Consider the following 72,089-nt stretch of genomic DNA (forward strand, 5'->3'; position numbering starts at 1 on the left):
ATTACTACACACAGTACAATGGGTTGTTTTATATCGATAACACAGAGGAGTGTAGTTTAAAGTGACTCGCTCATGGTTTGTAAAATGAACTTTTAATTACGATATAAAATATGGCAAATCATAATTCGTCTTTGAAGACTACAATTTGCATAAGCGTTTATAACGCGATTGAAACCCACAAATAAATTACGGCTGTGGTTTATAGGTCCTTGTCAAAACTTAACTAAAATCATCGCGAAAATAATTCGACGTCTACGTTACGTTGACGGAAATCAATGACCCCTTGGTCACGCTACACCTTCCGGCCATTGTCATCTGCGCTACGCTTGCAGTGATCGGGATCATCGGAAACTTGATCGTGTTAAGCGTCTACATACCCCACCCAAGCTCATTTTCACGTGTGTTTATTCTGTGGCTTGCTGTTGTAGACTTTATAGCGTGCAGCGTCGGAACGCCTCTTCTGGTGTTTAGCATGATCCATCCGTACCAGTTTCCGTCCGACAACGTATACAAAACGTTACATTTTTTCCACGTTTTTCTAGTTGCGATGTCAGTGTTACTATTGCCATGGAAAGGCACCGGGCTATCAATTTTGAGGTGGTTGAAATACCAAGGCGAATGCGTGTCATGTGTATTGTGTCTTGTATTATGGGAGTTGTAGTGGCCGTCCCGGCTATAATTATTTACGGAATATGGACTGTGGAAACCGGAGTTCACACTACCAAAGGGACTGAATGCTTCGTTGAAGACCACTTTATACAAACTGATTCAATAGTCTTGCTGATCCCATTTGCTACATGATTGTGTTGTACATTCGGATTGGACGTCAGTTACAGTGGCATCTGAAATTCACGGGACGTTACTCCATAAGGTCCAAGTTAATCCAGTCAACCAAATCAAGCCAGTCGGTGTCAACATACCGACAGTTCGCCGAAATCAACGGCCGGAATTATGCTTAAGCTGACCTCTACGTCAGATAGGACAGGAAGTACATTCAGTCTCCATACGCCCGTGGGGAAGGAGGCGTCCACCGCCATGAGCCGCATAAATAGAGCCCCCCCCCATGACCAGCATATTTTGTTGATTAACGGCCGATTTCGTGCTCTCCGTCATTCCTCACCTTGCTATTATCATCTACTCCACATTTCGGACTGATTTTGCACAGGATATGACGTCATCACAGGTTGTGACGTACTACATATTTTTAAAATCGTTTGCTGTTCCGCTCGTGTATTTCACGTGTGTTACGTGACTTTCGACGATATTTTAGGAATTTACTCAGCGATATTTCTGTAGCTGCAGGAGATAATGACCGTAGTTAATATAATGAGACACATGGAAATGGAGACAGGGATAATTGTAAAAATGTCAATGTCACACACCTTTAAGTCAATATAAGAAGTAAGGAGGTCGCGTCCTCGCTGTATCTTTATTTGAGATTTGGAGATTTTGATGAAGTAAATAAGCGTGGCATTTATTCACACCAATTAATAAATGAAATGTAAGAAACACATCATTTGTGGTTTGAAATTACTTTCTTTGCCACCAAATTCCGATTTAATTTAACTGCCAAAAACGTGTTTATAAGTGAAAGGTGAATGAATACATGGAAATATCTTTGCCCGGAATATGCAAATTTCTACTGCATAGGTTTTAAAATACATTGGCACAAGATCTTACGACACTGAGAAGTTGTTTGATGTGGTTAACGGAAGTGGGGAGTTCAATAGTCAATGTCATCCATTAACGTTACAACCTTACTCTAATGTGGATTCGTATTTATAAAAGCAGTGTCCGGGATTTACTAATGTTCAAGACTCAAGAATCGAATTGAATTCAGTGGGCTCAAATGCATCTAACAAAGTAAATGTACACTTTATGTCTGTCTGAGGAAGTACATGAATGTTTGACAATCTCGTATAAAAAGTGCAATATTATTGTATGTGTTTTGCGTAGGCTAATATCAAACTACTATGGAATTGATGATTAATTAGGACTATTGTTTTGATACTGAACTCATTTTAAAAGCTGTCAAAAAACAATCGTATGTACCAGACGTCTCGGGATGTGTATTCTGGGTTCATATGCACTAACGCCTTGAGTCTGAGTGTGCATTATGAGCCCATATGCACTAACGTCTTGAGTCTGAGTGTGCATTCTAGACCCATATGCACTAACGTCTTGAGTCTGAGTGGGCATTCTGGGTCCATATGCACTAACGTCTTGTGTTTGAGTGTTCATTCTGGGTCCATATGCACTAACGTCTTAAGTCTGAGTGCGCACTCTGGGTCCATATGCACTAACGTCTTGAGTCTGAGTGTGCACTCTGGGTCCATATGCACTAACGTCTTGAGTCTGAGTGTGCACTCTGGGTCCATATGCACTAACGTCTTGAGTCTGAGTGGGCATTCTGGGTCCATATGCACTAACGTCTTGTGTTTGAGTGTTCATTCTGGGTCCATATGCACTAACGTCTTAAGTCTGAGTGCGCACTCTGGGTCCATATGCACTAACGTCTTGAGTCTGAGTGTGCACTCTGGGTCCATATGCACTAACGTCTTGAGTTTGAGTGTTCATTCTGGGTCCATATGCACTAACGTTTTTAAGTCTGGGTGCGCACTCAAGGTCCATATGCACTAACGTCTAAAGTCTGAGTTCGCACTCAGGGTCCATATACACTAACGTCTTCAGTCTGAGTGGGTACTCTGGGTCCATATACACAAACGTCTTGAGTCTGAGTGTGCATTCTGGGTCCATATACACTAACGTCTTAAGTCTGAGTGGGTACTCTGGGTCCATATACACAAACGTCTTGAGTCTGAGTGTTCACTCTGGGTCCATATGCACTAACGTCTTCACTTTGAGTGTGTACTCTGGTTCCTTATGCACAAACGTCTTGAGTCTGAGTGTGCATTCTTGTTCCATATGCACTAACGTCTTGAAACTGAGTATGCATTGTGGGTCAATATGCACTGACGTCTTGAGTCTGAGTGTGCATTCTGGGCCCATATACACTAACGTCTTGAGTCTGAGTGTGCATTCTGGACCCATATGCACAAACGTCTTGAGTCCGAGTGTGCATTCTGGACCCATATTCACTAACGTCTTGAGTCTGAGTGTGCATTCTGGACCCATATTCACTAACGTCTTGAGTCCGAGTGTGCCTTCTGGGCACATATTCACTAACGTCTTGAGTCCGAGTGTGCCTTCTGGGCACATATTCACTAACGTCTTGAGTCCGAGTGTGCATTCTGGGCCCATATTCACTAACGTCTTGAGTCTGAGTGTGCATTCTGGGCACATATTCACTAACGTCTTGAGTCTGAGTGTGCATTCTGGGCCCATATTCACTAACGTCTTGAGTCCGAGTGTGCATTCTGGACCCATATGCACTAACGTCTTGAGTCTGAGTGTGCATTCTGGGCACATATTCACTAACGTCTTGAGTCTGAGTGTGCCTTCTGGGCCCATATTCACTAACGTCTTGAGTCTGAGTGTGCATTCTGGGCACATATTCACTAACGTCTTGAGTCTGAGTGTGCATTCTGGACCCATATTCACTAACGTCTTGAGTCCGAGTGTGCATTCTGGACCCATATACACTAACGTCTTGAGTCTGAGTGTGCATTCTGGACCCATATACACTAACGTCTTGAGTCTGAGTGTTTCTTCTGGACCCATATACACTAACGTCTTGAGTCTGAGTTTGCATTCTGGACCCATATGCACTAATGGATTGAGTCCGAGTGTGCATTCTGGGCCAATATGCATTAACGTTCTGAGTCTGAGTGTGCCTTCTGGACCCATATTCACTAACGTCTCGAGTCCGAGTGTGTATTCTGGGCCCATATGCACTTACGTCTTGAGTCTGAGTTTGCATTCTGGGCCTATATGCACTAACATCTTGAGTCTGGGTGGGCACTCTTGGTCCATATGCAGTAACGTCTCGAGTCTGAGTGTGCATTCTGGGCCCATATGCACTATTTTCTTGAGTCTGAGTGTGCATTCTGGGCCCATATACACTAACGTCTTGAATCTGAATGTGTATTCTGGGTCCATATGCACTGACATCTTCAGTCTGAGTGTGTACTATGGTTTCTTATGCACAAACGTCTTGAGTCTGAGTGTGCATTCTGGGCTCATTTGGACTAACGTTTTGAGTCTGGATGCGCATTGTGAGCCCAAATGCACTAACGTCTTGAGTCTTAGTGTGCATTTTGGGTCAATATGCTCTATTGTTTTGAGTGTGAGTGTGCATTCTGGGCCCATATGCACTATTGTCTCGAGTTTGAGTGAGTATTCTGGACCCATTTGGACTAACGTCTTGAGTCCGAGTGTGTATTCTGGACCAATATGCACTAACGTCTTGAGTCTTAGTGTGTATTCTGGACCAATATGCACTAACGTCTTGAGTCTTAGTGTGCATTTTGGGTCAATATGCTCTATTGTTTTGAGTGTGAGTGTGCATTCTTGGCCAATATGCACTATTGTCTCGAGTTTGAGTGAGTATTCTGGACCCATTTGGACTAACGTCTTGAGTCCGAGTGTGTATTCTGGACCAATATGCACTAACGTCTTGAGTCTTAGTGTGTATTCTGGACCAATATGCACTAACGTCTTGAGTCCGATTGTGTATTCTGGACCAATATGCACTAACGTCTTGAGTCCTTGTGTGTATTCTGGACCAATATGCACTAACGTCTTGAGTCTTAGTGTGCATTCTGGGCTCATATGCACTATTGTCTCGAGTCTGAGTGTGTATTCTGGACCCATTTGGACTAACGTTTTGAGTCCGAGGGTGCATTAACGTCATTTGTCTGAGTGTGCATTCCGGGCTAAAAAGTGCTTACGTCTTGAAGCTTAGAGTATATTCCGTGCTCATATGCACTAACTTCTTGAGTCTGGGTGAGCATTCTCGGCCCATATGCAGTAACGTCTTGAATGTGAGTGTGCATTCTAGGCCTATATGCACTAACGTCTTAAATGTGAGTGTGCATTCTGTGCCTATATGCACTAACGTATTGAATGTGAGTGTGCATTCTGGGCCTATATGCACTAACGTCTTGAATGTGAGTGTGCATTCTGGGCTTATATGCACTAACGTCTTGAATGCAAGTGTGCATTCTGGGCCTATATGCACTAACGGTTTGAATGTGAGTGTGCATTCTGGGCCCATATGCACTTACGTCTTGAGTCTTAGAGGCTATTCTTATAGATTAAGTACATTTGTAATCGCATATAATTTCTGTAATTTCATAGTGTTTTTCTGTAACTGCGACATAGCGCTTAAAGTATCACTTGTTTATATAGGACTTCAATTTAGTGCATGACAATTTGGGTAGTAAAAACAGATACCAAAAAGCAGAATATTTTAAATAAGTACGATCGGTTTTGACATCAACATATTCATCAAGCTATGCTTTTTAAAATCATGAATTTTTGCAAGCCTTATTTGAAACCATTTTTCTAGTTTTCAGTGTGTTTGCTTGTAGGATTTAACATGTTTTAGGAACTTTACTTGTCTGCATATTAGTTGTTGTTGTTTTTATATTTTCACACGTAGGTTGTACATTTATGCTGATCGGTCGTGATGGTAACATACATTTACTGTTTTAAATTGATTATACATAGTATTGTCTTTGCATTGATATTTTATTTGCTCAGTTTTGGAAACTTTTGTTTAATATGTGTTTAAATAAATTTACAAGCTTTTATTGAAGAGTTTATTCATGATGTTTGAATACACGCATGTGATCATTTACCTATAATTTCAGTGCATAGCAATCGTGACTCATTATATTTCCTATATGTTAACATAACGAGTCCTTGCTATGATAAGCATTAAAAGTTATCTAGTGAAACGATAACAAAGCGTAATGAACGAAATGCCTCACAAACTACATTGTATGTCCCAACTCTATCAAGACATATTGGGAATGTATGTTGAAAATGACGGCCGGTTGATCGGTCGGTTGATTGCATGGAATATCGGTTGGTAGACCAAGTCTCGTCCGCACAAAACCCGAGAACAGTTTTACCAAGGACCATAAAACTTTAATTTTTTGTCGCCTTCGATCAGTTGATGACCCCTATAGGTCAGTAGGTCTAGGCCAGGGTCAAAGGTGTTATGAATATTTAGTGCGCACAATAACTTGCGAACAGTTATGTGTCGGACAATGAAACTACACCGGAAGTTTGCCTATGACAGTTTGCTAACAGCTACTTTGATGAATTTAATCAGTAGGATAAAGATCAAGGTCACAGAAAACATTATTTGGTTAACTTTGGCTATTCCTTTACTATAGAACAGTTGAAATACGTCCATTGGGGCAACTTTTATCAATTTTGAAAGATCTACTCATTGTTACAGGCCTTATTTATTTTAAGTGACAAGTGACAGTGAATCAAAGCATGGTTATCCCATCTCAGACCATTGGCTACCTTCCATATGTATAGATTTTAAAGCTGAATGGTTGTGATTTCAAAACAAAACTGAACATGCTATATCTACTTGATCTACTTCTTATTGCTTATATTTTCACCGCATGGTTTGTCCTCGTACACCAGATATTGTAATTTTACCGAAGAAACGGTGGTTACATTCAACCAATTAAATTTTCTTTGGAATACTTTTTTTCTTAAGTTGTTTACCGCTTAGTACACAAATGGAGCTTTCTCCCCATGTATGGTGTTTGGGGTCGTGAAGCAATAGAAATTAGTACGGGGCGCGGGGGGGGGGGGGCGGTCGGAGCTAGTAGGTCAAAGGTCAAGACCACATTGATAACGATTTCTGCATAACTCTATAACGTTTTCATATGCAATTACGAAACTTGACTGTAATATGACCTTTGTGTATGGAGTGCGTCAGTAGGTCAAAGACCAAGGTCATTTCACTCCTTGTAAAGAGAACCTTTTATGCACTGTAACTCTAGAATGATTAAGCGTACGGCCACGAAACAACTTTGGTAGATGACACCCCCATTTAGGGGAGGGTGTCGGTAAGCTGAAAATGCAAATGAAATAAGTGTATTGGTTGGAATTAGGTCGACAATTATCACGTGTTGTCACGTGTTTGCATGGATCAACGAAGGTAGCGTTGGGGTTTGGTGAAATGTATATGATTGTAGAACTGTATCCCACATTTGAGGCACTTAACGCTGCCATAACTCCTGAGGAAATTCGTCTTGCTGTTAAAGGTATTAAGCGTAATAAATCCTCATGTCCGATTGATAATTTACTAAATGAGTTTTTTATCGATACTATATATATTTTAGTCGGTCATTTAACGGACTTGTTTAACATCATTCTCGACGGAGGTAATTTCCCCTTGTCTTGGCCATACGGTTTCGTCGTACCGATACATAAGAATGGTGACGTTAATGACCCAAACAATAATAGAGGCATTACCTTAGTAAGTAATCTAGGAAAAATATTTACACGTGTGCTCACTAAAGGAGTTGAAAATTGGTTCGATGAAAATAACTTGCTGTCGGATGCCCAGTTTGGTTTTCGAAAGAGATCTAGCACAGAAGATGCAATATTTGTTTTACATAATGTTATCGAAAATGACATTTTTGAAGTTACGATTACCATGCGCATTTGTTGACCTAAAAAAGGCATTTGACTCTGTTTATAGGAATGCTCTGTGGTACAAACTCTTTAAAATGTGGTTGGATGGGAAACGACTTAAAATATTTAGAGCAATGTATTCTGTGGTAAAATCGTGTGTCAAACATTGCAATTCCGTCTCCGATTTCTTTGATATTTCTATTGGTTTACGCCAAGGACAAAATAATTCGCCGGTTTTGTTTGCATTATCCTAGAAGATCTAGAACTGTTTCTACAACAGAACGTTGACTGTGGTATTAGCCTATACGATTTATGTATTATGATATTACTTTTTGCAGACGATATGGTAATAATTGGAAACTCAGTAGAAGACTTACAAAGAAGTTTAGACCATCTTTACGATTATTGCCAAATGTGGGGCTTAGAAGTTAATATAGCCAAAACTAAGGTTGTAGTATTCCGTAAAAAAGGACCGGTTAGGGCTAATGGGTATATAGTGGCGTACCACTTGAAGTAGTTGACAACTTTAACAATCTAGGCACAGTTTTTAACTACACGGGCACTTTCGTTTTAAATAATCAATATGTAGTCGGTAAGGCTCTAAAGGCTATGAACGTATTAAACAAAAATATTAACAAATATGACGTACCTCCGAAAATTGCACTTCAATTGTTTGACTCATTTGTAGGTTCGATCCTTAACTATGCGAGTTCTGTCTGGGGGTTTTCAAAATCGAAAAATATAGAAAGGATCCACCTAAAATTTTGCAAATCGCTTCTAGGAGTTAAGCAAAGTACATGTACAGCGGCTGTTTACGGAGAATTAGGGCGTTATCCAATATATATTAACAGATACGTGCTAATTATTAAATATTGGTTCAAAGAACAACAGTCTAATAATATTTTATTAAATTTGTTATACCGTAAATCAGTTGATTTAAGCGAGGAAGGCCTTACTACTTGGGCATCTAACGTTAAATGTTTACTTGAGGAGAATGGGTTTTTAGATGTCTGGGTTAATCCGGGGAATTATAATGTCAGACAACGTTTAATCGATAGTTTTCTACAAAAGTGACGTGCTGATATTGCAAACAGTGCGAAACTTAATATTCTATACTTGCATCTGCACAGTACTTTTGGTATGGCTGAATATCTTAATTTACTATTTAACAAAACTAATAGAAAATACCTCACTCAATTACGTGTATCAGCTCACAGGTTACGTATTGAAACCGGCAGGTACGGACGAAACAGACTGCCAAGAAATGAAAGATTATGTTTATTATGTCATACACAGGAAATTGAGGATGAATTTCATTTTGTTATAAAATGTAATTGTTTCGATGACCTACGTAAAGTTTTTATTAAAAAGTATTTTTATGTAAAACCCAGCATGTTTAAATTTACTCAACTAGTTAGTAGTAATAACAAAACAACTACTGTAAATTTATGTAAATTTTTGGTACAGGCAAATAATAGAAGAAACCTATTTATCAATGATATTGTTTAAGTCGTAACCGTACAATCACTGTCGTGACCACTAATCATCTGCATTTCCATAATGTATCTAAATAACTAGATAAAGAGCTTCTTATATCTATTATTATCAATATTATTATACGTGAACATTCTCCATATTGCTTGAGCTATCTTGAATTGTTATTGATATTGGCTACCTTGTATCGATGATCACACGCATGAATATTTTGTTTAATTGTATATATTTGTTTGACGAGATGCTTTGTTGCATAAGTCGAAATAAACTTCTGTTCTGTTTTGTTCTGTATCGCTACAATCGAACCGACAACCAGTTTCACGGCCAATCTTTTAGCTAGCCATTTCCTTTTTGTCCTATACGATATGCATGTATTAATGAATTTCATTTTCTGTATTGTTTTCATTTCGGGAACTGTTTTTGAGTGGATGTAGTATTTACCATTACCTTACTGATTTCGAGGGTATAATTATCAATAATATTCATGATGATCGTATTCACCATTTATTCCCGCTGTTTTGTAATGATCATAATGAAAGGTACCATACACTAAAACTATAACGGCAATGTGATGGTAATGTTCCATAACGTCAGTATATATATATGTTCCTTAAAGCTGCACTCTCACAGATTGACAGTTTTGACAACTCTTTATGTTTTTGTTATGGAATGAGCTATTTTTATCGATACTATCTGGAAACCAGTGATATGAAACTGCTGACCATAAAATGAAATAGCAGTTTTTCATATTCACGGTCGAAAATTGATTTCTATGGCTAAATGCGTTACTAACGCTTTAAGAAAAATGAGCTTATCGGCATAAAACATCAATTTTTGAATATGAATATGAAAAAATACGATCTGATTTTATGTCAGCAGTCATAAAATAACGTCAAAAAGGCCAATCTGTGAGATTGCAGCTTCACGATAATGAATTGTATTTTCTTTATCTAAAATATTTTGATTTCTCCTAACACATATGAAGTTTAGATTGAAAAACAGACCATTCAGAAAACAGACAATATTGTTCTTGGTAAGAAATATGTCCTTTATCAGTATTTGAACAAATGTTTTGTCGTGATGAATGTTTTTTGTTCGCGTGTAATAACAAATATGACATGGACTTCAGACTGTAATCTATATCCAGTTTCGTTCAATATAATTGAGGCGCAAAACCCATAGTATATATGTAAAGTGTTTACGCTCATGTTTTTGCCAATAGAATCGCCGGAAGTATTCTGGTGAACTCGTCTAGAAAGCTTCCAAAAATATTTATCGACAAAGTTCATTCATAAACTGGTTGCATCATTACGTCAAAATGTGGTTACCCAAACTATTTATCACTCGTTTCGGCCCTGAACTATGGATATGTAAAACTTTCAATACAGTAGTTTACGTACTGTTTATATAATGTCTACCTGAGAGATGGGTACATTACGCATCAGAAACAAGACCTTCCATTTTGTATTTGACCATCTCAATCCGTTCTAAATACTGTTAGGACTCTCAGTCTTTCTTTGATTGCCTTTATACTTGAATTTTTATATCCAAACAATAGCCAGTAGCATCATGCATTAAGAGGCATGCGGATAAATAACAAATTTTGCACTTACAATGAGGCTGTATACTGAACGTTGTCCCTGACAACCTAGTACAAAACGGTTACTTTTGCTACAACTCACGTGTCTAAAATTATACAACACGAAGACGCGATCTGTTTTCCATTAGCTCGGGTAGAGGTTGCTCTATCTTTTACTTATTAAGTGACGTAGCAAAACTAAGTATCATCTATCAATATTAGAAATGGTAGTAGTAGTAGTAGTAGTAGTAGTAGTAGTAGCAGTAGCAGTAGTAGTAGTAGTAGTAGTAGTAGTAGTAGTAGTAGTAGCAGTAGCAGTAGCAGTAGCAGTAGTAGTAGTAGCAGTAGTAGTAGTAAGAAGAAGAAGAAGAAGAAGAAGAAGAAGAAGAAGAAGAAGAAGAAGAAGAAGAAGAAGAAGAAGAAGAAGAAGAAGAAGAAGAAGAAGAAGAATGATAATAGTAGTACAATAGTACTAGAATAATAGTATTATAGTAATAATATAGTAATTTTAATTATTATATTAATAATTATCATAGTAGAATAGTAAAAGCTGAATAGTAATAGTTTAATTTTAATCACGAGGGTAGTGGGTGAAGTTACTGTTTTGTTTCGTGTTATCAGGAACAGCGTTCAATAAGTAGCGTGCAATTATGGATAAATAAGATTGTTTTTCATCTGCGCGATAATTTTAACACAGATTGGCTCGTATAATATGCTTCCGTTGCACAAACAAAATTCGAGGCAGCATTATGCAATAACATACATTTCCGATAAAAGGGTTAATGCATAGGCGTAGACAAAGAAAAAACGCCAAATCATTGAACTACGAAGCCTTATTTAACCAACTAATATAATAAATACAAAATCGTTTCCGCCAGCGTATAAAACATGGTAGTTTAAAGAAAAGGATTATAAGTATCTTCCATGGCCGAGAGTGTAAGATAGGTTCATTCCGACCCGAGCGTAGGGTGTTTTGCGGAAACGAGGTTTACCGAGTTTCCGCAAAACGCCCTGCGCGAGGGTCGGGATGAACCTATCTTACACGAGCGGCTATGGTAATTGCTTTTTCTCCCACCTCAGTTAAACAAAACTAAGTAAAAATGTATATTTTGCTGGAACTCTTTTGTGCTTAGTGAAAATAATTGCGTATGGATATGCTATAATTCGTGGTTGTCATGGATATGCGCGCAGTGATTTTGATTATGTGAATAGTCAAACCGGTCTTCAAATAGATCTGTGGAGAGTGAAGCATTATTTCTTGAAAGGTGCGTGAAAACTGTTTTATGGTGACATTTGAAGCGAGATATAATTATTTAGCGTTCTAAATATTGCCACAAGACAAGGTTTCCATGATGCTACAGACGACAGTCTTCAACAGGGGAGGTAATTACAATGTGGCGACCATTAAAAAGAGGTTCCATACAGGCATTTTATCTTCGCCCGTGGGCAAGATAAGAATTTCTAGCATGGTTAAATTAATGGATCTACTTATCTGAGGTGGGAGAAAATTATATCCATGCACGGAGTTCGCTTTGAAATCAGACAAAATTTGCAGACTTTGCAGATCATTAATAATACATTATAACTACGGTCGCTCGAGCAGGCGGTCCCTCGAGGTCGGAGCTTGGTTCCGAACATTTTCCCTTCTATTTGTATATAAAATATACTGACGCTGCATCGAAACCTAAGTAAGTCGAGTTGGGCACTATAGCCGGTCCAAGGTCATAATTTCACAATTTATCCCGAATCCGTGTTCCAAAATAAACAAACAATTGCTGGGTGTTTTCGCAAGTTGTAGAAATTGCAATGACAGTTAAAAGGAAATTCGATAAGGTGTGAAAAACCGTGTATCCCTGTTTACGCATGACCAATGATAGTTGACAAGGGCATTTGAGAAGATAATTATTAGTTTGAACAGTTTCGCGAGAAGCGCCAATCATAAATCCTTGATTTTGCGAAACTGACTAATGCCATAATATGTACTGTCATATTAAAATATTGCTTGTTTAGAAAATGTTCTGTTTGTAAAAATAAACATAACGATTTATTAATTTATAATTGTTTTTTTAGTAAACAGTCGGTTTGACGACCTCAAACTTAAAATACACTGAAATATATTTCATAACAACTAGAAAATTGAAATTCCGGCCCTAATTTCTCGAAACTTTTTAAGCTTAACAGACACCATTGCAATGATCACTAGAGACACCATTGCAATGATATGAAAGAGAGACCATTGCAATGATCACTAGAGACACCATTGCAATGATATGAAAGAGAAACCATTGCAATGATCACTAGATACACCATTGCAATGATATGAAAGAGAAACCCTTGCAATGATCGGAATGAGACATGATTGCAATGATCAGAAAGAGACACGATTGCAATGAACGGAAAGAGACACATTGCAATGATCTGAAAGGGACAAGATTGCAATGATCAGAAAGAGACACGATTGCAATGAACGGAAAGAGACACATTGCAATGATCTGAAAGGGACACGATTGCAATGATCGGAAAGATACACGATTGCAATGATCGGAAAGATACACGATTGCAATGATCGGAAAGAGGGACGATTACAATGATCACTAGAGACACCATTGCAATGATCGGAAATAGAGACGATTGCAATAATTGAAAAGATACATGATTGCAATGATCGGATTGGCACGATTGCAATAATCGGAAAGATACACGATTGCAATAATCGGAAAGATACACGATTGCAATGATCAAAAAGAGACACCATTGCAATGATCCAAAAGATACAGGATTGCAATGATCGGATTGACACGATTGCAATAATAGGAAAGATACACGATCGCAATAATCGGAAATATACACGATTGCAATGATCGAAAAGAGATACCATTGCAATGATCGAAAAGAGACACCATTGCAATGATCGGAAAGAGACACGATTGCAATGATCGAAAAGATACACGAATGCAATGATCGGAAAGAGACACGATTGCAATGATCGAAAAGAAACACGATTGCAATTATCGAAAAGAAACACGATTGCAATTATCGAAAAGAAACACCATTGCAATGATCGGAAAGATACACGATTGCAATGATCGGAAAGAGACACAATTGCAATGATCGGAAAGAGACACCATTGCAATGATCGAAAAAAGACACCATTGCAATGATAAGAAAGAGACAACATTGCAATGACGGGAAAGATACACGATTACAATGATCATAAAGAGACATAATTGCAAGGATCGGAAAGAGAAACCATTGCAATGACCGAAGAGAGGCACCATTGCTATGATCGGAGAGAGACACCATTGCAATGATCGGAGAGAGACACCATTGCAATGATCGGAGAGAGACACCATTGCAATGATCGAAAAGAGACACCATTGCAATGATTAAAAAGAGAAACCATTGCAATGAGATGAAAGAGACACCAATGCATTGATCGAAGAGAGACACGATTGCAATGATCGTAGAGAAACACCATTGCAATATTCGGAGAGAGACACCACTGCAATGATCGAAGAGAGACACCATTGCAACGATCGGAGAGAGACACCATTGCATTGACCGAAAAGAGACACCATTGCAATGATCAAAAAGAGACATCATTAATCTGAGAGAGACACCCGTGCAATTATCGTAGAGAGACATCATTGCAATTATCGGAAAAAGAACACTATTGCAATGATCTGAAAGAGACACCATTGCAATGATCGAAAAGAGACATCATTGGAAATGAAAAATACAACATTGCAATGATCGAAAGGCTATAAGTTACTTACATGGACGAGAGTGTAAGAGAGGTTCGTCCCAACCCGGTCGAAGGGATGTTTTGCGGAAACTAGGTTTTCCGTCGTACACGAGCGGCAATGGTAGAAGAAGAAGAAGAAGAAGAAGAAGAAGAAGAAGAAGAAGAAGAAGAAGAAGAAGAAGAAGAAGAAGAAGAAGGATAAGAAGAATATGAAAAAGAGTTGCAATTTTGCATATCCCTGTGTACGATGAGAACAAGAGTGACGGTCATTACAGGCGTGGAATAGTTAACATTGAGATTAATATTCTGATAGATTATGGCGGAACAAAGAATGTACAGAACACCTACATTCTATGCTATGCTAATTAAAAAACTTCGCAAATCCGCAATGAAAAGCTGCTTAATTATAATACCTGGCACGGCTTATTTTTCTATTAAAAAAATACAATTTTTGGAAATCAAGTGCATGCCCGTGACCTCCCCGCGTGCGTGTCGGTCAGAACGTTTTGTGTAAATTCTTCGCATTTAAGCCGTGACAAGATTGCATACTATGTTTTAGCATGTCGGATAGGCAAAATGTTCTTGAAGAATCTCCAGTGAATTTCGTCGGGATGGAAAAATCCCGTCTGGCACCCCCAATATAAGGTGAGTTACGTGCAACATCGCGAAATTTATGGTTACATTTACTGGACAGTTTATTGAAAATAAAGTATGGCATTTTAATATATCGCGATTGTATATAATTCGAAAATAATTACACAAAATGAAAATAAATAATCTGTATAAACGCGATTTTTGAAGAATTTTTATAATCAAAATAAAATAAGTACTCGTTATGACTTCAGAAAACAACGTCGCACGCACTATTCGGTGAAAAGATCGAAAGCGTTTTTCAACGTCAATTTTAACATAAATATTTAAAAATGTCTTTCAACCAAAGTAGGCGCAAGCTTTCAATAGATGACGCTTGAAGATGATACTGAGATGGACACTTGGCACGTCAGCCTCAGGCTGTACGTATTAATGTGAGGCCATACCTAATAGATTCTATGTTTAACGTGAACTTTCAATTTTTAAAAAAAAACAACACCTATCAGGCAGGGAAATAAAGAACGATTAAACAAACACGAACAATTGTGCAGAGATGCAGCCTCTCTTCGAAATACATTTTTTTAAAGTTTTGTTATGTGTTTTTGATTCCGAAGAGTTATATGTGGCAAAACGTATAATCAATGTTGTATGACTATTTTCCCACACATTAAAGTGTGTACACTAAACACAAATGCCTGGTAAATATATTAAACGATATGATTTAAAAAAAACAAAAATAACGTCAGTTTCACGTTAGATTGATAGAGAGTTTGCGAAACATGACGTATACCAGAATTTGTACGTATATCCACGTACGTGTACTTGCACGTATATCCACGTATGTGTACTTGCACGTATATCCACGTACGTGTACTTGTACGTATATCCACGTACGTGTACTTGTACGTATATCCACGTACGTGTACTTGCACGTATATCCACATACTTTTAATTGTACGTATATCGACGTACGTGTAATTGAACTTATATCCACGTAGGTGTTATTGAACTTATATCCACTTACATGTAATTGTACGTATATCGACGTACGTGTAATTGAACTTATATCCACGTAGGTGTTATTGAACTTATATCCACTTACATGTAATTGTACGCATGTCCACGTTCGTGCAATTGTACGTATATCCACGTACTTTCACTGTACGTATATCCACTTACATGTCATTGTACGTATATCTACGTTCGTGTTATTGTACGTATAACCACGTACTGATAATTGTACGTATATCCACGTACGTGTACTTGTACTGATATCCACTTACGTGTACTTGTACGTATATCCACGTACGTGTACTTGCACTGATATCCACGTACGTGTAATTGTACGTATATCCACGATTTTCGTATGTGTACTTGTACGTACATGCACGTATGTTCCAATGAACGTATATCCACGTACTTGTTCACGTGGTAATTGGGTTTAAAATTTGTTTTCGAATTTTGTTTTAACTTGCGGAATCACTTAGTATCGCATGAATGACTTTCTCCGCGCTTTTGAACATGCATTTTATTTTATAAAATCGAACAATCGCAGTACACATATCTAGATGACGTCACACAAATCAAGATAGCGTAACGGACATTTTATATGCGTAGCACACATCTATTGGACGTGACACATATCTGAAAGAAGTCACACTGGATGATATAACAAACATCTGGATGTATACACATTAAGATGACGTCTCACACTTCTGAATGACGTCACACACATCTGGATGACAGTTTACACCTCGGGATGACGACGCACAAACAATCGTCATCAGCACAGAAAACTGATTAAGAACCAATTTGTAAAGGAGATAGGATGTACAGAAAATCATTTAATAAATAATTTAATAAATGTCCTAATGTGTACCGGCTCTATGATAGCGTTTCGATTTTTTCCTCCTTTTTGACGGACCCGAAAGCTCAGTGGAAAAACGTTCAATTCGTGTGCGGAAAGTCTTGGATTCAAACCCCGACCGCGTCAACCTGAAAGACGTTAAAATATAGTAACAGTAGCTCCCTAGCCTAGTGCTTGGAATTCAAAGGGTAGTTCTGGGAAAATGGTATACTCAGTACTCGTTAGTCGGTGCTTTACGTCGAGCATGTTAAAGAGCCAAGAGGTCTCTTCTCAAAGTGCTTGGGTACCTCTTGTTTCTCACTTTGTTTCTTCATCATATGGATTTGTCTGGGAATTGCCCGTAATGCAGCATACAGGTGCGGGCAGACCTTGATAAACTCAAACAAACAAAGAAAGAGGTCCTGCTGATCTAACTGGCCTTTTCTCTGTTGCTATTTTGTTTTTTTCTTTGTGCATTTTCAAGCATAGAATAAGACAAATTTAGAACACACAAAAAATCAAAAATGCGTCTATGTGTATTCTATCCATTTAATAACTATACATATAGTTCACGTACGCACGTCGCACGCACGCACGCACGTACGAACGCACTCACGCACACAGGTACACCCACGCACGAACATATACGTAAGAACGCACACAAGCACGCACGCAAACACGTACGAACGCAGGCACACACGAACGTACAAATGCACGCGCGCATACACGCACGCACGCACACACACACACACACACACACACACACAGTGCTGTCATAAAGGAATGGAAACAGATAATATACAATGAATATATTTTTGTAATAAATTCGAATTTTGTTGCTATGGCAATTTATGTCTTTAAATATTATACTTTTTTGTAAAATAAAATATCATTTTGATTTTCTTTTTTTTGACTATGGGATCATCTTTTGAAAGCGCACGCGACAAAATACTTCAAGGAAAAAGGTACTAATAAGGTAAGCTTTCAGCTAAATTCTCGATCTGTATGAATAGTGTGTTCCCATGCAACATATAATGTTTTATCTAGGATAATGTGAGTTCGATTTTTTTTATAGTTGCTTAATGCTTTCATGTCACTAAGTGTTCTAAAGAATATTTTTTCCAATGGGACTGTAGTATTTTTCACATATATCGTTCTTTATTATGGTAAATCAGCTGTTTGATGTGGTTGATTTTAATCAGGTGAATCGGAAGTATTCAAGAAAGGCTTGGCCAGTAGACAAAAATAACTTTGAACACAAACAAGTTGATGTATGTCAATTAATATAAATTCATCAAATTTAAGTAGTCGTCCGATATGCGTCTGACCTTACCACATTTCATTTCACGAATTATATATTGACTCAGTTCATACTCAATTCATACTAGGTGAGTCTGACGGTAGCAATACAGCCATTTGTTTTGAAACTATTAATCTTACTTCTTGGAGTGACCAAATTGCATTGTAACGGTGCCATCGTTGATAAAATTGAGCCTATGTTCAGCCTATGTTTACTATTTCGAAAGTTGCAATACAAAATAGTGAAAACTAAATTTAAAAAAGTTGTTTTATTTGCTTTCATCGAATTATGGAAAAATGCATAAAAAAATATTAACATATAAAAAGTATGCTCCGTGAATGTCTTTTATACTCGGTATCCTCCATAACAATCATTGTTTTCGACATTTATTCATCCTTTTTGGTATATCAAAACATTTGTAATTATTGTGGGCAATTTGTATTTGGGAGATAATATAGAGGATATTTCGTGTTTTTTTGTAGCTTGGGAATTTGTGGCCACGTAGCTTTTGATACAAAATGAATTCGTTCGACCATTTGTGTTGATGTCGAGATGATATATAATGTTAAGTTGTTTTTTATCTTCAACAGATCGTCTGCGAGTAGAAGGCAGGTTAAAAGTGTATGTCAAATAATTTCACCAGATCGTCTGCGAGTAGAAGGCAGGTTATAAGTGTATGTTAAATATCTTCACCAGATCGTCTGCGAGTAGAAGGCTGGCTATAAGTGTATGTTAAAAATCTTCAACAGATCGTCTGCGAGTAGAAGGCAGGTTATAAGTGTATGTTAAATATCTTCACCAGATCGTCTGCGAGTAGAAGGCTGGCTATAAGTGTATGTTAAAAATCTTCAACAGATCGTCTGCGAGTAGAAGGCAGGTTATAGGTGTATGTTAAATATCTTCACCAGATCGTCTGCGAGTAGAAGGCAGGTTATAAGTGTATGTTAAATATCTTCACCAGGGCGTCTGCGAGTAGAAGGCAGGTTATAAGTGCATGTTAAATATCTTCACCAGATCGTCTGCCAGTAGAAGGCAGGTTATAAGTGTATGTTAAATATCTTCACCAGATCGTCTGCGAGTAGAAGGCTGGCTATAAGTGTATGTTAAAAATCTTCAACAGATCGTCTGCGAGTAGAAGGCAGGTTATAAGTGTATGTTAAATATCTTCACCAGATCGTCTGCGAGTAGAAGGCTGGCTATAAGTGTATGTTAAAAATCTTCAACAGATCGTCTGCGAGTAGAAGGCAGGTTATAAGTGTATGTTAAATATCTTCACCAGATCGTCTGCGAGTAGAAGGCAGGTTATAAGTGTATGTTAAATATCTTCACCAGGGCGTCTGCGAGTAGAAGGCAGGTTATAAGTGCATGTTAAATATCTTCACCAGATCGTCTGCCAGTAGAAGGCAGGTTAAAAGTGTATGTTAAATATCTTCACCAGATCGTCTGCCAGTAGAAGGCAGGTTATAAGTGTATGTTAAATCTCTTCACCAGATCGTCTGCCAGTATAAGGCAGGTTATAAGTGTATGTTAAATATCTTCACCAGATCGTCTGCCAGTAGAAGGCAGGTTAAAAGTGTATGTTAAATATCTTCACCAGATCGTCTGCGAGTAGAAGGCTGGCTATAAGTGTATGTTAAATATCTTCACCAGATCGTCTGCCAGTAGAAGGCAGGTTAAAAGTGTATGTTAAATATCTTCACCAGATCGTCTGCGAGTAGAAGGCAGGTTATAAGTGTATGTTAAATAACTTCACCAGATCGTCTGCGAGTAGAAGGCTGGTTATAAGTGTATGTTAAATAACTTCACCAGATCGTCTGCGAGTAGAAGGCAGGTTATAAGTGTATGTTAAATAACTTCACCAGATCGTCTGCGAGTAGAAGTCAGGTTATAAGTGTATGTTAAATAACTTCACCAGATCGTCTGCGAGTAGAAGGCAGGTTATAAGTGTATGTTAAATATCTTCACCAGATCGTCTGCGAGTTGAAGGCAGGTTATAAGTATATGTTACATTATTGTTAAATATCTTAACACCGATCGTTTCAAGCAGACGAAAGAATATAAATTATTGCTTTATTCCCAGAATTGATATAGTTACTCGTGAAAACAATTCTTCTTCAGGACTAGAGACAACACTCTGACGTCTTTCTAGATTAAGACGTACGTCAGGAATAATATAAAATTGTTTAAACATCCTGTTGAAAAATGGGCGATTGCCCAATTTATAATTATTACAGAGTATATAAATATGCGTTCAACCTAAAATTGTCTTACGAATATGAGGTGTTGTGAACTATGGTGCATGTTGGACGCCGAGAGACGTTTTATCAGTTACATGCGAACTTTTCAGTTCAAACTATAGCTATGCTCAAGCTTTTCTGAAACAGAAATGTGATCACCAATTGGGAGTTCTTGTGATAAGCACATTTATCATAATTATTTACTGACGAGTAGGTTGTTACGTGTTTAATACGCTTAAATATGAGAATATTATATTTTAAGTAAAGTCTTTGATGGTAGAGAATGGTGTATTGCATAGATGTCGAGGAAACATACGTTTTTAACAGGTACTTTCTAACCTATCGGTAATCCGGAGTTTTCACTTGCGTAAGAGAAAAAAGTAGTAAGTTCATAAGTTTGATTTCAGAAAAATGTTTGAGTTGATTGTTCTTTGTTAAAATTTGGAATTCTGAAATCGTGTGGGTCAACTGCAGAATTGTGAGTCCAGGGACGTCAAATGTAAGAACGTGAGAACCTTGGTAACCGTGCGTTCGCATTTACGGTCAGTTTGTACAAGCAATTATAAATATATCAATGACTTATAGCGACGAATACATTCGTTAAAATGTATTTCGTTGGGTGTTCCGAATGTTAATATAGTTTGGGTTTTGAAACCGTCATTACCGTTCATGTTGTTTTTATTTATACAGAGAGTAGGCTTAAAGCTTACAAGTATGTTGTTATCGGAATCAGCGGATGTTTATACCTTGTTATTATTCTTTCCGCCATGTATATAATATTACTAATCTATCGGATTAGCTTTTACGACACACCATAATATGTTATTAGAAGAATCAGATGTTTATTTATCGAAGAGTCAGCGTTTATGGAGTGTTTTACAATTATTATCTTTATAGAAAGATTTCCTTTATTAAATAAAATTTGGCTGGTTCCGGCCGGGTTTTTAGGGCGAAATATGTAAATGAGGTGGGACGGAATTCAAATTCCGGGCGGAATTTCAGGTTACGGGCGGATTTTCAGATTTAGTTTGATTTTTTGTTACGGGCGGAATTTCAGATTACAGGCGGAAATTCAGAATGAGACGGAATTTCGGTTCTGGTCGGAATTTTAGATTACGTGCGGAATTTCAGATTCAGACGTAATTTCAGTGGTTGATGTTATAATGTCTCAATTAGTGACACAAGTAACACTTATTTCATAAAAGCTGAGTGTAAATTTATATCATGGGGTCATGTTTTTTTTCTTTATGTGTTTGACTCCCCTTTGTAGTCTTATTTTTATTTTTGTTGCATATTTTATGTTACATGGATTATGCTGTGTTCAGATGAAAGCATGGAAGATGTAAAACAAAGTACGAAATTCCGTGTCACACGAATGTTAAAGTATATAAATGCGCCCGTAATTTGTTTACGCCTGGAACTTCCAATATGTTACGCCCAGAATCCAGTAGAAACTTGAAGGGATATCGGGCGGAATAATGATTCCGTCCATACTCCAGGCGGAATTCACCGATTCCGCCTCAATTCCGCCCGGAATCCGCCCCTTTATTTCGTACGGGTACATTTAACCTTGATGAATTTATGAATAGCCGGAGCTTGTTAAGTAAACTAAATCATTGCGAATGGTCTTCGACCGATCAGGACATTTTTTTCAATTGAGAAAGAAAAAGCTGTATCTTAATCTGAATGCAGTGGTAGCATTTAGATAAAAATTACATAATCAAATGAAATCATACATACTTAAACACGGAATCAAAGTTGTTTCATAAGTGCTTCTCAATGATTAAGGTTGTTGTTTTATGATCAGTGGAAGTTGATAAAGTGGAGAATCTATGTAAACGGAATATAATATATGACGAGCTCATGTTTTTCATTATTGTAAACATGTGTTTCATAGATTTATATATATACAGTAGACAGTATGCTGAATGTTACATTATGTGTAGTGAAATGTTTAATAGTATGTTATTATCAAATTAAACGTGGTCACCAACCACAAATGTCATGCGATTATTTCATTATGCCAACTGCATACTAACAAATAGTTACCTGCTTAATCTACAAAATAATGTTTTGTCTACTGACCTTGCCTCTGTTTGTGTACCGGTTCACCTGATTAAAACCAATATCGACTGGCATCTGATTTACCAATATAAATGTACGTCAAATTTAGATAAAATATCAAATCCAATTGAAAAAAGCATAAGTTTGAACACTTAATATAAATACATTTTATACGTAATATTAAATACTTGTATTGAATATTAATAGATTAAAATCCTACTGATATTGTGCTATTGTTTTAGGCACCATACGTGAAAATGTGAACAGGAAAACACGCTAATTAGTTACCACCGTTAAGAAGCGACCACAAAGCATCCTGATACGTCACGTCATTAAGACGTAAAATCATTACACGCCGCTGACACCATTATGCAACGCCAAAACGACTTATCAACGTGAGAATTAGAAATTTGGTATCGACACGAAATAATGCAAGCGTGTTGGAATAGCGTAAACTAACATCACCATACGTGATGTGACGGCAGAAAAAATACATGATACACGATAAAATTGATTCACTTATGTAACGTTGACTGATTGACATGATACGTACTGCATTTAAGGACTCATTGAAATTGCCACTGGAGTGTATAAAATCGAAGTGAAGTCAAAATGTATGCTGCGATTCCAAAGGACTGGCGTCAGGATTTTGAATCATGTAAAACAATCCTCGTGTAATCATATAAAGGGTCCACGTACAGTCATGTAAAAGGTGTTTATACAGTCATGTGAAAGATCCATGTACAACCATGTATGAGGTACACATACAATCATATAAAACGTCAACGTACAGTCATGTAAAGGTCTACGTACGATCATGTAAAGGTCTACGTACAATCATGTTAATGGTCCACGTACAATCATGTAAAAGGTCCACGTACGATCATGTAAAAGGTCCACGCACGATCATGTAAAGGTCTACGTACAATCATGTTAATGGTCCACGTACAATCATGTAAAAGGTCCACGTACGATCATGTAAAAGGTCAACGCACGATCATGTAAAGGTCTACGTACAATCATGTTAATGGTCCACGTACAATCATGTAAAAGTTCCACGTACGATCATGTAAAAGGTCCACGCACGATCATGTAAAACGTCTACGTACAAACATGTAATAGGTCCACGTACAATCATGTAATAGGTCCACGTACAATCATGTAATAGGTCCACGTACAATCATGTAAAAGATCCACGTACAAACATGTAATCCACGTACAATCATGTAATAGGTCCACGCACGATCATGTAATAGGTCCACGTACAATCATGTAATAGGTCCACGTACAATCATGTAATAGGTCCACGTACAATCACGTAAAAGATCCACGTACAAACATGTAATCCACGTACAAACATGTAATAGGTCCACGTACAATCATGTAATAGGTCCACGTACAATCATGTAAAAGATCCATGTACAATCATGTAAAAGATCCACGTACAATCATGTAAAAGGTCCACGTACAATCATGTAATAGGTCTACGTACAATAATGTAATAGGTCCACGTACAATCATGTAATAGGTCCAAGTACAATCATGTAATAGATCCACGTACAATCATGTAATAGGTCCACGTACACTCATGTAAAAGATCCACGTACAATCATGTAAAAGGTCCACGTACAATCATGTAATAGGTCCACGCACGATCATGTAAAAGGTCCACGTACAATCAAGTAAAAAGTCCACGTACAATCATGTAATAGGTCCACGTACAATCATGTAATAGGTCCACGTACAATCATCTAATAGGTCCACGTACAATCATGTAATAGGTCCTAGTACAATCATGTAAAAGGTCCACGTACAATCATGTAATAGGTCCACGTACAATCATGTAAAAGATCCACGTACAATCATGTAATCCACGTACAATCATGTAATCCACGTACAGTCATGTAATCCACGTACAGTCATGTAATCCACGTACAATCATGTAATCCACGTACAGTCATGTAATCCACGTACAGTCATGTAATCCACGTACAATCATGTAATCCACGTACAGTCATGTAATCCACGTACAATCATGTAATCCACGTACAAACATGTAATCCACGTACAGTCATGTAATCCACGTACAATCATGTAATCCACGTACAAACATGTAATAGGTCCACGTACAATCATGTAATCCACGTACAAACATTTGATAGGTCCACGTACAATCATGTAATCGACGTACAAACATGTGATAGGTCCACGTACAATCATGTAATCGACGTACAATCATGTGATAGGTCCACGTACAATCATGTAAAAGATCCACGTACAATCATGTAATAGGTCCACGTACAATCATGTAATAGATCCACGTACAAGCATGTAATCCGCGTACAATCATGTAAACGATCCACGTACAATCATGTAATAGATCCACGTACAAACATGTAATCCACGTACAATCATGTAAAAGGTCCACGTACAATCATGTAATAGATCCACGTACAATCATGTAATAGGTCCACGTTCAATCATGTAATAGGCCCACGTACAAGCATGTAATCGACGTACAAACATGTAATCCACGTACAAACATGTTATAGGTCCACGTACAATCATGTCATAGGTCCACGTACAAGCATGTAATCCACGTACAATCATGTAATAGGTCCACGTACAAATATGTAATCCACGTACAAACATGTAATAGGTCCACGTACAATCATGTAATAGGTCCACGTACAAACATGTTATCGACGTACAAACATGTAATCCACGCACAAACATGTAATCCACGTACAAACATGTAATCCACGTACAAACATGTAATCCACGTACAATAATGTAATAGGTCCACGTACAAGCATGTAATAAGTCCACGTACAAACATGTAAAAGGTCAACGTACAAACATGTAAAAGGTCCACATACAAACATGTTATCCATGTACAATCATGTAAAATGTCCACGTACAAGCATGTAATAGGTCCACGCACAACCATGTAATCCACGTACAAGCATGTAATAGGTCCACGCACAGTCATGCAATCCACGTACAAGCACGTAATAGGTCCACGTTCAATCATACAATCCACGTACAAGCATGTAATAGGTCCACGTACAATCATGTAATCCACGTAAAAGCATGTAATAGGTCCACGTACAAACATGTAATTCACGTACACGCATGTAATAGGTCCACGTACAGTCATGTTATCTACGTACAATCATGTTATAGGGCCACGCACAGTCATGTAATCCACGTAAAAGCATGTAATAGTTCCACGTACAAACATGTTATCCACGTACAAGCATGTAATAGGTCCACGTACAGTCATCTTATCCACGTACAATCATGTAATAGGTCCACGCACAGTCATGTTATCCACTAACAAGCACGTAATAGGTCCGCGTACAAACATGTAATCCACGTACAAGCATGTAATAGGTCCGCGTACAAACATGTAATCCACGTACAATCACGTAATAGGTCCACGCACAGTCATGTAATCCACGTACAATCACGTAATAGGTCCACGCACAGTCATGTAATCCACGTACACGAATGTAATAGGTCCACGCACAGACATATAATCCACGTACAATCATGTAAAAGATCCACGTACAATCATGTAATAGGTCCACGTACAATCATGTAATAGATCCACGTACAAGCATGTAATCCGCGTACAATCATGTAAAAGATCCACGTACAATCATGTAATAGATCCACGTACAAACATGTAATCCACGTACAATCATGTAAAAGGTCCACGTACAATCATGTAATAGATCCACGTACAATCATGTAATAGGTCCACGTTCAATCATGTAATAGGCCCACGTACAAGCATGTAATCGACGTACAAACATGTAATCCACGTACAAACATGTTATAGGTCCACGTACAATCATGTCATAGGTCCACGTACAAGCATGTAATCCACGTACAATCATGTAATAGGTCCACGTACAAATATGTAATCCACGTACAAACATGTAATAGGTCCACGTACAATCATGTAATAGGTCCACGTACAAACATGTTATCGACGTACAAACATGTAATCCACGCACAAACATGTAATCCACGTACAAACATGTAATCCACGTACAAACATGTAATCCACGTACAATAATGTAATAGGTCCACGTACAAGCATGTAATAAGTCCACGTACAAACATGTAAAAGGTCAACGTACAAACATGTAAAAGGTCCACATACAAACATGTTATCCATGTACAATCATGTAAAATGTCCACGTACAAGCATGTAATAGGTCCACGCACAACCATGTAATCCACGTACAAGCATGTAATAGGTCCACGCACAGTCATGCAATCCACGTACAAGCACGTAATAGGTCCACGTTCAATCATACAATCCACGTACAAGCATGTAATAGGTCCACGTACAATCATGTAATCCACGTAAAAGCATGTAATAGGTCCACGTACAAACATGTAATTCACGTACACGCATGTAATAGGTCCACGTACAGTCATGTTATCCACGTAAAATCATGTTATAGGGCCACGCACAGTCATGTAATCCACGTAAAAGCATGTAATAGTTCCACGTACAAACATGTTATCCACGTACAAGCATGTAATAGGTCCACGTACAGTCATCTTATCCACGTACAATCATGTAATAGGTCCACGCACAGTCATGTTATCCACTTACAAGCACTTAATAGGTCCGCGTACAAACATGTAATCCACGTACAAGCATGTAATAGGTCCGCGTACAAACATGTAATCCACGTACAATCACGTAATAGGTCCACGCACAGTCATGTAATCCACGTACAATCACGTAATAGGTCCACGCACAGTCATGTAATCCACGTACACGATTGTAATAGGTCCACGCACAGACATATAATCCACGTACAAGCATGTAATAGGTCCACGTACAATCATGTAATCCACGTAAAAGCATGTAATAGGTCCACGCACAGTCATATAATCCACGTACTAGCATGTAATAGGTCCACGTACAATCATGTAATCTACGTACAGACATGTAATAGGTCCACGTACAAACATGTAAAAGGTCCACGTACAATCATGTAAAAGATCCACGTACAATCATGTAATCCACGTACAAGCATGTAATAGGTCCACGTACAAACATGTTATCCACGTACAAGCATGTAATAGGTCCACGTACAATCATGTAATCCACGTAAAAACATGTAATAGGTCCACGCACAGTCATATAATCCACGTACTAGCATGTAATAGGTCCACGTACAATCATGTAATCCACGTACTAGCATGTAATAGGTCCACGCACAGTCATATAATCCACGTACTAGCATGTAATAGGTCCACGTACAATCATATAATCCACGTACTAGCATGTAATAGGTCCACGCACAGTCATATAATCCACGTACTAGCATGTAATAGGTCCACGCACAGTCATGTAATCCACGTACTAGCATGTAATAGGTCCACGTACAATCATGTAATCCACGTTCAAGCATGTAATAGGTCCACGTAAAATCATGTAAAAGGTCCACGTACAAACATGCAATCCACGTTCAAGCATGTAATAGGTCCACGCACAGTCATGTAGAAGGTCTACACACAGGTTGTATTTTTATGCATGATAATATGTATTAAGTTTAGTAATGTAAAGAAAACGGATACATTGTACTGGGCCGTGAAAAACTTAATGTGAATTTGATAAAAATGTGAGGAATTTTGTTTGATTGAAGTACAACGGTTTCAATTGCCAAATATGTAAAGATTTGTATGTATCAATAATCATACCACAATTTTTATCAAAGATAAAGGGGTGTTACTGCAGCTACCACAACTCTTTGGCTTAGACGGTTCTAAACACACCTACTTTTACCTTTGTTATGATGTCAAAACGTGTGTGTCCACGCTTAATAAAATCAAAGCAAAAGAGTTGTTTGTTGCTCTTAAGAATTTAATTCTATAGAACGAAAAAGGGTTTCCGTGCGGGTCTTATGGGTGCTACTGCAGCATCCATAACTCTTTAGTTTAGACGCACCTTAACAGACCTACTTTTACCTTTGTTATGGAGTCAAAGAACATGTATGAACGGAAAGGGGTGCCCATGGTGGTCTTATGGGTGCTACTGCAACATCCATATGTCTTTAGTTTAGACGCACCTAAGCAGACCTACTTTTACCTTTGTTATGGAGTCAAAGAACATGTATGAACGGAAAGGGGTGCCCATGGTGGTCTTATGGGTGCTGCTGCATCATCCTTAACTCTTTAGTTTAGACGCACCTAAACAGACCTACTCTTACCTTTGTTATTGAGTCAAAGAACATGTATGAACGGAAAGGGGTGCCCATGGTGGTCTTATGGGTGCTGCTGCATCATCCATAACTCTTTAGTTTAGACGCACCTTAACAGACCTACTCTTACCTTTGTCATGGAGTCAAAGAACATGTATGAACGGAAAGGGGTGCCCATGGTGGTCTTATGGGTGCTGCTGCATCTTCCATAACTCTTAAGTTTAGACGCACCTAAACAGACCTACTCTTACCTTTGTCATGGAGTCAAAGAACATGTATGAACGGAAAGGGGTGCCCATGGTGGTCTTATGGGTGCTACTGCAACATCCATATGTCTTTAGTTTAGACGCACCTAAACAGACCTACTTTTACCTCTGTCATGGAGTCAAAGAACATGTATGAACGAAAAGGGGTGCCCATGGTGGTCTTATGGGTGCTGCTGCATCATCCTTAACTCTTTAGTTTAGACGCACCTAAACAGACCTACTCTTACCTTTGTCATGGAGTCAAAGAACATGTATGAACGGAAAGGGGTGCCAATGGTGGTCTTATGGGTGCTGCTGCATCATCCATAACTCTTTAGTTTAGACGCACCTAAACAGACCTACTCTTACTTTGTCATGGAGTCAAAGAACATGTATGAACGGAAAGGGGTGCCCATGGTGGTCTTAGGGGTGCTACTGCATCATCCATAACTCTTTAGGTTAGACGCACCTTAACATACCTACTCTTACCTTTGTCATGGAGTCAAAGAACATGTATGAACGGAAAGGGGTGCCCATGGTGGTCTTATGGGTGCTGCTGCATCATCCATAACTCTTTAGTTTAGACGCACCTAAACACTCATACTCTTACCTTTGTCATGGAGTCAAAGAACATGTATGAACGGAAAGGGGTGCCCATGGTGGTCTTATGGGTGCTACTGCATCATCCATAACTCTTTAGTTTAGACGCACCTTAACAGACCTACTCTTACCTTTGTCATGGAGTCAAAGAACATGTATGAACGGAAAGGGGTGCTCATGCTGGTCTTATGGTTGCTACTGCAACATCCATATGTCTTTAGTTTAGACGCACCTAAACACTCATACTCTTACCTTTGTTATTGCATTTGCGCAACCAAAGAACTTTGTAGTCTACATGTAGACGCGGAATTGTGTCTATACTTTTAACACCGAGTTGTGAACAGTCCAGAAGAGATACACATCAACCAAATGTTCTGTACCTCTCGGTTGGGTTGTGGTATTCTAAATATTGGGTGTTACTTGGAGGTCACCTTTAGCTCACCAACGTATACCTTACTCGTAGTTAATAACGTCCTTCATATTTTTTTGATATTAGGATAAACTTACCTTACTTGATAATATATCTGTTTCAAATACGTCAGTAGTATTTAACATCCGGACAACAGTTTGAATCAAGCTTTAAAGATAGTATATATTAATGTTTTATTAGTTATTAATTTATTAAATACAACATGTATATAAACATACATGTAGTAATGTTTATATTCGTGGCTTAAGTTTATTTCTTAGTAAAAATGTGGGAATTCTTGAAGCAATATATTACAATCACAGACATGGTTAAAACTGTTTGATATGAAGTTTTCAGTTGTATTCCGTGGTGTTTAAGAAAACATATAAAGGTAGCTTGACTTTTCCCTCTTGATCTGTCAAAAGCTTTGAAATTGATAATAGCCTAGTGGTATACGTGTCCGCCCTTCAACCAGGCGCTTATGTGTTCGATCGCAATCAGGAAATTTCTCTCACAGTAACGATTTTTACCAAGAAAACGGACTTTTAGTGGGTCATTTTAGCTTAAAGCTGCCTTAAATATCGAGCTTAAATAATAAGTAAAATATATATAGTTATTTCTGACCAGTTGGTCCCAATTTAATGATTTTGTAAATATTTTACACGAAATAAACTTTAAAATTTACTATCAGTTGCATCTAACACAGGCGTACATTCCTATGATTACAATGAAAACACTGATATTTCCCTCGTTTCAGATGCTTCATCCTGTGGCTGGGTTGGATCGACCTGGTGGTTTGCACCGTCGTGATGCCCCTCCTAATTATCAGCATGCTCTTCCCGTACATGTTCCTCTCAGAGGCCGCGTGTAAGACCCTCCACTTCCTGCACGTGTTCTTCGTGGTCGCGTCCGCCTTCATCGTGATCACTATCGCTATTGAGCGCCACCGTCGGATATGTAACCCGTTTTCACCGGAAATGTCTACCCGTAAAATAAAAATCATGTGCGCGGTGGCGTCCGTCCTCGGGTGCTTCGTGGCGCTTCCGGAAATATTCGTATACGGCGGCACCATCGTAGAAACCGGGGTTAAAAACATAAACGGGACGGAGTACTTCATTGACCCGCGGATGAAGGATTCAAGTTTCCCCAAAGCGTATTTCGTCTTGCAGCTGCTACTCAGCGTTTCATGTATGGTCGTCATGGGGATTTTCTACTTCCGGATTGGTCGTACGATTATGTCACACCATAATTTTATCAAGGAGAACACGTACAACGCCCAGGGCCCGCTCTCCAGAAACGACCAAAAAGGTAAGAATGAGGAATTTTTAATTAATTTTAACGAAGTAAAATCAACGATACTTATATCAGTGTTTTATTAGGGACTGTATCAGTATGGTCGCAATTAGCTATTAAATTATAGTGTTGTTACTATCCACGAGTTATCGAAAAAACACCATGGCATTCTAAAGGTTCAATTTACCAAACGTTTCACCCCAAAAATAACTTTTCACAAATTTACTTAGTTTCTATACTTTAAGTATGTTTTACAGTAGTATAATATATATTCAATACAGCAATTCTGGTAATTTTGTTGCATAAATTGACAATAGTATTGGCAAATTCCAGAAATCCTTATTTTCGTTTATTTTTTCAAACATTTTGCCCCAAAAATCATCTTTCTCAAAATAAGATATTCCTTAACTTTCGGTATATTAAACTGTTTTATAATATCTATTACATACAGTAATTTGGTTATTTTATTGCAAAATTGGACACTGTTATTGGCAGATTCAAGAAATTCCCACTTTTATTTAATTTTTCCAACATTTTACTCCAAAGATCACATTTTGCACCATATGATTGTTCACACTTTTAGTATGTTAAATGTGATGCCTGATATTACACAAATCCACCAAAAGAAATTCTGTGCATTTTTTCCCCCCATTTTTTTATTTTCCCTGGACTACAAGTCGAAATTTCTTTCATCGTACCGGAGTAAAAACGTTCATAGACTTGTACATTTAATGACCCGGAGTTGTTTTGTAATAGTAACGAATTATTAACATATTATATGCTTCCAGGTGGTTTATACATATTTTAATGACGGCGTTTTCGAAATGACGTTACGTTAACATACAGAATAGCGCATTTTACTGATAAAATGCAGAAAAATGTCTTATTATACCATTTTTAGGCATAGCATATTTTTATTTGGTTCAATGTAAGATCGCAGTATATTTCACGGTGTAAACGTCAAGCGTGAAAACCATTCTGAACGCGTCACTCATGAAATATAACTGTTTACGATATTACACTGAAACGAACACTTATCCTCTGTTTGCCATTTCATATAGAAGCGACAACGTTAACTTATTAAAGATGGTATTTCTTAGGGATTGAAAATCGGACAAAAGTCATAATCGATCATCGAAAATAATCGGACGAGCCATTTCGATCAATCATCGATTATATAATCAAAACGGAACAAGTGAATATATTACAAATATATCCAAAACTATATCGGTTTGTACATACAGGTCTTTAAATGAATAAACATATTACAATCAGTTATGTTTTATATGCTGTTTTGTTATACATTCCAGGTTACAATTGATAATTTAGTAAAATGTTTTTAGGAGATAACTTAATTCTAAAATATTGAAAATAAAAACTTGATTTTCCCACACTACAAGTATATACCAGACAGTAGTTTTATATTTATTAAAAAGATCAACCATAAACTGATCAATTATTTACATAATTATCAGCATTTTCATCACTTTAAAAAAGATATTACATAATTTGGAACAAAAATGTAGTACAAAATGTATTTACATGTAGCATTTAAAAAAATGTTCCAATCTTTTACATGAAATACTTATCAATTATCATGACATTATGTCGAAATGAATTTAATATTTTTCCAGCAAGATATAACATGGGGAAATGCTGAATAAATAATCATTTTTACTTGATAATTTTTTTTATATTTGATATTACAATGAAGATGATTTTTTTCTTTAAAAAGACACGTTCGTCCATAGGGGCTGACATTTTGAAACGGATGTTGCGAGAGTTAGCTCCCCTGATTTCTAATTGCCGTATAACCCCGTAAGTCCGTACCGTTTCCCGTTTTAAAAGAAATCAGTACATACACAACACGGTTACTTACCTTTGCCGTACATTAGAGATAATCGATTATGGAATAATGAAATCGATTATCGCGACTTCGGACACAAATAATCGACTTTCGACAATACTCGATCATCGTTTTATCCCTAGTATTTCTTGAAAGTCGTTTCCGGCAATGAAACATTTACAGGAAATGGATGAAAACGATTTTATTTCGAAAGTGTTTACATACGCTTCAAGTTCAGTTTACATGTATAAAATGTACAAGCTTCATAAATGCAATTGATTTTTACATCAGATAGTTAACACTGATATTTCATATTCATATATAGTTATTTGTCCCCGTATTTTCGATCTTCAGTCCGGGTTTGAGACTCAGACCCGGAAAATCAAAATATTGTTTTTATTGTACAAATGCTATTTCAAGAGCAATTATATTAAACACTGTTGAACGTTTTCATAAAATCATCTGTTCTACAATAAAAAAACAACATGTTTTGTAAACAAATGTTATTTTATAAATATTTTAAAACAATTTAGAATTCACTTTTCTGACCAAGACTCAACACGCCGGTGAATAAGGACCTAGTGCCCTATTGTACGCCTTCAAAACTTTTCCGTGTTAATGCAATATCAATGACACAAATGGTGGAATGTTTCTGAAAAATACTTCTAGAGGAATGCATGGCCCCTGTCACACTACTATATAATTACATGAGGCAACAACTGTTACTATTATTAGCACTTGTATTTGACTAACTATTTTATAATATTTCAAGGAAAACAAAGGACTCATTTGCAGAATCCGACAGTGATATGGAGTTAGTCAATGACACCAACCGGGGCACAGAAAAACAAAATGGCACAACCATTGGGAATGCTCCAAATTCAAGCGAGAACTCCTCTGCTCGATTTTCATTGGACAATTCTGATTCTAAGAAAGACCCGTATGGGAAGCTATTCGGATGCGTCAACGCCCAAATCTCAGCGGAAGAACAGAGGAAATAATCGTTTGGCAACTCCACGTAGTGAATCAATATCTAACAGAGGTCCAAGCTTGAGAACAAAGCAAGTGACCCTCATATTATTCATTATCACTGTTGTGTTCGTGTTAAGCTTTATACCACATTTAATACCAATGGTTGCCATATCGTTCAAGTCCGATTTTCTCATGGATATGTCTCCGATTGGTGTGGCAGTTTACAACATATTTCTACGATCGTTTGTCATCAACAACATGGCCAACCCAATAATCTACGGTTTTTGTGACAAAAAGTTCCGGTCTGAATGTTCTGCCGTCTGCTTAAGTTTCTTTTGCTGGTGTTGTAGACCATAATTATGCATTAAGCAACAGTAATAATCAGTTACGATCGCCTGCACTGACACCTTCAGACGATGACTTCGCTTTTTAACAAATGTTTTAGACAGACTGTACCATGTTTAGCCATCTATTATGTTGGTTAACTTCTGCTGGTGCAGATCGTGATTACGCATGTAGCAAACATATAGACAGACTTGTTGACTGCTGTTGCATAGGATTTTTAAACAGACGACAGTCTTTAAAATGTTTTTATCCGTTTTATTAACCTAGGTTTATCATGTATAAATATCCAAATTAGGAGGTTAAATAGCATTCTTTCATTCTGAGACTAGAACATTAGTCTTAAATTTAGCATTACTTGTTTAGTATTCCTGATCATTTCATTGAAAATTATTGAAATTATTTACATGTATAGCATTTCATACTGAATTTCTTTTCGATCGTTATGTGATGTCATATGTTGTCGCTCCTGTACGTATATGAATGCCATTAACATGAATTATATTATTCAAGTATTTCACCGAACATTACAGTAATTCCATTTCGTAATTTAACTCATTTATATTAATAGGTTTAATTCTGAGTCTATATTTGCATGCTTAGTTTTATTTATGGCATTCGCATAGTATATATTAAATGCCTTTAATATATAGGTGCATGTGAGGACATTCAATTGCTTTGAACTTTAACATTTGGACGTCGATTTTATGGTGCAAGATTACAGTTAATTTGTTTGCCAAAATATTTATCATTGAATGTCTTTTATGAAGAGATGAACTATAAAGCTGCTTGAAATAAATGGTTTAATTTTATGACGTAAAACCTTGATAAAGCCTTTAAGATTGCAGTATTAGTTAGTTTAGTTTTTGTAAAACAAATAGATGCACCTGTATTTTCTCAACAGATATTTGAATTTAATGTATTTGCAGGTAAAGATATTAAGATATTTCTGATGAAAGATCAATTTAAGTTATACATATATATTGAATTGTTGATATATTGCAGATATGGCTTTTAGATGGCTCTTGATAATACCTTGTTGTATGTCTAGATGGACAGAACTTGATAATACCTTATCTCTGGATCGACGGAACTTGAAAATAATTTTATGTATTCAGTCATTGATTCTTTTCTAGTCAATTATAGGACATTGTGTTATTTTCATTTATATTGTTTTAAAATAGTATTTTTGCAGAAGAGTTTTAAAAGTGCTGTGTTATTATTGTCGTAGAAGCTAAGTTAAATTATGGTATCAAAGAGACCACGGTCTTTAAAGGTACATTTAATGAACTGCCTTTTATTGTATTAATTCTGAATTAACATTTCTTGTTTTAGATAATAGATAATATTAGTACGAGCTTGATTCACAGCCTAGCGGCAAAGCACTGCCTAAAAAGGAGGCGAGTAAAACAACCGGAATGGACCTAATGTGATAAGCGGGATGGACATGACACGATAGCCGGAATGGTCATGACGCGATACCCGGAACAGACATGACGCGATAGCCTGAATGTACATGACGCGATAGCCGGAATGGACTTTGCATGATAGCCGGAGTGGACCTTGCGTGATAGCCGGAATGGACCTTGCGTGATAGCCGGAATGGACCTGACGCGATAGCCGGAATGGACCTTGCGTAATAGCCGGAATGGACCTTGCGTGATAGCCGGAATGGACCTTGCGTAATAGCAATAATGGACCTTGCGTGATAGCCGGAATGGACCTGACGCTATAGCCGAAATGGACATTGCGTAATAGCCGGAATGGACATGACGCGATAGCCGGAATAGACATGACGCGATAGACGGAATGGGCCTTGCGTGATAGCCGGAGTGGACTTGCGTGATAACCGGAATGGACCTTACGCGATAGCCGGAATGGACCTGACGCGATAGGCGGAATGAACCTTGCGTAATAGCCGGAAAAAGCCTGATCTGATAGCCGGGAATAACCTGACGTGATAAGCAGAATGGACTGGATGCGATAGCCGGAATTGACCTGACGTAATAGACGTAAGGGCCCTGACGTGGAAGCCGTAATTGGAATGACGCGATAGTCGGAATGGGCCTGCCGCGATAGCCGGAATGGACATAACGTGATAGCCTGAATGAATCTGATGTGATAGCCGGAATAGACCTGACGTGATTCCCGAAATGGACCTGACGTAATAGCCAGAAGGGACCTGACGTGAAAGCCGTAATTGGAATGACGCGATAGTCGGAATGGACCTGACGTGATAGCCTGAATGAATCTGACGTAAAAGCCGGAATGAACCTGACGCGATAGCCGGAATGGACCTGACGTGATAGTCGGAATGGACCTGACGTGATAGCCTGAATTAATCTGACGTAATAGCCGGAATGAACCTGACGCGATAGCCGGAATTGACCAGACGTGATAGCCGGAATTAATCTGACATGATAGCCGGAATGGACCTCACACGATAGCCAGAATGGACCTGACGTGATATCCTGAATGAATCTGACGTGATAGCTGAAATGGACCTGACGTGACAGCCGGAATGGACCTGACGTGATAGCCGGCATCGACCTAAAGTTATAAGCGGAATGGACCTGACGTGATCAGCGGAATGGACTTGACGTGAAAGCCGGACAAACCTGACGTGGTAGCCGGAATGAACCTGACGTTATAGCTGGAAGAACCTGACGTGATCAGCGGAATGGACCTGACGTGATCAGCGGAATGGACCTTACGACAAAACCGGCCTGAACCTGACGTGATAGCCGGAATGGACATGGCTTAATATCCAAAATGAACTTGACGCGATAGCCGGAATGGACCTAAAATGATAACCGGAATGAATCTGACGTGATTAGTGGAATGGACATGACGTGATAAGCGGAATGGACCTGACGCGATAAGCGGAATATATTTGACATGATAGCCGGAATGGACCTGGCGTGTTAAGCGGAATGTACCTAATTGATAAGCGATAACCGTAAAGGACTTCACGCCACAAAATGAATGGACCTAACGTGACAATAGGAATAGACCTGACGTGACAACCTGATTGGATCTGACGTTGGAATCAAAATGGAAATGACGTGATAACTGGAATTGAGCTAACGTGACAACCGAAAAGGACTTAACTTGACAATGTGAATCGACCTAACGTGACAACATGAATGGACCTGACGTGACAACATGACTGGACTTGACGTGACGACGTGATTGGACCTGACGTGATGACATGATTGGACTAGGCGTTGGAGTCACAATTGAACTGACATGATAACTGGAATGGACGTGACATTACAACACCCTTGGACTTGTCATGACAACAAGAATGAAGATGACGTGACAACAGTTCATTTTTATGTTTTATGACGGTAGAATTTTTAAATCACCGAGATCAGACCCGAAATTATCTTTTTAACAAAAATAAACGGCGGTTTAGCTCTTTAATTGCAACGGCGGTATAGCTCTTTAATTGCAAGCTGAAACGGGCATCTTAGTTGCGTAAGGTGATATATGATCACAATGTATAAACTTCAAATAGTCAGCTACTTGTGTACAAAAGATTGAATTATACGAATCCATGACCGTAATCTTATATTGATTGTAATGATATCGTTTCGGATCAATAAAGTTTTAAAGCCATAATGTTATTTAACGTACTCAAGTAATGATGATCTAAGTAATAATCTTCTGCATGCAAACTTATGTTAGTTTTGGTATGCGTAGATATTTAAACCAAGGAATATTGCGTAACGTAATTACATCGACTTAAATATGTAAATAAATGTAAAGATTTCCATTTAATACTCTCAAATATTATTATTAAAGTTAATATATCAATCCTTTTTATAGAATATGTTTTATTTCATAAAAGAACATTTTTTTTCAGCTACAATTTCGTTAATGGCAAATATATTTCGTAGTTTATTTGCAATTTGGTGTTTCTGATAATTCCGATTTATTTCTGTGTAAATAACAAGGGTTGTCTGGAATGTTTTGAGAGATAGCTTGGAGCTTTGAACAAACAGTCAACAACAAAGAAAGTAAATTGTGCTGTAGATACACTATCATGAATATGTTACCACTTTACCAAAGTTGCCCTTAAAACCCATGTAACGTTTCACACTACTACACAGTTACGGACACAGATAAATGTCATTACGCTTACTTGTTCTGTTAGAGTTGCCTCCACTGAATAAACATGTGTCTGACATCATTAGTTCCTCTAGACCGCACTTACTCTAATCCAACCAATCAGCATTTACTATTTCATTGTATATTACCATCAAAAGTACCTTTATAACTTCTTAAACATTATTTCCCCGAGGCAAAGTGGATCTTACCTAATCGGGTAAGAGTCAATGCATGGTGTGTTAAACTGACAATCATGGGATAGTTACACACCCTGATGATTGCGTAAAAAACCTCAAGGCATAAGGAACGCCCAATATTTCGTTGCAAGACGTAAACTCCAATATTTCGTTGTAGAATGTTAACCCCAATATCTCGCAAGACGGAACCCTATTATTTTGATACAAGACGGAAACACCTTTATTGCGTTGCAAGACGGAACCCCCAATATTACGTGGCAAGACGAAACCCCAATATTACGTTGCAAGACGGAACCCCTAATATTACGTTGCAAGACGGAACCCCCAATATTACGTTGCAAGACGAAAAATCCCCCAATATTACGTTGCAAGACGGAACCCCTAATATTACGTTGCAAGACGAAACCCCCAATACTACTTTGCAAGACGAAACCCCCAATATTACGTTGGAAGACGAAACCTCCAATATTACGTTGCGAGACGGAACCCCCAATATTACGTTGCAAGACGGAACTCCCAATATTACGTTGCAAGACGGAACCCCCAATATTACATTGCAAGACGGAACACCCAATATTACGTTGCAAGACGGAACCCCCAATATTACGTTGCAAGACGAAGAAACCCATAATATTACGTTGCAAGACGAAACCCATAATATTATGTTGCAAGACGAAACCCCCAATATTACGTTGCAAGACGAAACCCCCAATATTACGTTGCAAGACGGAACCCCCAATATATCGTTGCAAGACGGAACCCTCAATATAACGTTGCACAACTGAACCCCCCAATATAACGTTGCAAGACGGAAACCCCCCAATATAACGTTGCAAGACGGAAACCCCCAATATTACGTTGCAAGACGGAACCCCCAATATTACGTTGCGAGACGGAAACCCCAATATAACGCTGCACAAACTGAACCCCCAATATAACGTTGCAAGACGAAACCCCATTATCTTGTTGCAAGACCGAAACCCCCAATATTACGTTGCAAGACGGATCCTCCAATATTACGTTTCAAGACGAAACCCCCAATATTGCGTTGCAAGACGGAACCCCCAATATTGCGTTGCGAGACGGAACTCCCAATATTACGTTGCAAGACGAAACCCCTAATATTGCGTTGCGAGACGGAAACCCGCTGTACTTCGTTGCAAGACGGAACCTTTAGTAATTTGTTGCATAACGGAATTCCAAACCTTTCGTTATTAACGATGTATTTATGTTGTTTGTCTCTTATTGATTGTGTTTAACCATTGGCTTGATATCCTTCCGCTTAAAACATAAGACTTAACACTTAAAATCGTTTATATCCGATCTAACTACCCCAAAATATCGGGATTGTAGGTCGGATTTATATATAAGTATTTAAGATGGTGTCTAAATATGGTTGTTACAATTAAAACCGCAGCCATTGGTCTAGATTATAGTAAATACATGGTTGGTTCCAAGAGGGGGGGGGGGTCATCCGGTGTAATATTAAATGTTGACTTTGTTGAAAATAAGCGTTAATAAATGACACTGTCATTTCAACATTAAATTTTAATAAAAACCGTTGTTGAAAAGTGATCAGTGTTGAAGTTGTATCAGAAATGGGATACCTTTTTAACGATTAATGAAATAAACGTCAGAGATCGGCTGTACAACGAAAAATACTTGATTCTTTTTAGTATAGTACCAATGTTACCTCGGGTTAAAACCATTATTATACTAGTTGTGGGACGGGAGATGGGAGTTACAATACTAGCGCGTTATTAATCAACCACGAGTGAACTTTTCAAAGACACCAGTAATTAATCAGCTATTCACAGCGTTTGCATTCTTAACAAATTAACGCACTTCCAAATGTTTCAAATTTACACAAAACACCTCTATCTACTTTTGCCAAAGGTTTGGAGTTCAGTCAATTTGAACGCCTGTGTGGGTAATTGACTATTGCGTATTTGTTTCGAAAATCTCCCGCAGAGAATTAAAATGGTGACATTTTGTATAAATTGGCTCGTTTTGTAGATAAGACTGGACAGTTCTTTTGTGCTCCGCTTAATCTTTAGTTATTATATATCTTTGTTATTTTAACTGAGAACAATGAAGCACCCGCCAGTGTAATAATCTGTTCATATACAATCAGTTTGTCTTTGTAAGATACAAATTCAAAGAGTGAACGAGATACTTGACTAGAACAATAGTCAGTATGTTTCGGGTCATGGGAAAATACTGATTAATTAATTTTACGCTGGGACCAGGGACATTTAATAGCACTATTACAATTATAAACGGAACTCTATAGAAATTAAAATCAACATGAGAATATGTTTTTAGACTGAAAGATATTGTTTATTATCAATCAAAATTATATTCAATAAATACATGTTCAATAACCAATATAAAGTTCAAGTTTGAAATAACTTAATACATATTATATGACCGAATAAAATATGACTAATACATAACACAAAGCAAAAAGTTATGGAAAGCATGTATCAATACATGTTATCATTGTAATAGTTATAATACAAAAATGTTTTATTGTATTTACAAAACTTATTTAAAATACCGCTGCACTCTTACAGATTGGCCATTTAGACTTTTTTTGAAGTTTTGGTCTGGGAATGAGCCAAGATTTTGCGTAAATGTTTGAAAACGGTGATATTAGACTGCTGGTAAAATATCAGGTCGCAGATTTTAACATTTACGCTTGAAAAGTGATGTTTTATAGATAAAAGCGTTACTAACGCTTTAAGCAAATGAAACAAATCGTCACTTTCCAAACAATTGAGAGCTGTTCTATTGTGTGATATCCTCTATGACTAATTTGAAAACATTGTTGCCAAAAGCAGCTGATTCTGAAATAAAACAAATAAAAAAGTTGTCAAATCGGTCAATCTATGAGCGTGCAGTTTTCAGTACATGGAATTAAAGTAAAACCGCATCAATATTTTTTTCTGACTAGTTTCAGTAAAGTTATAGCTCACGACTTAGCTGAAACATAGTATATGTTATTTATATGTTTATCATTTACTATTCCAAATTCCAAATAGGAACAAGACGTCGCGAATGTTTTGAAACGTAACTAAAAGGATGCAGATACATTAAATCAGGATACCAAGTTTGAGGTACGTGGATATAAGCCTTCAGTTTTTGAACGAAATCGGATTTTCAGCTTAAGGTCACCACGACCTTGACATTTGAGCAACTGACATGACAAAAGTAAGGCCATGTTTAATAGATCTATACCAAGTTCGAGGTATCTTGGCCTGAGCGTTTTTCATATATTGATCGGACACCGATTTCCAGCTGAAGGTAATATTAAGGTTACCACAAATCTAATTATCCGGGATTTATCCAGACCATATTGATAAAAATGTTCACTTCGACAATTTTAGGGAAAGGGGAGGGTGTTTGAGCGACCCGCCACTGGATCGTAATGTATATTTATAATAAAAGAATAAACTATATGCGTTGTTGATATGTTTACTCCAATGTAAAAAACCCTAAGAATTAAATCATTTATAATTAAATGCACTTTTACTAAACTAAGATTTACACACATGTATGTATACATATCTATACATCTTTGTTTGAGCAAATGTCACTTCAAATCAATTAGATTTACCTTCAAGTTTATATATATCAAATATACAAGATACAAAATAAAATTATTTCTTTTTAAAGTCGGGTATATGATAACAAGAAAACATTAGCCCATTGAGCTATTTTCTAACATGAATAACAAATATAAAAAACAGTACCTGAAAGTAATAGCTTATAGTTAAAATAGGTACCAATATTGGAACAAGTATTTACAAAAGCTGTTCCTTATTATATATATTCATGTAACAATTAAAAAACGTAAGATAAATTTGAGCACTGAACAACAGTGATAATTTAACATCAACTAGTTTTCCCGACAATCCACATGCGCACGGTTCCGCTAATATGCATACCACTGTAAAATGGTTGGTTCTTGAGTGTGACTTATTATTAATGGATAATCATATACATTTAAATAGCAAAAGTAGCATGATATATATAGGAATTACAGCATGGTTCATTGATGTGTAGTTGGTAAAAATGTAATCATAATCTAGCTTGATAGGAAAAATCTTTGGAAGGCGTTACTTAGAGGTGGCATTGAATTTATCATGTAATTTAAATTTAGATTTTGCTGATATTATCATAAACAATAGCGTACGAGAGCATGGTTTCTTCCGTGATTAGATCAATCTCTACATACAGGTAACCACATAAAACCCTGCCTGGCCACTGTTCTGTTAATATCAGCACCTATCACTGTGTAAGAATGTTAATATGTTGGTATATGTAATTCACCCCTCAAACACAAAATAGTATAAACCCCAGCCGTACATTCTTGATTGTATATACTTATTAACATTAAAGTGTTTTCCGGTTTTTCTGTGTTCCGACCTCTTTCACCAGAAGTTTTTCTGTGGGTAACTCAAACCAGAAGTATCTCAACTGAATTCCTGCGATTTGATTGGCGGAAGGGTTATCGAGTGAGCCTATGTAACTGTTGGGTTACGTACAGTTCCTACATGATCATTGATAGTTTATTTACGAAAAACATCACCCGAAACGTTTTTCCTGAACTTTGATAAATCGGGCCCTAAGGTTCGTAAACCAAGATGTAAGAAAACGTAACCTACAAGTTTGAGAACAAGTTATTATATACCCAATAAATGTGCCCAATATTTGTATAACGTTATAACACAAACGTTTTGGGTGTATCATTATGTTTCCTCTTTCTTTAATCAGTTTTTACAATTGTTTGTTAAAAAAATGTTGTTTTTTATCAAACATATGTTTTATTTTATAATAAATGTTGTCTGGTCCATTTTGATCACGGGATCCTCTATGGTAGAGAATTGAGACCTATTCCACGCGACGTCAATCACGTGCATGCGACTATTGGGATCGACTACAGTTGGGGTGGTTACCAATATCGATCCCGATTGGATCTAAGATTGGTGTAGCTAATTGGAGTGTTTGGTATAAATAACTAACATATAAAATTGATACATTCAGTGAAACATGACCATATTATTGACTATGTTTGCTATTGGATACTAGAATTGATTAGTTTTCAACGAGGGTCAACTTTTCACGCGACGAAGGAACATGAATTAACGATAGGGGTCCGGGTTTAACGTGATTGTACGTTTTTTTAAATACACATCAGATACAAATCATAAAAGTATGTCTGATTTTTTTGTGAACAAATTGTCAGGGGGCCATTTCAAAAATGATTTTATGAATAAAATAATTATTCTTAAATCTGTATAAACGTTACGAATGGCAACATAATAATTTGATTTTCTTCAATTTGTGCTCATTATTTATATGTTTATATCTATTTATACTAATTTATGATTGTTCAATTCTCTCATATATTAGCAAGTTGATAAAACTATGAATGGCATTTTCAATTAACGACAAAAAACGACAAAGCTCATGATTAATACTGCCCCAATGGCGATAGGGGCTTACTCTATTGGCGACTGCGGACAACAGTATGTTGTACGACAAGGCCTTTAAGGGTATAAAGTCCAAAATATACCGTGGACACATATATGTTATACATATGGGCCCACCGTACATATTTTATGATTTCATCCATAGTATATGATATAATCTACTAGTCAAATGACAAATTACGGGTGCAACGAAAGTTACTTAAGGAAATAATGGATGCATCTCTATTTTCCAGAAGATCACGTTAATTAAAATAACACTTGTATTCAGCCAGGACCAACGCTGTAGTATATGTTACTTTATGTTTTAATTACATAGCTCATTGAAATAGTTAGAACATTAATTAATTATCAATGATTTTAAATGATGCTTAATGAAAAATATAAATGGTTTTAAATTCACAGCTAGGTGATCTGTACATTTACATTCTTATGACCGAGGAAAATGTATATGGACATAAACAGTGAATACAGTACAGCATTTCAAAACGAAATTTTGTTCCAAGTATTAATGTTTCTAAAGTCTAGTAAATTAGGCCAGCTCGTTAACGTTTTCTGACAATGATCATCATCATTGCATACCTAAATGTTTTCTGACAATTAGTACAAAATTGAAACCCAAACATTTAATTAACAGCCTAATTAATGCTTCACCCGGCGACTGGTCTTATATTTTATTACATCTATTGTACATTATATCAAACAAAATCTCCAGTCTTCTTTTGTTTTTATGAGAGCACTCCTTGTGTCTTTTCAAGTGCATACAAAGAAGTAGCAGACGGTCCTGACTTTGGATTGAATGAGGACATTTTGAAAACCCGCACGAGGGTCGTTCTAGCTACTGTTTATTGTAGAGAATACATAAAGTAAACTCTTAATGATTAAGAACGACGGAGCGAGTGAAGCGAGTGATTTCCTTCCTAGGCATTAAGACTTCCCCTTCATGTTCTAAATGTCTTAGATTTTATAACCTGTTTCCAGCAGGCGAGCAACCAAATATTAACTTCATTTCTGTTAAGTTGTAAAACTACAAGTCTTAAGCTTGGTACTTATTGATGGGTTAGTTCGCATTTAAAATAAATGATTCAATGAAAATGTCCATGTCCACTGTAGGATTACGTATGTTCATGAACGCATTGTTATAATAAATGGTATTTTTCAAACAGAATTTTGTGGACTGTTATTTATAAATCATCGTCATTAGTGAGATTTAATTAAACAAACTTGTTGTTTATTGTCAGGTTTTAAGAACGGAACAGAAATAGTTTAAAGGCTCGTACAACGTACAGCGTTTACAATATCAAATATTTTCTTTCAATCACCATGTTAACGTATAAATTAAATAAATACGCAGACATGTATATGTATGCTCTGCATTTTACAGTCACGTTTAATATACGCATGAGGATTACCTTGTGCATGAATCACGGTTGATTGTATCAGGTACACCGATGCATAAGCCAACCATTCACTAAACCTCAGATTCACTTACTAGTCAGTACCGAAACAAACATATGTCTTATGTTGTAGCTAATCCTTACAAGATGCTTTTGCGGTGCAAATGCTTCATGACCGACAAATGGTCATGTGATGGCGTTGGTGGGGACACCAAACGCCAGGCTAACAGATCGGTCACGCGTCAGTTTTGCTGTATATAAAAAGCCGACGACTTTTACATATGAGAGGCAAATCATTTGCAAAGCAGTGTTTTAGTTTAGTACATGTTTGTTTTCAAATATAAAATGCAACGAGGTATTAGACAACCTGACATTTCTTAATCACCGCACAATAAAAGGAAACATAAGCGTCCGTATTTCCGTATCCCCGGGTAGCAGGTTTATTGCATTTTGCAAATGGCTTATTTCAGACAAAATGCAGCGGTTTGACGAAATATACTGTCACATAGAAGTCTACTTATGTTGATTTACATGGCGACCACAAACACAGTGATGCGGTCATTCAACCAGCACAGTCCGGCAGCAACGTGGCAAACGAAGAAATAAACGTTCCCAATGATGATGATGAGGTCAACCGAAAGCAGTACGCTACAAACTCATTCTTGGACGTTACCAGATAGTCAATAACATTGAAATTATCTGTGGCATTCTTAATTTGAATAAAGTGATCAAGTTCTTTTTAACTAAATTTTGAATGACCTTCCAACAAAGTGTTCTTACCTTCACCGATTTTGAAATCACGCCGTATTCCACTGATCTGGAGAATCTTTTGCATTTCCATATTTATCACGAACCTTCAGAGTAATCGGATGCATTTGTGAATTTTATAAGAGAATCATTTCCTGTGCTTGAAAATCCTTGAATATGACTGCAATTATTATTGATATTTTCATGAGATAGAAATAAAGCGGTGATGTGAGGATTCACTCTTTACTAAGGTAATTAGAATCAAGACAACTCATTTCAATTATAAAAGGACATCATTTCGTTCCGAGTGCATGAATAAATTTAGTACCAAGAAAATTTCATTTTTTATATAATTAATTTCTTTCATATACTCAGACTTTAACAGTTGTCATATAGATTTGATTTTTGTTGTTTTGAAACACTTCAATGCCATTTTCGATGCTTTTATTTACTTATGTTGCAGACAAGTCGATGTCATATACTTATAAACACTGAATGATTGTCGAAAGACGAATGCCGACCATAAACTAATAAAGAAGCTGTTGCCACTAAAGAACTCGAATGGGATATTATCACGATAGCTGGCAAAATGGAGGATTACAAGAAAATATTGACAACACCCGGAAGCCAAAACTGGCTTAAGGGGTCGGTGGCTGTGAACATTACAAAGCAAGGACTTGCTTCGTTTGCTTGTAATGTTTGTGATGAAATTCGCACCGAAACGTTAAAAATAGCAATAAAACATCTTGTTCCTGACCTCTGTGAGAACTGCTCCATTGTTGAAGTAATACCGTGCGACCCTAATAACAACATTTGCAATGCAGGACAATGCCGTTTTCACAAGAGTCGTATGTTTCGTCCGTGCCTTATAATAAAATGTAACGATTATCGTAACACTGTTTCCGACAAAATCCATAAAAAGATGGATATAGGTTTAATTTGCAATAGCTGCAGGACAGTAGAAATTGTGCAGTGTAATCCAAGAAATAAAGTCTGCAATTCGGGAAGGTGCAAATTTCACATGGACCAAAATACGAAAATATTAATCCCCACAAGGCCATGCCCAAAAAATATTTGTGATACGCTCCGTGATGCCATAAAACAGAAACACAGGTTTGGAAATCCATCATGGAAGAATACTGATGCAAGGAAATGGTGTGTAAACGCGTGGGATATTGCCAAGTGCTTTATGCCCCCAGATGGCTACGCAGATGTGGACAATGAGGAAGATACTGACTTGAACGGGATAATTAGTGTCTATATCAACTGTGAAGAGTTTCGACAGTATTTTACCGCTGACCTGTCCCTTCAACGCAAACTTTGCACCAAGGTACGTAGAGTGTAATGCCTTATTACTTATATCAAAGTTATAGCGCAATTCATTCCCTACATATTCTTGACTTTATACTTTATTGATAGATCAACGTGATGCAAAACATTCGTCAGATTTTGACCTTAAATATGAGTTACTGAATACTGTGTTACAGAAATATTGAGAAATGTCAAATAGTTCCATTTACGAACTTGCTACCGTAAACTCACGTCCTTAACCGCACTTAATACCCTTAGCTTTTGGTTTAGTGCAATCATTTCATCACTTTTGTTTTAAGATAATTTACTCACTTTATTCCTTTAGCTTTCGATCTATTTACTAATTTTAAACATTTGTTTTCGGTCAATTTTCGCAATTTATACCTGTTGCTTTGGACAAATTACGTACTTTATAATTTAGCACGCCCATTCTGACATTTTGTATCGTATCTCACGTCAATTTATGCACTTGTCACCTTCATGTAATGTCCATATCTACACTGCACAAACTTAGCTTTTAAAGTTTATACTTTATTGATAATCAAAGTGACGCAAAACATTCGTCAGATTTTGACCTTAAATATGAATTACTGAATACTGTGTTACAGAAATATTGAGAAATGTCAAATAGTTCCATTTACGAACTTGCTACCGTAAACTCACGTCCTTAACCGCACTTAATACCCTTAGCTTTTGGTTTAGTGCAATCATTTCATCACTTTTGTTTTAAGATAATTTACTCACTTTATTCCTTTAGCTTTCGATCTATTTACTAATTTTAAACATTTGTTTTCGGTCAATTTTCGCAATTTATACCTGTTGCTTTGGACAAATTACGTACTTTAAAATTTAGCACGCCCATTCTGACATTTTGTATCGTATCTCACGTCAATTTATGCACTTGTCACCTTCATGTAATGTCCATATCTACACTGCACAAATATATGAAGTCAAGATAACGTCCATTTACATCACTTTGCACATCAACGAGCAAAGGTCCGTTTGCGCAAAGATATGCCTTTAGAAAAGGTCTTTTTATACGCACTCGTTACCTTTCGATAACTTCAATTTACGCATTTCATAGATATTATATATTTCAACTATGGTAGGTATTTGAATGGAGAAATATATTTTGACAAATAAGATGTATACATAAGGTAACAGCTGGCTTTATTTTACGATTGTTGAGTAATACAAAAAAATATGTACAGCATTTATTGATTTAACATAATGTGGGGTTAATTAGCGTATGAAGCTGGGCAACATGTTATTTATAATAAGATCTAAGTATACAAGTGTTATATCACATGTTTACTATGCTTGCGACCGTAAACGAGTAACTAACGTTAAACATTAAGCTCTTGTCCGTATTCGGTTAACGGATGTAATACCATTGGCTCACGTCCATTAACGGCTTACGACGTCATACCTTAAGCTCATATCAATGTTATAGCCTTACTTTACATCCATTTAAGGAATTAATTGCGGGGTTGATGTCATTATCTATTACACCAATAGTTCATTATTTTATTCAGGAGTTGTTACAAATTATTCATTTCATGTCAGAAAAGCTTACAGTTATTATTTCTCACCCATTCCATAAATGGAACGACCCGACCGTAAGCGGAAACAGTTTAACAATTTACGCCACAATAGCTCGACAAAGACCAACCACTTGAAATAACTTTGATTCAAAACGTAACATTTTAACACTAATGACTTCAATACATTGAACAAATCATTAATTGAATCTTTATTAAATGTCAATATAAGTTTTTCGACGCATTCTGACACCATATATAAATACATAAATGACCAGATGAAGTAGTTTCAGTCTTCATGTATGTTGTTATGCGTCCATTCTAAATCCGAACATATCCGAAGATGTTGCGTTCATCAGAATTATTCACAATTGACGAAAGGCAGTTCATTTAAAGCAACTGTGCACCAGATGATCAATTTTCAAGAAGAAAAGAAAATTTTCGAAAACTGACATAAACTTGGTTTCAATGTGTACAATGCATTGAAACTTACTAACTGAAGTACCAAAAATTTTACAATGTATTTAAGTTTAGCAGTTATTTCGTATTTTTCCATTAAAAAAGATTACTGGGTATGTCTACCTGCCAGTAGTAGAATTCATTCCTTATGCGTGATTGGCTAGTCGATGTTATCACGTGATATTACTGAGATAGGTCTATAGCTAAATTATGTCACCCGAGTATAGTACGCCGTCGTAACTCAGTGGATACGACGCTGTACTGCAATTTGGCGACACGGGTTCGAACCCGGTATCCGACACACTTTTTTACATTTCGGTACTTTTCTGTACAATTATAATATCAAAGCGTAACACATTCTATTAAATAATTGTCCTGAGATTCGTTACAGAAAAAAAACTTTTTTGGTGCCAATCTGGTGTACAGTCCCTTTAAAGTGTATGTATTAACAGTTAACGATGTACGCTATACCTTTATTTCACGAATATACGGTGAACAGACGTTCAACCATTAGCGCACGACCATAACCGGTTAAAGTTCCTTAAGTTTGCTTTCGTAAAAAAAATAACGACGGCATTATTCCTTGAACTTTTACCCATAAATTGTTGACGTTAAACCTTAAGCTTGAGTCCATTTATGGTTATATTCTACATAACATTATCTTACATCTGGCAACAGATAAGTGGCACTATTGCTTTAACCACGTTTAAGTATGTTCTACTGACGTATTATCATTAGCTGCGTTTCTTTAACGGTTAACTGACCTTATACCTTTCGCCCATAAATAGTTAACGACGAGCGTTTTACCTTTAACTTACACCACCATTCACAATATAATGATTCCCTTATGCAGGTCCGTGATGTTGGAAAGCATGTCCGCCATGCCCCGAAACTGGAGGTTACTGACGATAACTTGAAAGGCTGGTTTACAGACCTGAAGGCCTTTTTATCTGACCCAACATTTAACAAAGCAAATCCGCGTGCGCAAGATGCCATAGACCAGCTCGATAAGGTAAGACTTCGTGGAATACATTATAGATATAAAGGATCGCTTTAATGTTCGAAGTGTACATGCACTTTATGTTTTTCTTCTTTTTTTGTGTACGTCGACGTACACATTTGGTTAGTAATTAATACTTTCAGAGCTCTTCGGCCATTTTTATCGCAAACAACATCAGATGTATGCCGGGCACATCAGTAGAAGTAGCTCGTAACATTTGGAATGATATCATTAATTAAATGTAGTGTTTAGCTTATTGATCTAAGATTTAATTAAAGATTCCCAAGTGTTAAAGGCCTAGTTTATGGAATGTTTGGCAAGATAATTCCCTTATGTGCATCTTTTGTTAATTGCATTTGGTGTGAGTAGGGGCAAATTTCCTGTGTATTTGATTATTGGCTCAGGGCCATTTAAGTTTGACACTATGAGAGAAGATTATCACATTGTCTCACTTTTACATGAGAGGAAAATGGCCGAGGAGTTCCGAATGTAATAAATATAGACATATTAATTTTCTTTACAGCTTGAGAGTGACGACTATGTGATACCACCTCTAGACATCAAAGCAGCACTTGAAGGGCTAGAGAGGAAAGCGATAGATCTTGTTGACGTGCTTCAGAGCAAAACAGATGAAGGCGTCCTTGCTATACAAGAGGCTGAAAATATAGCCACTCAAAACATAAAATCGTTGAATGAATATGATCAGCCCTTATTTAAATCAGGTCAGTGTTTTTTTGTAATATAATTAATGCTTTCTGCCTTTTTGCGTTCATACTACGGAATGCCGTTAAGGCTATCGCCTGTGAATGTGTTGATCTGAAACGCGATACTCGATAGTACGATAATGAAAACGCGAAATCACGAAACTACGATAACGAAAACGCGACAGTACGATAACAAAAACGCGATAATACGACAGTATGATGATAATAATGCGATATACTATCGTTGTTTCACCATCGTATTGTCGCGTTTTCATCATTGTAGTGTCGTGATTTCACGTCTTCGTTATCGTAGTATCGTACTGTCGAGTTTTCATCATCCTATTATCGTGTTTTCATCATCCTACTGTCGCGTTTTAATCATCGTTCTGTCGTGTTTTCCTCATCGTACTGTCGTGTTTTCATCATCCTACTGTCGCGTTTTCATCATCCTACTGTCGCGTTCACCTCATCGTTCTGACGTGTTTTCACCATCAAATTGTCGCCCTTTAATTATCCTGCTGTCGCGTTTTCATCATCCTACTGTCACGTTTTCCTGATCGTACTGTCGCGTTTTCCTGATCGTACTATCGCGTTTTCATCACCCTACTGTCGCATTTTCATCATCCTACTGTCGCGTTTTCATCACCGTTCTGTCGTGTTTTCATCATCGTTCTGTCGTGTTTTTATCATCGTTTTATCGCGTTTTTTTATTACCGAACTGTCTTCTAATCACCATCGTACTATCGCGTTTTCACCATCGTACTGTTGCGTTTTCATCATCGTACTATCGTGTTTTCATCATCGTACTATCGACATCCGGTGCGCATGCGCATAATGTCGGATGCAGGGGTGCGTTTCAGAAGGATTTTACAATCTGCCATTATCGGAATTGTACGATCATAATAACGACCAACTTAATGTTAATCATACATTCCTTTAACAAACGTCTTGTTAATTCTCCATTTGATTGGAAAAACTAACAATAGCGAACCGTTAGAGCGAATGACAAAGACTGAAGTAAAGTGACGTTACGTCAAATTAACCAGATCCTGCCTTTTTTATCAATGATACTAATACAACCACCACCACCACCACTACTACTACTACTACTACCGAAAATATAGGCTGTATTCTTAGAACAATAACGTCTAGAATGATTCACAACCATTTCTTCTAAGAACAAGACATAATAATGAGTGCTTTCTAGTGACTATGATGAATTAGAAGTTTCTGCCGGGGAACCCGACCCTCCCTGATGATGATGATGATGATGATGATGATGATGATGATGATGATGATGATGCGACTACGACGACAACAATGATAATAAAACAAATCATAATGTGACGAAAACGACGACGACGACTAAGGTGATGAAAATGATATGATGATCCGACACGACGACAATGATGATAATACAAGTAATTCGACGATCACGACTAGGATGATGATAATTATAATAACAATAATGCAACGACGACATATTGCTAAACATGATGCGACGATGACTAAAATGGTGATAACGATATATATGATGCGTAATTGTCATAGATGATGATGATGATGATGATGATGATGATGATGATGATCGTACTGTCGTTTGGTCACGTTTTCATCATCGTACTGCCGCGTTTTCATCAACGTAGATTCGTGATCATCGTTTTCATCATCGTCCTATCGAGTATCGCGTTTCATATCAACACATTTACAGGCGATGGCCCTAACGGCGTCCCATATTATACCGCATGGGCACACGTTATCAATCCTTTAAAAACGCATTCTCATTTAATTAGAAAAGAGTGTCACTTTAATAAGATGGATTGTGTTGGATACATTATACGTAGTGAAGTAGTAAATATACTTCTAAAAATGACGTTTGCATCATTCACTGGCGCTCCAACGAGACTAAATCCCCGATACTCGCAAATAACGTCAAAAGCGCTCGCAGAGAGCATTTTTTTCAGGCTTACTAAACAAGTGATATTGTTTTTTTTTGTGATTGAAGTCAATAAAACGATTTCGAAAAAAGAATGCTGAAAATTTATGTTGAAAATGATTTAAAAATGGAAATATATTTACATAATTTTAATAATTGACCTGTTTATTTTTAACACTGTCGGAACATTTGACGGTTTTTGTTGAAAGGCGGGTATTTTACTTAAAGTGACACTTGTTTTCACAATTGATACATGCACATGTACAACAAACAACATGAGTAATAAACTTCTTACTGCTTACTAAATAATGCATTTATGGAAAATATTAACTACCGATAACGAGATTGTAACCGTGTAAAAAATGGCTGAAACGCACAAATATCAATTAACTGGTGAGTCAATTTACAGAAAACGTCTCATAAGGTAGAAATACAATATTTCATGTACCTTTCTTTCAAATTAAGCGCGGTATCCTTCGTAAAACCATTGTTTTCGATATTTATCCATCTCTTTCGGTAATTAAAACAATTGCTTGAATTGTGGTTCATCTTATTTGGGAATTTGCATCTTTAAATTATTAAAGAAGTGTGCTTTGATAAACTGTTTGTTTTTTCATACGCCAAAAGTGGGCATTGGGCAAATACGCTCTGTTATAAGTAAAATGCTTTCCTTTACGGCAGCCACTTTCTTGATGTATTAAATTGATAAACACAGTAATAATTTAATAACTACATATGAATTGCTAGAATTGTAGACAAGTGTCTCTGGCTGCATAACAATTACGCGATACGTTCTTATTGGGTAACAAATTGCCCTTTGCTATAAATATTAACTTGTCTTACAGCTCGTGTCTTAATTACACTTTTATTAACGCACGCATATTCTGATTCTGAATCACACAAAAAATGCATAACACTTCCTCACCCAGCATAAAAGGTGTTTATACATAAAGAAATCGGCCGTGAAGTGCCCATGTAAGTGCATTAGCCGTCAAAAAAAAAAATGAAAATAAAATCAATGAAAAATAGCTAAAGTAGGTACAAGAATAGTACACTTTGACTAAAATCATAGTTTTAAGTCCCGCCATTTTCTATTTTCACTTTGTAAACAAGCAATCGTTCAGCTTATACACTCAATAACTTTATTGTTAAGACCTCTAGAAACATAGGTTAACAAACCGAGAGAAGCTTACATATTTGGCCTCAGAGTAGGCGTATTTATATTGCGAGAAAAGTAATATCACTTACTTACCAGGTGAAAATATACACACAAAACACAAAAAACCCTTCGAACACCACCATTACATTCCGCATCACACATTTCCCTCACTTAAAATTCGGAAAACAGAAAACACGTTGGACCGCCTGACATTATATCCATTCAGTCGTATGACAAATCCTTTCGTTCACTTTCTCCGTGTTATGTCAGCCTTCTTGACTATGGTCGTTAAACATACCTTATATCCTATCAGACGTATGACACATCCTCCGACACATGACTCCGTGTTACGTCAGCCATCTTGTCTTTGGTCGTCAAACATACCTCATATCCTTTCAGACCTATGACACATCCTCAAACACAATTCTCCGTGTTACGTCAGCCATTTCGTATATGATCGTCAAACATACCTCATATCCTATCAGACGTTTGACACATCCTCCAACACATTTCCCCGCGTTACGGCAGCCATCTTGTCTATGGTCGTCACACATACCTTATATCCTTTCAGACGTATGACACATCCTCTAACACATTTCCCCGCGTTACGTCAGCCTTCTTGTCTATGGTCGTCAAACATACCTCATATCCTTTCAGACGTATGACACATCCACCAACACATTTCCCCGCGTTACGGCAGCCATCTTGTCTATGTTCGTCACACATACCTCATATCCTATCTGAGCTATGACACATCCTCCAACACATGTCCCCGCGTTACGTCAGCCTTCTTGTCTATGGTCGTCAAACATACCTCATATCCTTTCAGACGTATGACACATCCTCTAACACAATTCTCCGTGTTACGTCAGCCATTTCGTATATGTTCGTCATACATACCTTATATCATTTCAGACGTATGACACATCCTCTAACACATTTCCCCGCGCTACGGAAGCCATCTTGTCAATGGTCGTCACACATACCATATATCCTTTCAGATGTATGACACATCCTCCAACACATGTCCCCGCGTTACGCCAGCCTTCTTGTCTATGGTCGTCATGCATACCTCATATCCTTTCAGACGTATGACACATCCACCAACACATTTCCCCGCGTTACGGCAGCCATCTTGTCTATGGTCGTCAAACATACCTCATATCATTTCAGACGTATGACACATCCTCCAACACATTTCCCCGCGTTACGGCAGCCATCTTGTCTATGGTCGTTACACATACCTGATATTCTGTCAGACGTATGACACATTCTCCAACACATTTCCCCGCGTTACGTCAGCCATCCTGTCTATGGTCGTCACACATACCTCATATCCTTTCAGACGTATGACACATCCTCCAACACATTTTTTCGTGTTACGTTAGCCATCTTGTCTATGGTCGTCACACATACCTGATATTCTGTCAGACGTTTGAAACGTCCTCCAAAACATTTCCCCGCATTACGGCAGCCTTCTTGTCTATGGTCGTCAAACATACCTGATATTCAGTCAGACGTATGACACATCCTCCAACACACTTCCCCGCGTTACTGCAGCCTTCTTGTCAATGGTCGTCAAACATATCAGATATCATTTCAGAAGTATGAAACGGCGTCCAACACATTTCTCCGCGTTATGGCAGCCATCTTGTCTATGGTCGTCACACGTACCTGATATCCTTTCAGACCTATGACACATCCTCTAACACATTTCCTGGCGTGACGGCAGCCATATTGTCTATGGTCGTCACACATACCTCATATCCGTTCAGACGTATGACACATCCTCCAACACATGTCCCCGCGTGACGGCAGCCTTCTTGTCTATGGTCGTCACACATACCCGATATTCAGTCAGACGTATGACACATCCTCCAACACACTTCCCCGCGTTACGTCAGCCTTCTTGTCTATGGTCGTTACACATACCTCATATCCTTTCAGACGTATGACACATCTTCCAACACATTTCTCCGTGTTACGTCAGCCATCTTGTCTATGGTCGTCACACATACCTGATATTCTGTCAGACGTATGACACATCCTCCAACACATGTCCCCGCGTTACGGCAGCCTTCTTGTCTATAGTCGTCACACATACCTGATATTCAGTCAGACGTATGACACATCCTCCAACACACTTCCCCGCGTTACGGCTGCCTTCTTGTCAATGGTCGTCAAACATATCAGATATCCTTTCAGAAGTATGAAACGTCGTCCAACACATTTCCCCGCGTTATGGCAGCCATCTTGTCTATGGTCGTCACACGTACCTGATATCCTTTCAGACGTATGACACATCCTCTAACACATTTCCCGGCGTGACGGCAGCCATATTGTCTATGGTCGTCACACATACCTCATATCCTTTCAGACGTATGACACATCCTCTAACACATTTCCCCGTGTTACGGCAACCATCTTGACTATGGTCGTCACACATACCTCATATCCTATCTGACGTATGATACATCCTCCAACACATGTCCCCGCGTTACGTCAGCCTTCTTGTCTATGGTCGTCAAACATACCTCATATCCTTTCAGACGTATGACACATCCTCTAACACAATTCTCCGTGTTACGTCAGCCATTTCGTATATGATCGTCATACATACCGTATATCCTTTCAGACGTATGACACATCCTCTAACACATTTCCCCGCGCTACAGAAGCCATCTTGTCAATGGTCGTCACACACACCTGATATCCTTTCAGATGTATGACACATCCTCCAACACATGTCCCCGCGTTACGTCAGCCATCTTGTCTATGGTCGTCACACATACCTCATATCCTTTCAGACGTATGACACATCCACCAACACATTTCCCCGCGTTACGGCAGCCTTCTTGTCTATGGTCGTCAAACATGCCTCATATCCTTTCAGACGTATGATACATCCTCAAACACATTTCCCCGCATTACGGCAGCCATCTTGTCTATGGTCGTTACACATACCTGATATTCTGTCAGACGTATGACACATTCTCCAACACATTTCCCCGCGTTACGTCAGCCATCCTGTCTATGGTTGTCACACATACCTCATATCCTTTCAGACGTATGACACATCCTCCAACACATTTTTTCGTGTTACGTCAGCCATCTTGTCTATGGTCGTCACACATACCTGATATTCTGTCAGACGTTTGAAACGTCCTCCAAAACATTTCCCCGCGTTACGGCAGCCTTCTTGTCTATGGTCGTCAAACATACCTGATATTCAGTCAGACGTATGACACATCCTCCAACACACTTCCCCGCGTTACGGCAGCCTTTTTGTCAATGGTCATCAAACATATCAGATATCATTTCAGAAGTATGAAACGGCGTCCAACACATTTCCCCGCGTTACGGCAGTCATCTTGTCTATGGTCGTCACACGTACCTGATATCCTTTCAGACCTACGACACATCCTCTAACACATTTCCTGGCGTGACGGCAGCCATATTGTCTATGGTCGTCACACATACCTCATATCCTTTCAGACGTATGACACATCCTCCAACACATGTCCCCGCGTGACGGCATCCTTCTTTTCTATGGTCGTCACACATACCTGATATTCAGTCAGACGTATGACACATCCTCCAACACACTTCCCCGCGTTACGTCAGCCTTCTTGTCTATGGTCGTCACACACACCTGATATCCTTTCAGATGTATGACACATCCTCCAACACATGTCCCCGCGTTATGGCAGCCATCTTGTCTATGGTCGTCACACATACCTCATATCCTTTCAGACGTATGACACATCCTCCAACACATTTCCCCGCGTTACGGCAGCCATCTTGTCTATGGTCGTTACACATACCTGATATTCTGTCAGACGTATGACACATTCTCCAACACATTTCCCGGCGTTACGTCAGCCATCCTGTCTATGGTCGTCACACATACCTCATATCCTTTCAGACGTATGACACATCCTCCAACACATTTTTTCGTGTTACGTCAGCCATCTTGTCTATGGTCGTCACACATACCTGATATTCTGTCAGACGTTTGAAACGTCCTCCAAAACATTTCCCCGCGTTACGGCAGCCTTCTTGTCTATGGTCGTCAAACATACCTGATATTCAGTCAGACGTATGACACATCCTCCAACACACTTCCCCGCGTTACGGCAGCCTTTTTGTCAATGGTCGTCAAACATATCAGATATCATTTCAGAAGTATGAAACGGCGTCCAACACATTTCCCCGCGTTACGGCAGTCATCTTGTCTATGGTCGTCACACGTACCTGATATCCTTTCAGACCTACGACACATCCTGTAACACATTTCCTGGCGTGACGGCAGCCATATTGTCTATGGTCGTCACACATACCTCATATCCTTTCAGACGTATGACACATCCTCCAACACATGTCCCCGCGTTACGGCAGCCTTCTTGTCTATGGTCGTCACACATACCTGATATTCAGTCAGACGTATGACACATCCTCCAACACACTTCCCCGTGTTACGTCAGCCTTCTTGTCTATGGTCGTCACACATACCTCATATCCTTTCAAACGTATGACACATCTTCCAACACATTTCTCCGTGTTACGTCAGCCATCTTGTCTATGGTCGTCACACATACCTGATATTCTGTCAGACGTATGACACATCCTCCAACACATGTCCCCGCGTTACGGCAGCCTTCTTGTCTATGGTCGTCACACATACCTGATATTCAGTCAGACGTATGACACATCCTCCAACACACTTCCCCGCGTTACGGCAGCCTTCTTGTCAATGGTCGTCAAACATATCAGATATCCTTTCAGAAGTATGAAACGTCGTCCAACACATTTACCCGCGTTATGGCAGCCATCTTGTCTATGGTCGTCACACGTACCTGATATCCTTTCAGACGTATGACACATCCTCTAACACATTTCCCGGCGTGACGGCAGCCATATTGTCTATGGTCGTCACACATACCTCATATCCTTTCAGACGTATGACACATCCTCTAATACAATTCTCCGTGTTACGTCAGCCATTTCGTATATGTTCGTCATACATACCTTATATCATTTCAGACGTATGACACATCCTCTAACACATTTCCGCGCGCTACGGAAGCCATCTTGTCAATGGTCGTCACACATACCTGATATCCTTTCAGATGTATGACACATCCTCCAACACATGTCCCCGCGTTACGCCAGCCATCTTGTATATGGTCGTCATACATACCTCATATCCTTTCAGACGTATGACACATCCTCCAACACATTTCCCCGCGTTACGGCAGCCTTCTTGTCTATGGTCGTTACACATACCTCATATCCTTTAAGACGTATGACCCATCCTCCAACACATTTCCCCGCGTTACGGCAGCCAACTTGTCTATGGTCGTCACACATACCTCATATTCTTTCAGACGTATGACACATCCTCTAACACATTTCCCTGCGTTACGGCAGCCATCTTGTCAATGGTCGTCACACATACCTCATATCCATTCAGACGTATGACACATCCTCTAACACATGTCCCCGCGTTACGGCAGCCATCTTGTCTATGGTCGTCATACATACCTCATATCCATTCAGACGTATGACACATCCTCCAACACATTTCCACGCGTTACGGCAGCCATCTTGTCAATGATCGTCACACATACCTCATATCCTTTCCGACGTATGACACATCCTCTAACACATTTCCCCGCGTTACGGCAGCCATCTTGTCCATGGTCGTCACACATATCTCATATCCATTCAGACGTATGACACATCCTCTAACACATTTCCCCGCGTTACTGCAGCCTTCTTGTCTATGGTCGTCTCACATCCTTTCAGACGTATGACACATCGTCTAACACATTTCCCCGCGTTACGGCAGCCATCTTGTCTATGGTCGTCACACATACCCCATATCCTGTCAGACCTATGACACATCCTTAAACATTTTTTCCGCGAATTGTGTTAAACGTTTAACTCATTTTAATTCATTGAAATCACGATCATCGAAAAAAGTGCTTGATATGAAGTAATTGTTGCTCTGAACCTCAAGATTTTGTTGAAGAAGTGTCCACATGCGAAAAATCTTTCGTTATCCAAAACTTTGGATGATCTGTACTAATAGCGACGATACAAATTACTCCTAAGCAATGTATATCTTAATTGCAAATACTATAGAAATATGTCCATTTAAACACGTTTTCCAGTGACATGTACATTTCAATACATTTCTAAGAGTATAAGTATATATATATATATAAAATAGACATGGTTCCCATGTCCTAAAATCCCCATAACCACAGTTGCCCTGAACAATTTCAAATATTTCCTAAAATGTTTGATAAAATGCTATAATGTTTACACTGCCGGAAAGGTAAAAGACTAAGCTACAAGAAAAATGTAACTTTTATGCCAGTTCTTGATACAATTCTAACATAGTCAAACGAAATGCGCAGAATCAACTCTGAAAACGCCAATTACGAAACAATGAAGAGGTTCAAAAACTACGAAAACTTTCCCCCTTAAACACATTAAATACAGACTGACATCCAAGCTTTGCGCATGCATTACAAAGAGAAGCTTGAAATATCATCCCTACCGTTGTAGACTCGTTGGGTAAGACGAGTATTTATCTAAATCGAACGTTTTTTGTTGCGGTATTTCGCATTAATTTTGTTTCAACGTTTGCAACAAATGCATAAATCATACTGTCAAAAATCATTCAACTGTAATTTAAAAAAAATATTTAATATGATAACAAGAAAACAGTTATATCATGTTGATGAAAAGTCTTTATTCATGATTCATGGATCAAAATCATCTGCGTATCTGCAATAACTTAAATACACATTGATTGGACGAGAGTAGTCACGTGGTGTTTGTAATTGACACCGGAAAAATAATATTTAAAAACAATATTTAAAGAAACCATATACCAATATATCACGATACGGATACAGTAATCACAATAAACATCACGATCCGCTTCTTGGCGTATATATCGTTCCAACCCTATTTGTACACATAGACTTGACGAGAGCCGTCACGTGGTGTTTAATAAAAACCGATAAAAGATTATTTAAAAAGCTATTTTTATCATTCGTTTGTCATTCATTTCCAACGAACTTGTTAACTTTACATGTTAATACTTGGCGCCCTTTGATGCTTTGCATTAATGGTCTTTCTTTTATTGAATGATATTCATAAAACGTTTTGTATTTCCAATATAAACACATTCATGTGTACTTGGAAATGTGTGTTGCGTGCAGTGATCTTACACGACATAAGTAATCTAAGGCGAATAATCTATAAAACAGGAATACCTACACCGTTCCCAGGTTTTCATCATAATGATTGGTTGTAATACATGTGTTATAACACAAATATGTGCGTAAATAAAGTTTTTTTTATTTAGTCTTACACCGGAAAACAACTGCAAGCTAACGTTTGGTCCTTTATTTAACAGATCTAAAGGAGTCTCTAATCATGTATCACCGGAAAACAACTGCAAGCTAACGTTTGGTCCCTTATTTAACAGATCTGAAGGAGGCTTTTATCATGTATCACCGGAAAACAACTGCACGCTAACATTTGGTCCTTTATTTAACAGATCTAAAGGAGGTTCTAATCATGTATCACCGGAAAACAACTGCAAGCTAACGTTTGGTCCTTTATTTTACAGATCTAAAGGAGGCTCTAATCATGTATCACCGGAAAACAACTGCAAGCTAACGTTTGGTCCTTTATTTAACAGATCTGAAGGAGGCTTTTATCATGTATCACCGGAAAACAACTGCAAGCTAACGTTTGGTCCTTTATTTAACAGATCTGAAGGAGGCTTTTATCATGTATCACCGGAAAACAACTGCAAGCTAACGTTTGGTCCTTTATTAAACAGATCTAAAGGAGGCTCTAATCATGTATCACCGGAAAACAACTGCAAGCTAACGTTTGGTCCTTTATTTATCAGATCTAAAGGAGGCTCTAATCGTGTATCACCGGAAACCAACTGCAAGCTAACGTTTGGTCCTTTATTTAACAGATCTAAAGGAGGCTCTTATCGTGTATCACCGGAAAACAAATGCACGCTAACGTTTGGCCCTTTATTTTACAGATCTGAAGGAGTCTCTTATCATGTATCACCAGGAAAACAACTGCACGCTAACGTTTGGCCCTTTATTTTACAGATCTGAAGGAGGCTCTAATCATGTATCACCGGAAAACAACTGCACGCTAACGTTTGGTCCTTTATTTTACAGATCTGAAGGAGGCTCTTATCATGTATCACCGGAAAATCAACTGCACACTAACGTTTGGCCCTTTATATTTCAGATCTGAAGGAGTCTCTTATCGTGTATCACCGGAAAACAACTGCACGCTAACGTTTGGTCCTTTATTTAACAGATCTGAAGGAGTCTCTTATCATGTATCACCGGAAAACAACTGCAAGCTAACGTTTGGTCCTTTATTTTACAGATCTGAAGGAGGCTCTTATCATGTATCACCGGAAAATCAACTGCACACTAACGTTTGGCCCTTTATTTTTCAGATCTGAAGGAGTCTCTTATCGTGTATCACCGGAAAACAACTGCACGCTAACGTTTGGTCCTTTATTTAACAGATCTGAAGGAGTCTCTTATCATGTATCACCGCAAACCACTGCACGCTTACGTTTGGTCCTTTATTTAACAGATCTGAAAGAGTCTCTTATCGTGTATCACTGGAAAACAACTGCAAGCTAACGTTTGGTCCTTTATTTAACAGATCTGAAGGAGGCTCTAATCGTGTATCACCGGAAAACAACTGCACGCTAACGTTTGGTCCTTTATTTTACAGATCTGAAGGAGGATCTTATCATGTATCACCGGAAAACAACTGCACACAAACGTTTGGTCTTTATTTTAATGTTCTGAAGGAGTCTCTTATCATGTATCACCGGAAAACAACTGTACGCTAACGTTTGGCCCTTTATTTTACTGTTCTGAAGGAGTCTCTTATCATGTATCACCGGAAAACTACTGCACGCTAACGTTTGGTCCTTTATTTTACAGGTCTGAAGGAGGATCTTATCATGTATCACCGGAAAACAACTGCACACTAACGTTTGGTCCTTTATTTAACAGTTCTGAAGGAGGATCTTATCGTGTATCACCGTAAAACAACTGCACACTAACGTTATGTCCTTTATTTAACAGATCTGAAGGAGTCTCTACTCATGTATCACCGGAAAACAACTGCACGCTAACGTTTGGTCCTTTATTTTACAGGTCTGAAGGAGGATCTTATCATGTATCACCGGAAAACAACTGCACACTAACGTTTGGTCCTTTATTTAACAGTTCTGAAGGAGGATCTTATCGTGTATCACCGTAAAACAACTGCACACTAACGTTTGGTCCTTTATTTAACAGATCTGAAGGAGTCTCTTATCATGTATCACCGGAAAACAACTGAACACTAACGTTTGGTCCTCTATTTAGCAGATCTGAAGGAGGATCTTATTATGTATCACCGGAAAACAACTGCACGCTAGCGTTTGGTCCTTTATTTTACAGATCTGAAGGAGGATCTTATCATGTATCACCGGAAAACAACTGCACGCTAACGTTCGGTCCCTTATTTAACAGATCTGAAGGAGTCTCTTATCGTGTATCATCGGAAAACAACTGCACGCTAACGTTTGGTCCTTTATTTAACAGATCTGAAAGAGTCTCTTATCATGTATCACCGGAAAACAACTGCACGCTAACGTTTGGTCCTTTATTTAACAGTTCTGAAGGAGGATCTTATCGTGTATCACCGGAAAACAACTGCACGCTAACGTTTGGTCCTTTATTTTACAGATCTGAAGGAGGCTCTAATCATGTATCACCGGAAAACAACTGCACGCTAACGTTTGGTCCTTTATTTTACAGATCTGAAGGAGGATCTTATCATGTATCACCGGAAAACAACTGCAAGCTAACGTTTGGTCCTTTATTTAACAGATCTAAAGGAGGCTCTTATCGTGTATCACCGGAAAACAACTGCACGCTAACGTTTGGCCCTTTATTTTACAGATCTGAAGGAGTCTCTTATCATGTATCACCAGGAAAACAACTGCACGCTAACGTTTGGCCCTTTATTTTACAGATCTGAAGGAGGCTCTAATCATGTATCACCGGAAAACAACTGCACGCTAACGTTTGGTCCTTTATTTAACAGATCTGAAGGAGGCTCTTATCATGTATCACCGGAAAATCAACTGCACACTAACGTTTGGCCCTTTATATTTCAGATCTGAAGGAGTCTCTTATCGTGTATCACCGGAAAACAACTGCACGCTAACGTTTGGTCCTTTATTTAACAGATCTGAAGGAGTCTCTTATCATGTACCACCGGAAAACAACTGCAAGCTAACGTTTGGTCCTTTATTTTACAGATCTGAAGGAGGCTCTTATCATGTATCACCGGAAAATCAACTGCACACTAACGTTTGGCCCTTTATTTTTCAGATCTGAAGGAGTCTCTTATCGTGTATCACCGGAAAACAACTGCACGCTAACGTTTGGTCCTTTATTTAACAGATCTGAAGGAGTTTCTTATCATGTATCACCGCAAACCACTGCACGCTTACGTTTGGTCCTTTATTTAACAGATCTGAAAGAGTCTCTTATCGTGTATCACTGGAAAACAACTGCAAGCTAACGTTTGGTCCTTTATTTAACAGATCTGAAGGAGGCTCTTATCGTGTATCACCGGAAAACAACTGCACGCTAACGTTTGGTCCTTTATTTTACAGATCTGAAGGAGGATCTTATCATGTATCACCGGAAAACAACTGCACACAAACGTTTGGTCTTTATTTTACTGTTCTGAAGGAGTCTCTTATCATGTATCACCGGAAAACAACTGTACGCTAACGTTTGGCCCTTTATTTTACTGTTCTGAAGGAGTCTCTTATCATGTATCACCGGAAAACTACTGCACGCTAACGTTTGGTCCTTTATTTTACAGGTCTGAAGGAGGATCTTATCATGTATCACCGGAAAAAAACTGCACACTAACGTTTGGTCCTTTATTTAACAGTTCTGAAGGAGGATCTTATCGTGTATCACCGTAAAACAACTGCACACTAACGTTATGTCCTTTATTTAACAGATCTGAAGGAGTCTCTACTCATGTATCACCGGAAAACAACTGCACGCTAACGTTTGGTCCTTTATTTTACAGGTCTGAAGGAGGATCTTATCATGTATCACCGGAAAACAACTGCACACTAACGTTTGGTCCTTTATTTAACAGTTCTGAAGGAGGATCTTATCGTGTATCACCGTAAAACAACTGCACACTAACGTTTGGTCCTTTTTTTAACAGATCTGAAGGAGTCTCTTATCATGTATCACCGGAAAACAACTGAACACTAACGTTTGGTCCTCTATTTAGCAGATCTGAAGGAGGATCTTATTATGTATCACCGGAAAACAACTGCACGCTAGCGTTTGGTCCTTTATTTTACAGATCTGAAGGAGGATCTTATCATGTATCACCGGAAAACAACTGCAAGCTAACGTTTGGTCCTTTATTTAACAGATCTGAAGGAGTCTCTTATCGTGTATCACCGGAAAACAACTGCACGCTAACGTTCGGTCCCTTATTTAACAGATCTGAAGGAGTCTCTTATCGTGTATCATCGGAAAACAACTGCACGCTAACGTTTGGTCCTTTATTTAACAGATCTGAAAGAGTCTCTTATCATGTATCACCGGAAAACAACTGCACGCTAACGTTTGGTCCTTTATTTAACAGTTCTAAAGGAGGATCTTATCATGTATCACCGGAAAACAACTGCACGCTAACGTTTGGTCCTTTATTTTACAGATCTGAAGGAGGCTCTTATCATGTATCACCGGAAAACAACTGCACGCTAACGTTTGGTCCTTTATTTTACAGATCTGAAGGAGGATCTTATCATGTATCACCGGAAAACAACTGCACGCTAACGTTTGGTCCTTTATTTTACAGATCTGATGGAGGATCTGATCATGTATCACCGGAAAACAACTGCACGCTAACGTTTGGCCCTTTATTTTACAGATCTGAAGGAGGATCTGATCATGTATCACCGGATAACAACTGCACGCTAACGTTTGGTCCTTTATTGTTCATGTCTGAAGGAGTCTCTAATCATGTATCACCGGAAAATAACTGCACGCTAACGTTTGGTCCTTTATTTAACAGATCTGAAGGAGAATCTTATCATGTATCACCGGAAAACAACTGCACGCTAACGTTTGGTCCTTTATTGTTCATGTCTGAAGGAGTCTCTAATCATGTATCACCGGAAAACAACTGCACGCTTACGCTTGTCCTTTATTTTACTGATCTGAAGGAGGCTCTTATCATGTATCATCGGGAAAACAAATGCACGCTAACTTTTGGTCCTTAATCTTTATAGAACTGAAGAATTATCTCATCCGTTATCACAGCAGAAACAACTCCTCGCTACCGCTTGGTCCTTGCTTAGATCTGGAAGATTCAGGACTTTGGGACCTCTATGTTCGGCCAAACATTAGTAGGGTTGATCTACAGTCAATTCATAGAGACAAGAAATCAATGGAACGCAATACGGAACCTCTCACGAATTTGGAACAGTTGTTCAGTTCGAAAGGTATCATATTTCTCACCGCAGACGCTGGTGTTGGAAAGACATCATTTTGTAAGTTTTTAGTTTTATCTTGGTGTAAGGTACAAGAGGGAACGACCGATCTGAAATCGAAAGTTAGTGGCACTCAAACCGGTCTTAGCGATATTGAGTATTTGAAAGAGTTCACATATTTGTTTTACATCAATTTACGTGAAAACCAACACGATACATTAGAATATATAATTTTCTCGCATACAGAATATGTTTATACAAAGTTAACGAAGGATAATCAGGCCTTTAATGATATGTTGTCTAACGAAAACGGTTTGTTCATATTAGACGGCTTAGATGAATGTAGCATTCCTTCGATAAAGCCCCTAGCTGAGAATAGAAAGTATACTGTTCTGATTACATCACGGCCTTGGAAAATTGCAAATATAAATATGCCCAGTAAATATACACATGCGAAAATTCAGGTTTTGCAACAAGATGAGTCCAAACAACTTGTTTTTCGTGCGAACAATTGTTTGAACAAGCATTTCAAGACATCATATGAGATAGGTGATTTCTTAGACGCTATCAAAACTCGATTTGTAGAATCTCAGCTCGAAAATCCAATGTTTGCACTGCAGTTGTTATGTGTCTATCACGATAAACGCAGTAAGAATACAACAGACCCGGGAAATACACGTCAGAGGGTATCGACATACCTTGGTAAGACAAAGTCGCATATATATGCAAATATGATAGAACTGATGTTTCGTAGTGTCGAAAAGAAGGAGGAACCACTCGTACAAGATCTCATTGATTTATATGAGAACAGTGGTCAAACACATAACCTTCCCGAATGTTTCGGTGAAAGAAATTACACATACAGTAGTTTGGCAAAACTAATTAACGCTATTGGAAAACTGGCTGCCTATTCACTCTTAGACGATCATAAATCTTTCATAGAAGAACGACAAATAAGGGAACTTAACAAAAAGGAAAAATTGGTACTTCTCAAATCTGGTCTTCTTTCTGAAACACGCTTGAACACTTTATCAGAAAAGAGAAATGTGTATACATTTTTACATCAGACTTATAGAGAGATGCTAGCCTGTGTGTTTCTATCCTCGCAAGATTTTGAAAGTGATATATGGAGAAAGTTTATAATCGAATTTAATTCTGTCACGTCACCCGAAATGTTGTCTTTTTTATGTGTCATGAACTACAATCAAGGTTGCAAGTGTTTAGATAAGTTCAATGAAAAGAAACTGTTGTTTCAAAGAGGCGGGTTTTCTTTATTATTCGAACTTATTGACTATCAAACTACAATGACAATGGCTTACAAAGAATGTTCCGACAATGGCATTAAGAAGCCACAAATTAGGTTGAAACACGCACTGCTTGACCCAGATATTGGCATTAGAACTGATCATGCACTTTTGCAAGAAAGTGGTCTTGAGTTGGAAACACTATTCATTTCCGACTATTCAGTTACCACAGTAATAGAACCGAACTTGTTCACAAATTCGTTGGCGCACTTACAGGTACACGATGCTACGTTCCACGCTGACCATATCGTACTTTCGGACTGTACACAACTCTTAACGATAGAACTATAGAACACCCACATATCGCACTTAACCATCAACCCATCTCGTCATCTCGTCACCACAAAGTCTGAACTGATACAAGAAATGCCGCCCATGAGGGTGTCCTTTGTTAGCGGGTCGCAATTCTCTTCCAATCTGAAAGAACTCAGCTTATTGCACGTTGTCGTGGATGTTCCCCTTGATTTAGCAAATTGTAAGCAATTACAGCGATTAGTTATGACAAATACCTCATCTGGTACTATGAAAAATAAAAGCGTCGTATGCAACATGCAACGTTGTGATGCACTTCAGAAACTGCGGCTTGACACATTGACATTCCCTGCATATACTCACCTGGATCTCAGTGAATTCACACGTTTGACTGATATATCATTGGTTAGATTATTACCGGTTATAACCGTTCAGTTTCCACAGATTGTGCATGAAATATTCATAGACTGTGTACCTTTCAGCATTAATACACATCTGGATCTTAGCGGTCTCACACATCTCTCAAAGATAAATATACAGCACCCCCGTCCTTTCCGCGTTACCATCAACCCGTCTTGTCTAGAGGAGTTCTTGGTTGCCGTGAATCCTGAACTGATACAAGAAATATCGCCCATGAAGCTGTCTTTTGTTGGCGGGTCACAATTCTCTTCCAATCTAAAAAAACTCAGCTTAGTGCACGTGACCATGGATGTTCCCCTTGATTTGGCAAATTGTCCGCAATTACAGCGATTAGTTATGGACAATACCTCATCCGATTCTGTAACAGGTATATGCGTTGTACGTAGCATGCAACGTTGTGATGCACTTCAGAAACGGCAGCTTGACTCATTGATATTCGCTGCAGATACTCACCTGGATCTCAGTGAATTAAAGTGTTTGACTGATATATCATTGGCAAGATTAAAGACGGATATAACCGTTCAGTTTCCACAAAATGTGCATAAAATATTCATAGACGGTGTAACCTTCCGCACAAATACACACCTGGAACTCAGCGGGCTCGCACATCTCTCAAAGATAACTATACAGAACACCCGTCTGTCCCACGTAACCATCAACCCGTCTTGTCTAGAGAAGTTCTGGGTTTACGTGAAGCCTGAACTAATACAAGAAATACCGCCCGTGAAGCTGTCCTTTGTTAGCGGGTCGCAATTCTCTTCCAATCTTAAAGAACTCAGCTTAGTGCACGTGACCATGGATGTTCCCCTTGATTTGGAAAATTGTCCGCAATTACAGCAATTAGTTATGGAAAATACCTCATCCGATTCTGTAACAGGTATATGCGTTGTACGTAGCATGCAACGTTGTGATGCACTTCAGGAACTGCAGCTTGAAACATTGACATTCCCTGCAGATACGCACCTGGATCTCAGTGAATTAACGTGTTTGACTGATATATCATTGGTAACATTAATGACGGATATAACCGTTCAGTTCCCACAAAATGTACATGAAATATTCATAGACGGTGTAACCTTCCGCAAAAATACACACCTTGATCTCAGCGGTCTCACACATCTCTCAAAGATAACTATACAGAACACCCGTCTGTCCCACGTAACCATCAACCCGTCTTGTCTAGAGAAGTTCTGGGTTTACGTGAAGCCTGAACTAATACAAGAAATACCGCCCGTGAAGCTGTCCTTTGTTGGCGGGTCGCAATTCTCTTCCAATCTTAAAAAACGCATCTTAGTGCACGTGACCATGGATGTTCCCCTTGATTTGGCAAATTGTCCGCAATTACAGCAATTAGTTATGGAAAATACCTCATCCGATTCTGTAACAGGTATATGCGTTGTACGTAGCATGCAACGTTGTGATGCACTTCAGGAACTGCGGCTTGGCACATTGACATTCCCTGCAGATACGCACCTGGATCTCAGTGAATGCACGTGTTTGACTGATATATCATTGGCAAGATTAAAGACGGATATAACCGTTCAGTTTCCACAAAATGTGCATGAAATATCCATAGACAGTGTAACCTTCCGCAAAAATACACACCTTGATCTCAGCGGTCTCACACATCTCTCAAAGATAACTATACAGAACACCCGTCTGTCCCACGTAACCATCAACCCGTCTTGTCTAGAGAAGTTCTGGGTTTACGTGAAGCCTGAACTAATACAAGAAATACCGCCCGTGAAGCTGTCCTTTGTTGGCGGGTCGCAATTCTCTTCCAATCTTAAAGAACTCAGCTTAGTGCACGTGACCATGGATGTTCCCCTTGATTTGGCAAATCGTCCGCAATTACAGCAATTAGTTATGAAAAATACCTCATCCGATTCTGTAACAGGTATATGCGTTGTACGTAGCATGCAACGTTGTGATGCACTTCAGAAACTGCGGCTTGAAACATTGACATTCCCTGCAGATACGCACCTGGATCTCAGTGAATTAACGTGTTTGACTGATATATCATTGGTAACATTAATGACGGATATAACCGTTCAGTTTCCACAAAATGTGCGTGAAATATTCATAGACGGTGTAACCTTCCGCAAAAATACACACCTTGATCTCAGCGGTCTCACACATCTCTCAAACATAGCTATACTGGACACCCGTCTGTCCCACGTAACCATCAACCCGTCTTTTCTAGAGAAGTTCTGGGTTTACGTGAAGCCTGAACTAATACAAGAAATACCGCCCATGAAGCTGTCCTTTGTTGGCGGGTCGCAATTCTCTTCCAATCTTAAAGAACGCAGCTTAGTGCACGTGACCATGGATGTTCCCCTTGATTTGGCAAATTGTCCGCAATTACAGCAATTAGTTATGGAAAATACCTCATCCGATTCTGTAACAGGTATATGCGTTGTACGTAGCATGCAGCGTTGTGATGCACTTCAGGAACTGCAGGTTGACGCATTGACATTTCCTGCAGATACTCACCTTGATCTCAGCGGTCTCACACATCTCTCAAAGATAACTATACAAAACACCCGTCTGTCCCGCGTAACCATCAATCCGTCTTGTCTAGAGAAGTTCTGGGTTGCCGTAATGACTGAACTGATACCAGAAATACCGCCCGTGAAGTTGTCCTTTGTTGGCGGGTCGCAATTCTCTTCCAATCTTAAAGAACTCAGCTTAGTGCACGTGACCATGGATGTTCCCCTTGATTTGGCAAATTGTCCGCAATTACAGCAATTAGTTATGGAAAATACCTCATCCGATTCTGTAACAGGTATATGCGTTGTACGTAGCATGCAACGTTGTGATGCACTTCAGAAACTGCGGCTTGGCACATTGACATTCCCTGCAGATACGCACCTGGATCTTAGTGAATGCACGTGTTTGACTGATATATCATTGGCAAGATTAAAGACGGATATAACCGTTCAGTTTCCACAAAATGTGCATGAAATATCCATAGACGGTGTAACCTTCCGCAAAAATACACACCTTGATCTCAGCGGTCTCACACATCTCTCAAAGATAACTATACAAAACACCCGTCTGTCCCGCGTAACCATCAATCCGT

The 72,089-nt window shown here is 38.3% G+C and overlaps 1 protein-coding gene and 1 pseudogene across 1 annotated transcript; both read left to right on the forward strand.

Moving 5' to 3' along the window:
* The first annotated feature begins 244 nt into the window (after nucleotides 1-244).
* LOC128205018 (uncharacterized) lies at nucleotides 245-959 on the forward strand (annotated as a pseudogene).
* A 14,388-nt stretch (nucleotides 960-15,347) lies between these two features.
* On the forward strand, nucleotides 15,348-34,380 carry LOC128205019 (cholecystokinin receptor type A-like). Its single transcript, XM_052906413.1, has 3 exons — nucleotides 15,348-15,400; nucleotides 30,670-31,220; nucleotides 33,938-34,380. The coding sequence occupies exons 1-3, from the start codon at nucleotides 15,348-15,350 to the stop codon at nucleotides 34,378-34,380; spliced, it is 1,047 nt and encodes a 348-aa protein (XP_052762373.1).
* The last annotated feature ends 37,709 nt before the right edge of the window (nucleotides 34,381-72,089 follow it).

Source organism: Mya arenaria, chromosome 10, assembly GCF_026914265.1.
Source record: "Mya arenaria isolate MELC-2E11 chromosome 10, ASM2691426v1".
In the NCBI taxonomy this organism is placed as follows: domain Eukaryota; kingdom Metazoa; phylum Mollusca; class Bivalvia; order Myida; family Myidae; genus Mya; species Mya arenaria.

What these genes read in the sequence shown, in the direction of transcription:
- LOC128205019 (XM_052906413.1), top strand. Translation starts at nt 15,348, where the DNA reads ATGACGCTTGAAGATGATACTGAGATGGACACTTGGCACGTCAGCCTC. An exon ending in TGGCACGTCAGCCTCAGGCT is followed by an intron (nt 15,401 to 30,669) that starts GTACGTATTAAT and finishes CCCTCGTTTCAG; the next exon opens with ATGCTTCATCCTGTGGCTGG. An exon ending in CTCCAGAAACGACCAAAAAG is followed by an intron (nt 31,221 to 33,937) that starts GTAAGAATGAGG and finishes TCCAAATTCAAG; the next exon opens with CGAGAACTCCTCTGCTCGAT.